The sequence below is a fragment of the Myotis myotis genome, unplaced genomic scaffold, assembly GCF_014108235.1.
Source record: "Myotis myotis isolate mMyoMyo1 unplaced genomic scaffold, mMyoMyo1.p scaffold_m19_p_2, whole genome shotgun sequence".
Taxonomy (NCBI): domain Eukaryota; kingdom Metazoa; phylum Chordata; class Mammalia; order Chiroptera; family Vespertilionidae; genus Myotis; species Myotis myotis.
In genome coordinates, this window is record NW_023416324.1 from 122,171,370 (window position 1) to 122,243,458 (window position 72,089).

Consider the following 72,089-nt stretch of genomic DNA (forward strand, 5'->3'; position numbering starts at 1 on the left):
TATATAGGATAGAGGCCTGGTGCACGTGTGGGGGCTGGCTGGTTTGCCTTGAAGGGTGTCCTGGATCAGAGTTGGGGTCCCTGCTGGGGTGCCTGGCCAGCCTGGGTGAGGGGATGATGGCTGTTTGCAGCTGGTCACACACCCTTCAGGTTGGGGGTCCCCACTGGGGTGCCTGGCCAGTCTGGGTGAGGGGCTGAGGGCTGTTTTCAGGCTGGTGGGTTACTGAAGCTCCCAACCGCTCCTTTTTTTCTTTTTTTCTTTTATTCTGGGCCAGCTTTATCTCTAAGGCTCCAGCTCTTAGGCCTCCTCTCCTGAAAGAAGGTATTTGGTTTGTTTCGGTTCTATAATCGAAACAATGTATAACTCCAGCTCTGAGATCCCGGCTCACTGAAAGCAGGTTTCTGGGGTTTTGTTTAGCTTCTATATTTGTTACAATGTTTCAAACTGCAGGCTCAGAGGCCAGCAAGGCAGGCGTGGAACGTTGGTTTCCTCCGTCACTAAAGCAAGCAAGCTTCATGTTAGTTTCAAGCTGCCTTGCTGCCGGCCGCCATCTTGGCTGGCAGTTAATTTGCATATCGCCCTGATTAGCCAATGGGAAGGGTAGCAGTCGTACGCTAATTACCATATTTCTCTTTTATTAGATAGGATAGTCTAAATCAATACCAAAACTCTCAAACATTTTCTAATTGAAGTTTCAACTTTTAAAATTTGTGTCCTAGGAGACCTAATCCACAATCCTGCAGTAATCCAAATGTTTCACACAAAATACAATTGTTGCTCAGCTGATGTGGCTCAGTGGTTGAACCAGAAGGTCATGGTTCAATTTCTAATCAGGGCACATGCCCTGATTGAGGGCTTAATCTCCAGTGTGGGGCATGCAGGAGGCAGGCGATCAATGATTCTCTCTCATCATTGATGTTTCTATCTCTCCCTCTCCTTTCCTCTCTGAAATAAATAAAAAATATATTTTAAAAAAAGACAATTGCCATCTTATTGCAACAATCAGTGCAACTCTTAAAAACATCTTGTAAATTCTAGGCACTCTGTTTCATTAACTGGTCTAATCTCAGTACCTAGCACAGGGCCTTACATATAGAAAGCACAAAATAAACATTGGTCAATGAACAAAACCCCAGAAAAGCCTTATTAGAACAGTGTTATGAGAGCAAAGACATCCTAACTTATAAGCTATTGTCAGATTTTAACAGAAAGAGGCCTCAGATGAGAACCAGAAGAATTTATTTCTGTTGGTTCTGCCACCTCCTGAATGTATAACTCTGAATGAATCACTTAACCATTTAAAGATGCAGTGTCATGTAAATAAAGAAGTATCTCTCTACTAGGTAACATAAAGAGGGTTCTTTCAGTCTAAAATTCTATGACTTCTTAAATTTCTGAGGCTTTTAATACTTATATTATTATTTCCAATGCGTAATATATTTAATTGAGCAGATTGAGCTGTATAACTCTTAAATAGACAACATTGTCATGCTTAATCCTCATTTAATGGACAAAAAGCTCATAATTCAATATTTCAATTGGGTTGTATATTCTAATAGGGGCCTATCTTCACAATTTTATTTTATTATTTCTTAAGTATGAGAAACCTCTCCATGTTAATTATTTTACATATATGAGTATCAAAACGCATTGCGTTGGTGTCATATATATAATTAAAAATTATTTAAGACATTTCTATAACTATTGGCAGAACTAAAAATATGTCAAAAACGAGATAAGAAATCACGCTAATTCATGTTAGGTGCAATATTAGAAAACAATCTCAACCCTAAGAGAAGATTGACAGTAGTTATGTGGAAGGAAAATGGAGCTGCCAAGAATAACTCAGTTAACACTGACATTCTAAGCAAAAGTCTTTAAAGTATTTCAAATCCTTTCTCATATATGATGGGGTGGTTAAAAATAAAAAGATGCCCAAATAAGGCTCAGAATTGTGACTTACATATAAAAATGTAATAGGTTTAAAATTTAATACGGTCTCTATAATTAACGTAGAAACCAGATATAACTGAAAGGAGTTTTTAGGGGTGAAATAGGCAGGTTTAGGAAATTTTAGGAATTAAGGGGTCCATGGACAAAAGCACAGGGCTACAGAGGATCAGAAGGCACATTTCCGTAGAATAAGGGAGCTGGGAGCTGCAGAAGGTATACATTTACAGAATAAAGGGAAGGAATCCCCTTATTCAGAGAGTAAAGAGGAAAGCTCTAAGGGAAGAAAACAATAAGGGAGAAGAAAGAGGGAACCTCACATACCTCACCTGAGGTTTAATCTCTAAAGTTGCTATAGTGACCAAATCAGAGGGGATAGTGAACAATCAGAGGGTATATCAAGGCACAAAGAACTATAGCCTTTATAAACTATAGAAAAAAGGGACTTAATGGGACTCTTTCCTCCTCCCCACGTGGGAGTCTGTGCTTGTTTCTCAATAAATTTCCACCTTTGCTGTACCACCTTTCATCCGTGGTTTCATTCGTTGCCTCCAACAGACAAGAGCCCGGGAACCATCCTGCCCAGAGTAACACCATGCGTTCCAGTCCAACTTTCCCGTTTCATAGGTATATAAATAAATAAAGCTTTTGTAAGCAATAAAACTTCTCTGTAATTTAAATTGCTGAGTAGAAGATAGTATTTGAAAATTCCTAAGAGAAATCTTAGGATTTATTTTCAGAATGATAATAAATGGACATGTTTGGTGTACTTCCTTTTTGGTGTACTTCCTTCAAATCAACACTTTGAACAAAGTTTTCATGAAGTCTGAGTAAAGTGAATTAAAATAGCTGTATTAAATCATGGGACAGGCAACAGTCATGTGAGCTGCTTAGTAAGGAACATGGGATTCTGGAGACATACAAAGAGAAGGTAACAGAACCAAGTACAGAAACTTCAGGAATAAAAACAGCTCAATTAATACAATCTCCAGGCAATACTGTACTGAACTCCATATGAATATAGGTATTCTAAGCCCTTAAAATTTGAATCATAGGAAGGACCTAAGAATCCATCCTCATTTTATAAATGAACTAAGAATAACTCAGGAGATCAGGTAATTCCCTAATGTCATTAAATAAATAATTAATACAAAATTTAAATTGTATGTCAAGACTTTAAATTCCTACTCTATTGCTTTCCTCCCTTTGCCATGTCTCATTTTTTAAAGACTGTATCTAAAGAATAGCTTTTTACAAACTTCTAAACCCTTTAGTACATGTTTCTTATAGTAGTCTAAAAATGTTACCAGTGATTTTATCTCAAGCTATTATTTTCTTTAATTAAAGTACAATGCATTAATTTCATAATTCATGAAGAAATAGGAATATTAAATTTTTAAAGAATGAATTGAAATTATATCATTATTAACCTGATATCCTATGTAATAAAAGCCTAATATGCAATCAACCGAATGGTGGAACGACTGGTGGAACAACCGGTCACTATGATGTACAGTGACCACCAGGGGGCAGATGCTCATCACAGGAGCTGCCCTCAGCCCACAGGCCCCAAGCCAGCCAAGGCGAGTGTGAACAGGAGGCCCCACAGAGGGAGGCGACTGGTGGCGGCAGGGGACGGGGCCAGAGAGTAGGCAGCACCAGGCCAGTCAAGGAGGGTGCCAGCAGGGACCTCCTGGTTGTCCTGCCGGTTGCCCCACAGATTGGCCCTGATTGCCGACCAGGCCTAAGGACCCTACCTGTGCATGAATTTCATGCACTAGGACTCTGGTATAGAATAAATGTGGCAGCTCAAATATATTTTAAAATTCTTTGCAAAATAAATAGGAAATGTTTGAATATTTGAATTGGTGAAATAATGTTCCTATTTCTCATTGCCTCTTCCTAAATCATCATTACTCAATCACATAAACATCGCTTAATTAAGTAAATGAAGATGGACAGATAAAGTCATTAAAATATCATCTTGTCTTTCTTATTACCTAGAAATTACCTGTATCATAAGACCACCATCCCTTTAGTTAAACTCCTTTACCCTCCTCCACTCCAGGTTTTCATACTTTAGTTGCAGTAGAGTCATCTGGTTAAGAATAACTGCCTATCCCCCACCTCATCAGACTCAGGGAATATGAGATGCGGCCTGAGAATTAGCATTTCTAACAAATTCTTTTGTGATGTTAGTTAGTGCTGCTTGTTGTGAACATACTTTAAGAATTCTACCTAGTTCATTTGTATTTTTAATTTATACAATCCTACATTATTATGTAAAAAACAACAACCATTACTGTAATTAGCAACATGTGTTTTCCTTTAGGCTTTTGTTTTTCTAAGTTGGGGGGGGGGGGGACACAAAAACTTGACCTGGGTTATTTCCATAACCATACTTTCCCATTGCTTAAAAGCACAGTATGCTTCAATCTGTTCAAAAATAATTAGATCCCAATTTCATATATTTTTAACCTATATTTCTCACTTTAATATGAGGTAATTTATTATATTAAATGCATCTGTAAATGTAAAATAATTGTGATTTTGCTTTATAATAATAATTCTTATATATTTAATGATTGATATTAAATAGATAATGAGTCTCTTCAGAAATTCTCTCATGAACAAACACTGATTGCAGGCCTTGATGGAAAAGCACTAAATTGGTGATTTGTAAAATATAGCCTGCCAGAGACTGTAGGAGCTATTAAATCACCTCAGTTTTTCTTCTACCGCTTGAATTACCAGCTCATTTATTTGTTCTTCCTTCAACTTCTCAGAGATTTCACCTGTTAAATTACCCTCCCTTTGACTCTTCCTTGCTTTTAACAATCTAATTAAATTGTGGAACAAAAAAATGGAGTCACAGAGAGTGAAATGTATTTTGAGTTTGTACATTCACTAAAACATATATAGATCAGAGCATGGGTTTGTGTCTGGGGAAGGGGGGTGTGTTTGTGTGCATGCGTGCGTGTGCTAGCTTCTGTACTCCTGTGAGAGAAATGACACAACACTTCCTTGACAGTAGTCCTGATTTCTTATTAAATCAAAAGCATGACACATTTAATATTATATAATGGCCTACCAAAGATGAAATTCTTAGAACACAAATTTAAATATTTGTATATGTATGGTGCCAGGAAACACTTGGTAAAGTATACGATCATCTAGCCACTATGCTGTAGACCTGAACTAATACAAAATAATATTGAATGTAAACTGTAATTAAGTATTTTTTAATTAAAAAGAAACTGTTTGTAGATATGGTGAGTTGTAAAAATTCTTACAAGTCTTTCATAGTACCTGAAACACTAGCAGTAAATATCATAATAAAGTCAGTAAAATGAATATTTCTGAGTCCCTGGGTCTTTGAAAAGCAAACAACAACAAAACAAAGCTAACTTTCACTGGAGAGTTTTACAATTCACTGGAGAATTCTTGAAGTCAATTATGATTGTAATAAATACGTAGGAGTGCTTGGATTTTACTCAAAATACATCATTCTTAACAAACTAACTGCTTTTAGAAAGCAAGACAACCTTGTGTTATGTAAAATACTGAAATACAAAACTTCTATATTAAAGCAAAAAACATCACAACTGGAATTAAACTTTCTAAGAACTGGTCATGAACTTATCTGTATGAAGGTTCATATTTTTGAGTTCAAAAAGATGAAAATATAAATAGAATATGTTTCTTCTGCAAGTATCCTAGAAACTAGAATTCAGAAGCTGCCAGAAACAACTTTAGAATCTGCTTGGCAATATCTGAAAGGAATTAATAATTATATTATGCATTATATCATGTAGAGCATGGCCTAGTTGATGGTAATAAAAGCACATTATTTTCTTTTTTTTCCTTTTTATTGAATTTATTGGGGTTATACCAGTTAACACAATTACACAGGTTTCAGGTGCACAATTCTACAGCACATCATCTGTACATGGTATTGTATGTTCACCACCCCAAGTCAAGTCTCTGTCCATCACCATTTACCAGTATCTCCCCTATACCCACTTCTACCTCCTCCCATAGACAACACACTTGTCCATATCCATGATTTTTTTCTCTTCTTTTTTTCTTTTTTGCTCAATCCCTCCACCCACCCACCCAACAATATTCAATTATTGTTCATACTAATAAATGAATTTCCTATTTGAAAACCAGGATCAAAAATGATGTTTTCAGAGACTTCTCCATTATCAAACATGGCAGGTGATCTTAAATAGAACATCACTCAAAACAAATGAAAAGACCAAATCTCAGAACCATTTTTAGCAACTTTTATTAATTTGTGTTTACTCTCTTAATTATTATAGGGTTAAAAGGAAGTTATAGTAAAGAGGGCACTTAATTTACTAACTGAATATAAGATTCCCTAGATGAGGTCTAAATATTAAAGATACTAAAAGATTGTATAAAGTATAAAATTATTTTAAGAGTGCTGAGCACAAAGCCAACTTTCTTAATCACTCAGAGGAAGCCATCTAAAGTCCAAAGTCTTTTGCTCATCTCTATTCTGAAGTATGAAAATGTAGGGGAAATAATATCAGTAAGGATTACATTAAAATGTAATAAAGTGTTAGGAATTTTATGTCATGGATTTTCTTTGAAGTAAATATATTTCAAGTTTTATATATTGCCACAAAATTATTATTAAGTCATTCTTTAAAGTTTCAGATGTTTGTGATTCCAGAACCTATATTTTCACATGATATAGGACAACTTAAGTCATTTTAAGAATTTACTGTAAATTATAAAATTTCAAAGGATTCTCAAATTTAAATATATATTTTATTTAGAGACAAAAATTCACCATTTTTTCATGTACCGTTTATATAGATTCCGACTCTTAATGCAGAAAAATTCATGAGCTATTTATAGCAGAAAAGTACATAATTAACAGCATAACTTTAGTTTACTAAGTGATGTCAGAAGATATTGAGACAGCTAAAACAAAAAACATTATAGTCATATTGAAAGGTAGTAAACAATCTTTAAAAATTTTTTTATATGTACATGAACCATACTTAGTTTTTAGTATTCTTGAGCAATTATTTGTATTCTCAACAGAAGTTAATTTTATTCCTAAGAGCAATTTTTACATTTGTTTTTCCAAATGTTTTATGATAAAACCTTCCACACATACAGAAAAGACAAAATAATTGCTCAGAAACTATATCATATATCTATACCCTCTTTTACAGTTAGATTTTGGTGGAATATAATGAACAACATAAACTGATAACAGAAATAGATCCAGGCACACAGAATCATGGAACAGATGGTCAAACCTCAGAGGGAAGGCAGGGGAAGGTGGAGTGGGGGAGAGAGATAAGAGATCACCCAAAGAAGTTGTGTGCATATAATTGGGTGGGGGGTGAAGACCAGTGCTGGGGTGCAAGGCCAAGCTGGGAGAGGACAATGGGGGGGAAGGAGGACATATGCAATACTTTCAACAACAAAGAATTTTAAAGAAAGGCATTACTCAGAAACTATATCATATATCTACGCCCTCTTTTACAACTGTTAGATTTTGATGTTTGCTTTGATATGCCTGTCTATCCTTCAATCATATTTTTACGTATTTCATATATTTTATTTTCAAATACTTTAGAATGCATACCTGAAAATGAGCTTACAATTTTAGGGAGTAAAATTTACATGCTATATATGCACAAAAGTTTAGTACATCCAAATATAATTTTACCGCACCTTAGTCTTTCTTGTTTCTGCACTAAGTTTTGCATCCTCATTCTACACCAGATGTCCCTGTTTCACTATAATTCAGAGATTCTAAATGGTACAAATCACAAAGAATGCTGTTTTCCCTAGCCCTTCGCCAATATGCTGCCTATTCTCACTGGGATACTAATATGTCATGTAGCTTTGTACTAGGCTGTTCTCTGTCACATTCTTACAAGAATATTGAACCAAAGCAGGCAGCCATCAGCATTCAGTAGTAACAGAGGAAAATAGAAACAAACACAAAAATGTCAAGGCATAAGATAATTAATCCCTAAGTGAAAGGTCATTTATAATTTGGGTACACAAAAGTGACATTACTAAAATTAGCAGTCCTGACTTCATACACAGGATCTATTTTCCTGACAAATGGTAGCCTACATCTGCCTTAGTTGTGTTAATAAGGGCTATTAAAGGCAATGTTGTTAGCCTAAAGGCATGGTACCTTAATGATGTGAAATGTTGCCTGAAGTTTATCAATGATAATACTTGATTGCTAACAGGCAACCCTATAAAATCAATTACCTCTGCTCTAAATAAAATCTGAGTGGCCTCATAAATAATTAAACTAAGGGCTATATAATACCAGAATATTTCCAGTGACCTCAAGAATAACTTTGTCATTGCAGTTTTATGTTTTTATTAAAAGGCAGTTTTCATAAATAGTGGAAAATAGAGTGCATAAAATTTTAATACCTATAAAACATGTGACTTCTTTAATTCTCTAGAGAGTCTTATAATCAGACACTGTCAACATAATTTAGGAGTCAAACTACACCACCCTGATTTTTTCAATAGGCTTAAAGGAGCTCACAATAAAGCTGAAAAATATTGTTATTATGCCATATGTAATATATTTTTAAGTGTCTATTTAAGTCCTTTGCCCATTTTTTAATAGGATTGTTTGTCTCCTTTTTCTTGAATTATATGAGCACTTTATATATTTTGGAAATTAACCCTTATCAGATATATCATTGGCAAATATGTTCTCCCATACAGTGGGTCCCTTTTTTAATTTGATGCTGATTCTTTTGCTGTGCAGAAGTTTTGTAGTTTGATTTAGTCCCATTTGTTTATTTTTTCTTTTGTTTCTGTTGCCCTAGTTCAGGGGTGGGCAACCTTTTTGTGAGTGCGTGCCAAAACCAGCAAAATCTCTGACTCAAAATTCTTCTGCATGCCAATCCTAATTTTTTGAGAACATGTTATGCCTACTTGATATCTCTTAAGGTGTACGTATGTGAAGAAAATTGAAGAAATAATAAAATTCATTTGAGCGACAAAAACACAGTATATGATGATGAAAAATACATTTGTTTTTTAATGTATACATGTACACTGATAGTCCTACAGAAAACTTTATGACTTTGTTTGATATTATCAGTGGGACTTTTGCTGCTGCATCACTGATGACAGAGATTTTACATCAGGTTTATATTTCATGACCTTCAGAGATATGCACGAGCTACTACTTTTATCCGTCAGGCTACTCCTATTATAAGACTTAACAAAATTCATCACTGAGAACAAACATTCTCAAGCGTATGTGGATGAAACCAAAACACTGGTCGGATCTAGGAAGGCAGGGAGAGTTAAGGCAGAGGCATAGAAATTGCTCTTCCCCTCTCTCTTCAATCCATGTCTATGGTCTTTAAGATAACTTGTTATGTAAAATTATCTATTTATCTAAGATGCACCTACACTGAATTTATCTGAAAAATAAAAAAGTTGATATTAAGAAAAAAATTGTAAATGGAAGATTATAAGAGAGGGTTTCAGGTGTCCGCAAAAGTTACTGGCGTGCCATGTTTGGCACGCGTGCCAGGGATTGCCCACCCTGCCCTAGGTCATTGGTTGGCAAACGGCAGCTGGTGAGCCACATGCGGCTCTTTGGCCCCTTGAGTGTGGCTCTTCCACAAAATACCACGTGCGGGCACACATGTACAGTGCAATTGAAACTTCGTGGCCCATTCATAGAAGTCGGTGTTTTGTGGAAGAGCCGGTGTTTTGTGGAAGAGCCACACTCAAGGGGCCAAAGAGCCGCATGTGTCTCACGAGCCGCAGTTTGCCGACCACTGCCCTAGGTGATGTATCTGTAAAAATTCTGGTACCTGAGATGTCTGATATTTTGCTGCCTATGTTTTCTTCTAGGATTTTTATGGTTTCATGAATTACTTTTTTTAAAGTTTTTTTTATCCATTTTGAGTTTATTCTTGTGTATGGTGTAAGTTGGTGGTCTAGTTTTATTTTTTTCAAAGAGGACATACAAATGGCCAAGAGACATATGAAAAAAGATGCTCAATGTCACTAATTATCAAAGAGATGCAAGTTAAAATGACAATGAGGTATCACCTCACATCTGCCATCAATAAATCAACAAACAACAAGTGCTAGCGAGGATGTGGGGAAAAAGGAACCCTAGTACACTGCTGGTGGGAATGCAGACTGGTACAATCTCCATGGAAAACACAATGGCATTTTCTCAAAATATTTAAAATGGAACTTCCATTTGACCCAGTAATCCCACTTCTAGGAATATATCCTAAGAAACCTGAAACACCAATCAGAAAGAAAATATTCACCACTATGTTCACAGCAGTGTTATTTACAATAGCTAAGATCTGGAAACAGCACAAGTAGATGAATGGATAAAAAAGCTGTGGTACATATTCACAATGGAATACTATGCAGCTGTAAAAAAAGACGATCTCTTACCACTTGAGACGGCATGGAGAGACCTGGAGAGTACTATGGTAAGCAAGATAAGCTAGTCAGAGAAAGACAAGTATCACATGATCTCACTTATATGTGGAATCTAATGAACAAAAAAACTGATGGGAAAAAAAAGATCCAGAGACATTGAAGCATGTGACAGACTGACATATTTCAGAGGGAAGTCGGGGTGGGGAGGAGATAAACCAAAGAACTTACATGCATAGCCCATGGACAAACAATAGTGCCAGGAAGACCTTGGGAGGTGGTGGGAGTGGGGTGGAGGGAGTTAATAGGGGGAAAAGGGGAACAGCTGTAGTACTTTCAACAATAAAGATATATAAAATAAAATAATAAAATAAAATAAAATAAAATAAAATAATAAAATAAAATAAAAAATAAAATAAATAAAACTGTGAGATAGAGTGAATCAAAGTCTTAGTGAATGTGAAACACTGTTAGATGAAACAATGGTTGCATATAAGTACAATATGAGCTGAATAATAATATAAGTATGATGATCCATTCTTATTCATTGTCTACAGTTGAATGATGCCAAAAGAGGTTAGACAAGAATCATTTACAAATAAAATGCTAAACATAAGAGTTCATTAGTTAATCTCAAAAGGGAATATCCCCAGGATTTAGACATTTAATACCTGGCATTTTATGAATTCTAATGTTTTACAACAATTTTCTTAGCAATCTTTCACTTCTCGCTACAAGACAAAAATGATTGCAAGTACCAAAAGGAAACCAGATAGTCTCCAGCGGTCACCAACCTTTCGGACCTCACGGATCACCAGACTCTAGACCAGCGGTTCTCAACCTGTGGGTCGCGACCCCTTTGGGGGTCAAATGACCCTTTCACAGGGGTCGCCTAAGACCATTAGAAAACACATATATAATTACATATTGTTTTTGTGATTAATCACTATGCTTTAATTATGTTCAATTTGTAACAATGAAATTGGGGGTCACTACAACATGAGGATTAAAGGGTCGTGGCATTAGGAAGGTTGAGAGCCACTGTGAGACCATGAGACTGAGCGCCAGTGTTCAGTCTCAGGTGAGTGGATTGTAGTCAGTCCAGCTCAGTAAGTATGCAGTGCTTTTCCCCCATTATAGTCCACTGAGTGTAATAAATTCTAAAAGTCACCATTGTACTCTTGCTATGCAACTTTTGTATTTTGAAAACTATTAAAAATCAAACAATCTGCATCTTGATAAATAACATAATTTGTGGGACAAAGTGATGTCAAATAAGGTAAAAGAAGAGGGACATTTGAAGTGAAGAGACAAAACAGATTTTTAAAAATAACAAATGTTCAAGTACCTATAGTTTTATTCCAATTTGAAATAGTGTATTAGTTTTATTTAAAATTAACTTAAGAAGGTAAAATTTCTTAAATTAGTTGTTAACATTTCTTCTAAAATAATAAAATAAAATATTACTAACAAATAATTTAAAAGAAATGTGTTCTTCCAGAAAATACCTCAGTAAAGAATTTTAAATTAATTATTATCTAAAATGATGCAATAGTTTTTTGGGTTTTTTTTTCCTGTTAACTAATGATGTTAATTCAGTGGTAGTATTCTGGGCAATATGGTATTTCATTTTTAGGGAACAGCAGGAAAAGTTGTAGGGGGTGAAGCTGTATGTTTAATAGAGACTTTGAAGTAGACCAGAAATAAAAATGCTGTTCATTCATTCCATCCACTCCTTTATCCTGAAAATGATCTGTGCATCTAGTCTGTAAATAGATTTTGTAGGAAATACCAAGGCAAACTACTCTTCCCCAGAAGTTGGTTTATTCATGAACCAAACCAAACCCAGAGATATGGGCTGGCCCGATTCAGCCTAGGAAGGAGACTGCACATCTGGGTAGAAGTGAGTTTTGCCTATGACTCACCACTCAGACAGCAGACTGACCCTTATTATCATCCCACCTGTATCCTCTCTCCTTTGATAAAACTTATGAGTTTAACTTATTTGTTATTGTTCATAGTTGATAAATTACTACTTTATATTACTCTTGGAATATTTGTAAATAACAGGTAGAAAGAAGCCCTCACTAGACAAAGCAACTATTAAAAAGTAGTATAATATTGCTACAATGGAAGTCTTAAGCTGATATTGGAACACATTAAAAAGGTCCGCACTGAATCACCAGCAGTCGGGGAGAAGAGAGATGCCCAACGTAGAAAATGGTTAACCAAGTGAAATATAAAGAAAATAAAGCATATTAGGAAGGAAAACAGGATAGGCAAAGACAAATAACTTAAAATAGTTAGAAAATAAAGTGTAAGATTGACGATTAATCTATAGTAATTGGCATGCAGCAGATAATAAAGAATCAAGAATACATCTATGGCACACAATGACCAAGGCGAGGAGTGATGAGGATACTAAAAATGAAGCTAGACTCCTGCAGACATTCAGTTGCAGAGATCCATATCAGAGATGCTATTAGCATATGTTCTGGAGTGAAGGGAAGAGCTGGCATGGAAACAGTCAAGACTTTACATATTTTGATATAAAAAAAGAGTTAAAAACAGTCAAAGGATACCTAAGGTTGTTTTGGCTTTTAAAGATTTTTTATCTTAAGCATCCATGGTTCTTTTGACCCTGGAAAATGGATGGAACAGGAACTAGGAGCTAACTCAAGAAATTGAAAAGCAAAAGAACATTAAACATGTAAACAGAGGGTCTATCAAACAAAATTCCTCAGTGTCAATATTAACTTAAAAAATGAAATATTCAAGCTCCAATATTTGACAAGGTGGAAAAAAATGGTAAAAGATGAGGTAGAAAAAAAGATAAAGTAAATTAGATTTATTTTTCCAAGCTAACCAGTTAAACAGCAGCATCCTAGAGCAATATGAGTTATTTCAGGATTCCAAATAAGTATTATGTATTATGGCATTTGTCTTTAAAAAAAGATCATTCTGGAAGCAATATGAAAGACTTATAGGAGGCATTGAGCCAATTTTGTGGTTATATCATGATCCTGGTGAGAATGACAAAACTGAGCTAAACCATACAGCATAGATAAATTTCTAGAGGTGGTTAAAAGGAATTGATTATATAATTGTAGGACTTTCAGACTATCTGAACTCAATCTGCCCTCCACCCTAACCTCCACATAAATTCACTGCCACTAATTTTCATGTGTGTATTTTTTATCTGTAATTTCTATTTTGAACTAAATAAAGTACTTTGGATGACCCTCAGGTCAACAGGAAAGATAATGACAACAGAGAGAATGACATGATTTCATTATCCTTGAATACTAAACTGTATTTAATGACCAGGATGTTTTTAATATGTTTACATTGATTTTTAGAGAGAGAGAAAGGGAGAGGGAGAGAGAGAGAAACACTGAGGTGAAAGAGAAACACTGGGGATAGAGCCAGCAATGTAGGCATGTGCCCTGACGTGGAATGGAACCAAAGACATTCTGGTGCATGAGACTACAATCAACCAACTGATCCATGCCAGCCAGGGCCAGAATCTTCTAATACTCATTAATTAGTGATTTCAAATGTGGCTTCTTTGATGCCCAGATGAATAAGATTGGGGTTGAAAGCCCCCATGTGTGTTTAATCCCATCCCAGTTCTGCCCTAGAAACTGATGTCGAGCCTGTAGGCCTGTTGTGTATTCCCAGTACTGATAGAGGAGTCTACAAGAGCTTGACTAGCATTAAGTATCAACAAGTGAAACCAAAAGAAGAGCAAAAAGACCAGTTCCTAATGCTGACTGCAGCACAAAGACCAGTTATTAATATTTATAATATTTTTAAGCAAAGGAACAAATACACACACAGTTTATCATTAAATCAAATAGTAATTATAACACAAAAGTTCCCTCTTTTCCCTTTCTACCTTCCAAGAGGCTATCTCTATTCATTTTTTATTAGAAATCCTACATTTCTAGGTTATATTTATAATTTTATTTCATGGTTTGTCAATTTTAGAAAGATTGTATTGACTTCTTTATTGAGGATTTAGATTATTTTATTTCCCACTATCTTCCCTCAAACCCCTGGTTCATTGATTTATTTTGATGAAAGAATAATCAATGTTTATGTTTTTAACAATTTTAAAAATACTGCTCACTACACAGCCAAGCAGTTTACTATGATTTCATTTTGTTTCATGTACTATTTTTATTTTTTCAAAAAAATAATAATTTTTTTACATTATTTGCTATCAGCATAGTCACTGGCTGGAAACATAAATCATGCCTGCATAAATAAACATATTTGAAATAAACTCAGTTGAAAACATAACTGAGTCTTCATTAGACTATGATGCTGTTCTTCACAATGAGTAGCTCAGAGTTCTGAGGGTAAATAGTAATCACTTTGAATTCCATGAGTGTATGCTCATTAAATTGTCTCACACAGTTGCGGGGGGGAGGGGGGGACGCGGGGGGGAATGTCCCAAGATTTGCAGATGTGCAGTGGGCAAGCTGATGACCGAAAATAAATAATATGCACATACAGTCCCAATCTGAAGGCCTGAGAATTAGGAGAGCCAATTGTCTAAATTCCAATCCCAAACCCAGGAAGCTCAAACCAAAAACAATCTGATGTTTCAGTTCAAGTGTGAAAGCCAGAAAGACTGATGATCCAGCTCTAAGTAGTTAGGCAGGAGCAGTTCCCTCTTATTTGCTGGAAGGTCAGCCTACTAGTATATGTTCTATGATTGGATAGGACCAGATTAGGGAGGATTATCTGCTTTACTCATCATACCTATTCAAATGTTAATATTGTCAAAAAGTAACCACACACACACAAGGTAACGCATAACCAAATATCTGGGTACCCTGTGGACAATTCAAGTTGCGTTATAAAAGTAACTCATACATGGTTTTTATAAGGTAAAATACACTATTTTGGTGGACCTTGAAAATTGATATAAAAGTCTTGGCTCTCAATGGAGGTAATTTTTTTTTTTTTTCTCTAAAGGGATATTTGGCAATGTTTGGGGAAATTTTTTTGTTGTTAAAACAGGGAGGGACATGCCGAAACCGGTTTGGCTCAGTGGATAGAGCGTCGGCCTGCGGACTGAGAGGTCCCGGGTTCGATTCCGGTCAAGGGCATGTACCTGGGTTGCGGGCATATCCCCAGTAGGAGATGTGCAGGAGGCAGCTGATCATGATTCTCTCTCATCGATGTTTCTAACTCTCTATCTCTCTCCCTTCTTCTCTGTAAAAAATCAATAAAATATATTAAAAAAGAAAAAAAAAAAAAAAAACAGGGAGGGACAGAACTTGGCTAGAGAACCTGGCTATGATGATCACCTGAACGCTACCTCCGTGTCATTCCTTCTTTGCCAACTTCATCCACACGTTTGGGAACCCTGGACCTGCTGGGGCTAGACCCCAACAAGCAAGATCTCAAATGTTCCAGAGATAACAGTTTTGCAGCTTATTTTATGCATTTGGAATTAAGAGGAAACTAAGGAAGATTACCTGGAGGTGGGAGAAATCAAGGAGGGGATTGGATTACAGGATAATTTAGATTATGTGCTCTCACACTTTTTTAAAAAAACAATTTCACTTTATTTTTTTTATTGATTTCAGAAAGAAAGGGAGAGGGAGAGAGAGCTAGAAACATCAACAATGAGAATCATGGATTGGCTGCCTCCTGCACGCCCCCTACTGGGGATCAAGACTGAAAGCCGGCATGTGCCCTTGACTGGAATTGAACCCAGGACCCAGTCCACAGGCCAACGCTCTATCCACTGAGCCAAACCAGCTAAGGCTGCTCTCATGCTTTAGAAGGTCGGGTCTGAAAGGGTGGTTAGGCATTAGAAAAAGAGATCTGAAAGAGGGCATTTTCAAAGGTGTGTTAACCTAGATGCACAGAAACAGTGGACAGGCTTGCGTCAGGCAAAGAAAAAGCTTTTACTAAAGAAGTTATGGGCCTGGGGCATGTCTATGCACCATGACCTGCCCAGTTAGGATTTTATGATCAGATCACCCTATGAGGCTACTTTCCACAGAATCTCCTCTTTTTTTTTTTTTTTGGTCTGCATATAAATATTTTAAGGCTGTAATATGTGGCAGGATAATGCTTTAGGTGCAGGGGACAACCCTCCAACTAATAGAGTTACACTAGCCAGGACTTAAAATTTTGATATTTTCTTTATCATAGATTTAAAACCATTTTTATTTTGCCCTGGGGATGTTTCTCTCTCCAGCTCTCTTCCTCTCCAAAATCAATAAAAACAGACCTAGCCGGTTTGTCTCAGTGGATAGAACATTGGCCTGAGGACAGAAGGGCACATGTAGGAGGCAACCAATTGATGTGTTTCTCTCACATCGATATTTCTCTGTCTTTCCCTCTCTCTTCCACTCTCTCTAAAAATCAGTGGAGAAATATCCTCAGGTGAGGATTTAAGATAAATAAGCAAAATCAATAAAAACATGTTTTTTTAAAAATTGAAAAAAAAAAAAAACACAGGTAGGGATGGTCCTGGCATCTAATGCTAGAGACCAGGTAAATACTGTTAAACATCCAAAATACATGGGAGAGCTCCACACACAAATAAATAATAATTTGGCCCAAGTGTCAATAGTATCGTGGTTGAGACTCCAGGATTTGGAGAAAAATGTGTATGTCATGGAATTACTTTATCCCATGTGTCAGAGGCGATGTGGTTGTATTCCAGAAAATATATACAATCTAGAACATAAATTGCCATTGAATGAATCTCTGTTTAAGTTTATGATAATCCTTAGTAATTCTTTAAGGTCTATCTGCCTTCTTCAAAGCCCTAAAAGCAAGACAACTGGACATGTGATGGGAATCACCACTTTTGTGCCATTTATTTGATTTAAAATCTTACTAAGAAGAAAGAGTTCTAGGGGCTCTTATTTGATTGTCTCTATCAAAACAACTCTCAAACAATAAGCCCTACTTGTTATCATATATGTCTTCCATTCAGTAACGGGGCACAGTCAACCCAATGCACTTACTGACCTATGAAATTGGGCCATATGTAATTTTTTATTTGGCCAACAGAAGTCCCCACTTTGAGTGGTAGATTCCAGTGTCATCTGTGGTCCTTGATAACCAAGTTTAATTTATAGACACTGTCTAATAATATATAAAATAATTTTGTGTTCTGTTTTCTCATGTAAAGATATCCTTGTGGCTTTGTTGCCCCAAGGAAAGACTGGGGGAGCAATTACAATGCACACTCATGTCAATATTATAGCATCATTTCTGAAAGAGGCCTGGGATCCCATTCATTAATATTTGTACTGTCTTGGGTTTGAAAATTGAATAAAAAGACCAATGACTTGCAATTATGACAATAGTAAAAATTTTTACTAATGAGACCTAGAGGTTTTTATGTTATAAACCAAGTAATATTTTAATTCACTATCACCTACTTTAGTCCTAGGAACATACTGACTAAGTAGACCATGCTGTTAGACTAAGAGAATAAAAGTATTTGTGCTATAAGACATAAGAAAATCAACCTGGGTGCTGAGAATGTGCACTAGCCATGCAATGGGTTGCCATGATTTGTTTCCCACTCTCTGCATTTCTGTGTGTGGATTTATACATAAACAAACACACACACATATCCAAATACAGAGACATAGTTTATGTATTAGCACAGCTCTCAGAATTTTCCTGCTAACCCAATTTTTGCTCTCTTTCCCTGTTGCAATCTGGTATTAAATGCTTGTGACTGAATTTATATATGGTCCCCAAATAGTGATGACTTATCAGAAACTCTAGAATCACAGAAACAATAAACTTTTAACTGAACTCCATTCAATTAGAGTTTTACTTTTTTTTTTTTTTAAACCACACACACAAAAAACCCTGCAGTATTGAATTTGATTTTCATTGTAAGTATAACACAATTGTTTGGGTTCCTCTCTCACTTTCCCCCCAATTTTTCTTTCTATTTATTTTATTTTTTTATAATATATTTTTATTGATTTCAGAGACGAAGGCAGAGTAAGAGAGGGATAGAAACATCAATGATGAGAGAGAATCATTGTCTGCCTCCTGCATGTCCCCTTTTGGAGATCGAGCCCACAACCTGTGCATGTGCCCTGACCAGAAATCCAACCGTGACCTCCTAGTTCATTGATTGACGCTCATCCACTGAGCCATGCAGGCCAGGCCCATATCTTACTTTTTAAATCCTTGACATGATGTTGAGAAAGAAGCATTTGCCCTATAAAATAACCTTTATTGTATTTTTATTTTATACCTCTTTGAACACAGCAGTGTGTAAAAATAAGTCATTGATAAACAATATAAGACTATTTGTGATACTTCACATACAGAGATTTTACAGAAAATATTGTGCTATTAAGGAGGCAAATAATGAAATGAGATGCTGTCACTCTGAGCTAACAGTTTCCTAAGCAAAGGAAAAGAGCCACATGTTATACTAAAGCTTGAGACCAACTTAAAACATGATAGAAAAGGAAAGATTAAGTCAGCGGTTCTCAACCTGGGGGTCGAACAACCCTTTCACAGGGGTCGCCTAAGACCATTGGAAAACACATATATAACTACATATTGTTTTTGTGATTAATCACTATGCTTTAATTATGTTCAATTTGTAACAATGAAAATACATCCTGCATATCAGATATTTACATTATGATTCATAACAGTAGCAAAATTACAGTTATGAAGTAGCAATGAAAATCATTTTATACTTGGGGGTCACCACAACATGAGGAACTGTATTAAAGGGTCACAGTATTAGGAAGCTTGAGAGCCACTGGATTAAGTGATCAAGTGTTGGATTAAAGGAGCTTCCAGGGACACTTCTTGCCTTGGGCCTAAAGATCAAGTTACCTAATTTAATGTTGATTTTTCTGTTGAGTCAACATAAAAAATTGTTTTAAAGATGGAGATGATTTTGATTGAGTTTTATATGTTAAGGAGAAAGTGACCAGAATAAGGAAATGTTAGAAATTAAGAAAAATTAAATGGCAGGTAATGAAACTAATAATAATCAATACCCAAAACACTGAAAAGAAAAAGCAAGGTGAGGATATTTCTCTAGAAAGGTGTTCTCTTGGTGGTGGTAGTATTCTACAGTAATTGGTAATGAGAACCCAGAGCTAAAGATTATGTATGATATAATTATGCTGATATAGCCACTTAGTGGATTTGCTTTCACTAATTATTTACAGATTTGTATAATGTCAAAAACAAAATTCTGGAAAAGGTAAAGTCTCCAGCTAAAGTAGTCATGTTTTTCCCAGTGTTTTCCTTTTTTGTACAGAAAGTTTAAAAAAAAAGTGAAGAATTATCTAAGTTAAGTTTGAAGCAAACCAATAAAGAAACAAAAAGCAACAAAGAAATCATGCTACTTATGAGTTCGTGTATTGTTTGTTAGAAGCCAAAGAGCCAGTATTCAGTGCCTTTAAATATAAACACTAGCCTTGAGGACAGTGGTGATGTTAAGGAAAATAAATTAAAAGGGTTAATTTACAGTGTGCAGAAAATATAATTCTCAAAAATTATAGGAATCAATGAATTAGCTTTAAAAATGTCAGCTAGGGTTATAATTGCAGTTTGGTTGAGATAAAGAGATGAATCTAATGTCTTTTGAATTTATAGAATAAAACACAAAAGCAGAAAGGTCAATTCATATAAAGCTTTCATTGGTCATTAATTATTTAGTTAATTAAAAAGAAAATATAATTGAAGCTAAGCAGAAAAAGCATGAAGGTGATTCTTACTACTGAGAATAAACAGAGCCGTTTTACTACTTGGTCTAAAGTGAACACAGGAGGAAGTCACCAATATCAGGCCAAGATGGGCTGCAATCTGTATTCAAAGATTCCGACACGATTAAGTCAGGAGCCAGATGGTTTATCCAGGACAAAACACAATATTATAAAAATTAGGCCAACTAGGTCCTTAGGAGTTTTAGTGAGCTACAGGAGATGAAGTGAGGGAGAAGTGTTTTTCTCAGTAAGCCTGGCCTCTGGAATCTAATTTGTTGTTTAGTAAAATGGCTTAATACAGTTACCTGCTGTGTTGTTAGTGATTTCAGTAAATGGAGCCTTCAGTCTCAGTAGAAGTTTGCCACTTCTCTTAAAAACAGCTGTTCTAGTGCTAGTGAGGAACTGTGAGGATGTAATAGAGAGGGCCAGGTTATATTAGATTGAAGGCCACATTATCTTCGGTTCTTCAGTTTTCTTCAAGAAAGGTTTTAAATAATCATATGATTCTTCCATTTTGTCCCTAATGGATAAAAAGAAGATGCCCCACATGGAGTGTATACCTTTTAATATAACAGGTGGAAGAAAATCCCATTCCTCTGACAAATGAAAGTAGTCACCCATAAGCCATCCCCTCGATTTAATTGGGTGGTGTTCTTGGCTTTCCCCTAAGCCAGTATGTAGAGACCATTATTAGGACTATCAATCAAAGCTTTCAGTGTTACAGGGATGAACACAGACAAAAAGAACAAAGGCCCCCTTTTGTCTTTTGAAGTAAAGCTTACTGTCCTGTCATACTCTCCTGTTCGGGCAGAGGTTCCTGTGACCTAGATGTTCACTCCCTTTTTCCTCCATCTAAAGCTTCAAAACTTGATCTCCATCTAGGTCGGCCTGGGACTGGCTGGGTAGCTCAGCTGGTTAGAGCACTGTCCCAATATGCCAAAGTTGTGGGTTTCATCCCCGATCAGGACACATATAAGAATCAACCAGTGACAAATAGATCTTTCTCTTTCTCCTTCTCTCTTTCTCTAAAGCAAACAAACAAACAACTAAATAAATAAATAAGCCAGGTTCGCATTATCTCCGAAAGGAGAGATACAGGAAATATCAGAAGACAATACCCACCCCCTCTCTCTCCTTTTCTCTCTCCTCTCTCTCTCTCTCTCTCTCTCTCTCTACACACACACACACACACAGACACACACACACGTGCAGGCACAAAAAACCTCAAAAAGAATAAATTGATTTTACATATTGTACTAAGTGTAGTAGCTGACTTTTGAAACAATACAATACAAATAATCCAAAATAATGATAGTGTTTTTTAAACTAAGAATAGAATAAGGTTACAATTAGCTGACATATTATATAAAGGGGGAAAACTATAATCCTACATGGTCCAAATATAGGCTTCAGGGTTGTGAACTAATGTATTTAAGCAAAAGATCTGGGAAATCTAAAAAAAGAAAAAAAGATTGCTCAGCCTCTAAAAAAAATGGAAAATGAACTAGTAGAGGGAAAAAGTAAATGGCCTGTTGTGTGGCCTTTCCTCTAATCTAAAAGAAGTCTGAGAATTTACTCCTTCATTAAGTACCCCTTGTAACATCAACTCAAACATTTTTAGGAGTTTACTCATACTAGCTCTAAGATACATAAGGCTTCATCCGAGCATGATGTAGATTAAATTTATGCATGCATTGTTGAAATTGTTTATAAAGCAACATGTGACCAATATTGATGAGCTGTAGAAGCACAAAAGAATGAACACTGTCATGTACGCCTTTAGGAGGCTACATAAGTAATTGTGTTTCAGTGTAAACAGACCTGGAGCTGGCTCTTCTAAGCTGAGGTTGTATGTGCTTGTGTGACTAGAAATGTCTGGAGTACCAAAGGACTGAACCATTCAAGGATGTGCCTGAGAATTATAAGACCTTCATTAGACTTCAGATTGGAATGTTCCATAGTATTCTGTAAAGAGTCCTTTCTAAAATCTAAGCAAATTTGGTTCTATTTGAAGCCTGTTTGTCTCTTGGGTTGATTGTAATTCTGAAATAAAGATCACTGCTCCTAATAGAATAAAATAGCTAAAGTAACTAGAGAATTTTAATCATTTGATGAAAAGCCTACCATGCCTGGCCAAAGTGGATCAATTTCTTTGGCGTTTCCATTTCTGGTAGTAAACTCTGTGTTTAGTCAGCCCTATTTCACACCTACTAAGTCTTGTAGTGAGATTTGTAGCTACATCTTCTGGTTCCACTTATTCTTGTTTATAGCAATCATTTTAATTCTCTTACCAAAATACCCACAAACTTATGACTTATGGCTCTCTAACTCTTCCATATTCAAACTGTCATCAAGCCACAGTCATCTCTTTATCTTTCAAATAACTCTCACCCCTTTTCCCCCTTCATCATCCTCCTACAAGCAATCTGATATGTCTTTATTCTGCCAACACTTTGCACTACTAATATGGTTGCCTAATTGTTTTTCCTCAAGGCACTTATTTTTATCTCCACTTTTAAAAAGGAATGTTTACTTAGCAAACTTCTTTTAGCTACAGTAAGCTTAAAAGCTAAAAGAGATTCATAATGAACTAAAAAGCTTAATTCAAGAACTTCGACATTTCCTTGAAACACCAAGACCAACATTTTAGAATTATCAGCATGAGGTGTTAAATTTCCTAATAAACTTTAGACAAAGTCTACTTGCCTATGTTCTATAGGATATTAAATAAAATAAATGAGATAGCAAACCTACCGGATGTGTTACTTTGAATTATAGCTACTTGTTTTAGATTTTTTTTTTAAAAAGAGTATATATCAAATGACAGAAAAAGCATTCAACAAAATCTAATACCCTTTTTTTATATAAACTATTAGCAAAGTGGGAATAGAGGGATCATACCTCAATATAGTAAAAGAATATATGAAAAACATATAGTCAGCATCATACTCAATGGGCAAAAACAAAAATCATTTCTTCTAAGAACAGGAATAAGACAGAGATGTCTGCTTTCACCACTCTTATTCAACATAGCACTGGAAGTCCTAGCCACAGCAATCAGACAGGAAGAAAAAAAGTAAAAGGCATCCAAACTGGAAAGGAGGAAGTAAAACTGTCATTATTCTCATATGACATGATATTGTGCTTAGAAAACTCTAAAGACTCCACCAAAAAACGACTACACTTAATAAATGAATTTCGCAATGTAGCAGATACAAAATCAACACCCCAAAATCAATGACTTTTTTATACACCAATAATGAATTCTCAGGAAGAGAAACTAAACAAGCAATCCCATTTACCATTGCAACAAAAAAATTAAGATACTGGGAATAAACTTAACCAAGGAGATAAAAGACCTGTACCCAGAAAACTGCAGGTCATTGAAAAAGAGATAGAGGAAGATATAAACACGTGGAAAAATATACTGTGTTCATGGATTGGTAAAATCAACATTATTAAAATATCCAATAACCCAAAACAATCTATAGATTCAATGTAACCCCTGTTAAAATACCCATGGAATATTTTACAGATCTAGAACAAACACTACAAAAATTTATATGGACCCAAAAAAAGACCTTGAATAGCCGCAACAATCTTGAGAAAGAAGAACAAAGTTGAAGGAATCACAATATCAGATACCAAGTTAATACTACAAAGCCACGTATTCAAAACAGCTTGGTAGTTGCACAAGAACAGAGACCCTAGAAATTGACCCAAGCCATTATGCTCAATTAATATTTGACAAAGGAGGCAGGAGTATACAATGGAGTCAAGACAATGTGTTCAATAAATGGTGGTGAGAAAATTAGACAGGTACATGCAAAAATAGTGAAACTAGACCAACAATATACACCACACACAAGAATAAACTCAAAATTGATAAAAGACTTAAATGTAAGTCATGAAACCATAAAAATCTTGAAGAAACTATAGGCAGAAAAATCTCAGACATCTTTCATAGCAATATGTTGGCAGATACATCTCTTAAGACAAAGGAAACTAAGGAGAAAATAAACAAATGGGACTACATCAAAATAAAATGTGCACAGCAAAAGAAACCATCAACAAAATGAAAAGGGGGCCATAGCATGGGAGAACATGTTTGCCAATGATACATCTGATAAAGGATTAATTTCCAAAATATATAAGGAACTCATACAACTTAACAAAAGGAAGACAAACAATCCAATTAAAAAATTGATAAAGGACATAAATAGACACTTCTCCAAAGTGGACATACAGATGGGCAATAGACATGAAAAAATTCTCAAAATCACTGATTATTGGAGAGATGCGAATTAAAACAACAATGAGGGATCACCTCACGCATCAGAATGGCTATCATCAACAAATCAACAAATGACAAGTGTTGGCAAGGATGTGGAGAAAAGGGAACCCTCATGCACTGCTGGTGGGAATGCAGACAGGTGCAGCCACTATGGAAAACAGTATGGACTTTCCTCAAAAAATTAATGGGACTCCTACTTAACCCCATGAGTCCACTTCCAGGAATATATCCTAAGAAACCTGAAACACCAATCATAAAGACATATGTACCCCTATGTTCATAGTGACACAATTTACAATAGCTAAGACTTGGAAATAGCCCAAGTGATCAGCAGCAGATGAGTGGATAAAACTCTGTGGTACATTTACACAATGGACTAGTACACAGTTATAACAAGAAGGAACTCTTACCTTTTGCAATAGCATGCATGGTCCTGCAGAGTACTATGCTAAACAAAATAGGCCAGTCAGACAAAGGTAAGTATCATACAATCTCACTCATATGTGGAATGTAATGAACAAAATAAACTGATGAACAAAATAGATCCAGAGACATAGAAGCAATGAACAGACGAGATTTTTCAGAGGGGAGATGGGTGGGTGAGTGGGGAGAAATTAACCAGGAAACTTATATGAATATATTCATAGCCCATGGACGCAAACATCAGTGTGGTAAAGGTCTGGGAGGGGCTGTTGGGAGGTTAGGGGATCAGTGAAAAACAAACAAACAAATAGGCCATATGTAATACTTTCAACAGTAAAGATAATTTAAAATAATAATACAATAAAAGTAAAAATAAATAAATAGAGTATATTAACAGTGCAGTGCAATGTGGTTAAAAAATACAATTTAAACTGGTTTAGTAAAATATATTTACTACCTTATTTAAGTAAGCTTTTGTTCCTTTGTTAAAAAATACTAAAGCTGATTTTTTTTTTATAAAAGATCTTGATTTCTTCATGCAATAATAACAAAGCACAATTAATAAACCATACTTATATAAGCTAGTTTTTCATGAACGCTTGCTATGTGTAGGACAAAAATTTATCAACTTTACACAAATATCTTCATTTAATTTTTGCACAAACCTCTTGATGTAGGTAATATTATTTTTATGCTATTTCAGCCATGAGGAAATGAGAAACTGATTCATTTACCCAAGTTCATAATTCTAGGAAGTGGTATGGTCAGGTTTGAAAACCAGGCATACTGACAAGTTGTTAAAATATAGTCTATTCCTTTAAGATTTTTTTAATTGAGCTGATAATCAAGATTAATTCCATTGCCCAAACTCATTTATTTGAAATATTCATATCATCCTTCTTCTCCTTCCATTCCTTTAGATCTGTACTTTCACTGCCAAAAATATGTATATTTATTAATCTTTGGTTACCTATACAATATATCTTAGAAAGCTACTGGTATTTTTCTGTGAAATATTCACCTCTCTGGTTTCTTTGCTGTCCTAATCTAACCTGTGAACTGCTGCTGCAGGACACACCTGATTACATTTACTGGCTGAGCTACGGAGGCCCTTCCTGGCTTCTCAGCAGGTCTATTCAGCCTTCCATCTGAGGTCTGTCCGTGGCATCACACAGCCTTGTTTTATGCTGGTTGAGATAAAACAATTTATGCTCTCAAACTACCTTTATTTTTCTAATGTGTTTCTGCTTCCTATGATTTCAAACCTATTTCAAAATAAGGTGCTTTCAAGCCACCTTATTTTGCTAGTATGCTTCTGCTCTGTATGATTTTCTCACTCTTATTGCAATAATTCAATTTTCTCAGAGCTCATATTTTCTATTGTTTCTTCACAATCCACTGGAGTAAACTCTTTTTATTTTTCATCAATCCAATACCATTCATATTTTTGACACCTACTTTTGTCCCTATGGATTATGTAAAGGTATTGCTCTGGATTAGCATATGATTATTTCTGTTCTGATGTTCCAGATGAAGAACTGACCTCAACTATTTTAGGTATCACCCACTGATCTACTCCAAATGCTTCTTTTTTAAAAAAAAAAAAATATATTTTATTGATTTTTTACAGAGAGGAAGGGAGAGAGATAGAGAATTAGAAACATCGATGAGCGAGAAACATCGATCAGCTGCCTCCTGCACATCTCCTACTGGGGATGTGCCCACAACCCAGGTACATGCCCTTGACCAGAATCGAACCTGGGACCTTTCAGTCCGCAAGCCGACGCTCTATCCACTGAGCCAAACCGGTTTCGGCCAAATGCTTCTAATATAAACTCTTGATGAATATTTATTGTTCAAATATAAAATAAAATATTTGTTTTATCATAAAGACCACTATTGTTTTATCAAATCTGCCTCTCCTTCACCTTGGTAGATAACCACTTTCTTAAATATCTTTAGAAAAATTTCTTCCAGGTACAATAGGTAAAGTGGTGGCTATAAGCGTAGACTGAGTTCTTAGAACATTTGGTGACAATCTGTCTGCACTGCAACTTTATGCTCGATATGAAAGCTCCAGACAGACAAAGTAGAATAAGGTTTAATGTTCTCCATTTGTTTAATAGCCTTTTGACTTTCCTATTCACAAAATGATGACTGGATTCTCTCATTTTCAATTTCTTAATAAATGTTGTTTTCAAAAATTTGTCTCTTAAGAGCATATCTATTTTGACCAACTTAGCCACACTGCCCAGGCTCAAATACCCTCATTTTACTTAATAATGAAATATTCACATAACTGTTATTATAGTATACTGTTATAAGCGTGCTATTTTATTATTAATGCTTTTAATATCTTACTGTATCTAATTCATAAATTAAATTATTTATAAATCTTTTTTATGATTTTTGTTTGTTTAAAGTCTTACAAATAGTAGTACATATGTCTCCTTTTTCCCCATTGACCTTACCCCGGCCTCCCCTACCCCCAGTACATGCCCTCCCTCCTCCCCCCACAGTGTCTTGAGTCCACTGGTTATGCTTACATGTATACATACAAGTCCTTCAATTGATCTCTTACCCCACCAACCCTCCCCTGCTTTCCCACTGTCATAAATTAAATTTTATCATATATATTATACATAGGAAAAAACATCTACACTAATAAAAGACAAAAATGCTAATTGACTGTACCTTTGCTATGCCCTAAGCCAGCCATGGGCAAACTATGGCCTGCGGGCCGGATCCAGCCTGTTTGAAATGAATAAAACTAAAAAAAAAAAAAAAAAAAAGATCGTACCCTTTTATGTAATGATGTTTACTTTGAATTTATATTAGTTCACACAAACACTCCATCCATGCTTTTGTTCTGGCCCTCCGGTCGAGTTTAAGAACCCATTGTAGCCCTCAAGTCAAAAAGTTTGCCCACCCCTGCCCTAAGCCATGCCCACCAGCCAATCAGAGTGACTATATGCAAATTAACCCAACCAAGATGGCAGCCGGCAGCCACGGGGCTGGAGCAAGCAGGAGGCTTGGTTGCCTGAGCGATGGAGGAAGCCAAGCTTCCCGCCAACCCTGAGCTGGCTGAGGCCTCCGCTCATGGCAGCAAAGTTTCAATTATAGAAGACAAATAAATCCCAGATACCTGCTTCCAGCCAGCCTTCACTGGGAACTTGTGTGGCTGGGGGTTGTGGCCAGCCTGCAAACAGCCGTCAGCCATTCACCCAGGCTGTCCACACCCTCATGGGGTGAGAGTTCCTACTGGGGGGCTTGGCCAGCCTGCAAACTGCCATTAGCCACTCACCCAGACTGGCCAGGCACCCCAGCAGGACCCCTCCACCCTGAAGGGCATGTGGCCAGTCTGAAAACGGCCCTCAGCCCCTCACCCAGGCTTGCCAGGCACTCCTATATAATAAAAGGGTAATATGCAAATTGACCCTAACAGCAGAACGACTGGGAATGACTGGTCACTATGACACATACTGACCACCAGGGGGCAGATACTCAATGTAGGAGCTGCCCCTTGGTGGTCAGTGCTCTCCCACAGGGGGAGTTCTGCTCAGCCACAAGCCAGGCTGACGGCTGCCAGTACAGCGGTGGTGGTGGGAGCCTCTCCTGCCCCCTCAGCAGTGCTAAGGATGTCTGACTGCAGCTTAGATCTGCTCCCCGCTGGCAAGTGGACATCCCCCAAGGGCTCCCGGCTTCCAGAGAGATGCCTGACTGCCGCTTAGGCCAGATCCCCTTGGGAGCGGGCATAAACCAGCAGGTGGTCATCCCCTGGGCGGGTCCCAGACATGCTAGAGGGCACAGGCCGGGCTGAGGGACCGCCCCCCCTCCCCCGAGTGCACAGATTTTTGTGCACCGGGCCTCTAGTAGTATATAAAGGGTTTGGTACTATGCCCAGTTTCAGGCATCTACTGGAGGTCTTAAAATGTATCCTCCAAGGTAAGGAGGATGTCTGCCCTACAGTTGCCTATGCTTTTTTGTTTTTGTTGTTGAGAATATTTGCTTTTGCTCCATTCCCCCACACCGTTTTCTGACCTCCACCCAGCTCCCACTCCGTGCTCCCCTGGACTTTACCACACTGCTGTCTGGGTCCATGGGCTGTACATATATGCTATTTGGCTAATCTCTTTATCTTATTTTATCCAGACCTTCCCACACCCCTCCCCTCTGACAAACATCAGTCTTTTCTGTGTATCCATGACTCTGGTTCTATTTTGTTCATCAGTTTATTTTTCTCATAGATTTTACATCTAAGCAATATCAGATGATATTTGTCTTTCTCTGACTGGCTAATTTTGCTTAGCATCGTAACCTCCAGATCCATCCATACTGTCACAAAGGGTAAGAGTTCCTTCCTTTTTATAGCATTTATTAGAGACCCAGTGCACAAAATTCATGCACGCGGTGGTGGGGGGTGGGGGGTGAAAAAGGGGTCCCTCAGCCTGGCCTGTACCCTCTCACAATTTGGGATCCTTCTCACAATCCGGGACTGCTGGCTCCTAACCGCTCACATGCCTGCCTGCCTGATCACCCCTAAACATTTCTGCCTACCTGCCTGATTGCCCCTAACTGCTCGCCTGCGTGCCTGATTGCCCTTTACTGCCTCTGCCTCAACCTCTGCCATGGCGGCTTCATCGAGAAGGACGTACGGAAGGTCTTTTGGCTGTCCAGTCTAATTAGCATATTATGCTTTTATTATAGACTAGAGGCCTGATGCACAAAAATTTGTGCACTTGGGGGGGGAAGGGGGGGTCCCTCAGCCCGGCCTGTGACCTCTCCCAGTCTGGGACCTCTCAGGAGATAACGACCTGCTGGCTTAGGCCTGCTCCTGGGTGGCAGAGGGCAGGCACAAAACCTAGGTGCAGCCCCTGGTCGGGCTCAGAGCAGGGCCAATTGGGGAGTTGGGGCGCTGCCCCCAGTCATGCACAGAGCAGGGAGGATCGGGAGGTTGCAATGCCACCCTCAGTCATGCTCAGGGTAGGGCCGATTGGGGGGTTGGGGCACCGCCCCCTGTCACACTCAACACAGGGTCGATGGGGAGGTTTCAGCGCAACCCCATGTCAAGCACAGAGCAGGGTCGATCAGGTGGTTGGGAAGCTCCCCCGTGTCACGCACAGAGCAGGGCCCATCAAGGGGTTGGGGAGCTCCCCCCGTCACCCACAGAGCAGGGCCCATCAGGGGGTTGAGGAGCTCCCCCCTGTCACTCACAGAGTAGGGCCGATAGGGGAGTTGGGGCATCGCCCCCTGTCACAGACAGAGCAGGACTGATCAGGTGGTTGGGCGCTGCCACTGTCACACTCAGGGCAGGGTCGACGGGGAGGTTATGGCTCTACCCTGTCACACAGAGCAGGGCCTGTGGGGGGGAGGGGGTTGGGGCACCTCACCCTGTCACACACAGAGCCACAGGGCAATCAGGCGGTTGGGGAGCTCCCCCGTATCAGGCACCAGAGCAGGGCTGATCAGGAGGTTGGAGCGCCTTCCCCTGTCACAAACAGAGCAGGGCAGATAGGGAGGTTGTGGCCCCACCCCCGTCAAAAACAGAGATGCAGGGCGATCAGGGTGTTTGGGCGCTGCCCCCTGTCATGCTGATCCCGGTGCCTGGAGGCCTCTCGGCTCCGCTGATCCCGGTGCTGGGAGGCATATTACCCTTTCACTATATAGGATAGAGGCCTGGTGCCTGGGTGGGGTTGGCTGGTTTGCCCTGAAGGGTGTCCTGGATCAGGGTTGGGGTCCCCACTGAGGTGCCTGGCCAGCCTGGGTGAGGGGATGATGGCTGTTTGCAGCTGGTCACACCCCCTTCAGGGTTGGGGTCCGCACTGGGGTGCCTGGCCAGCCTGGGTGAGGGGATGATGGCTGTTTGCAGCTGGTCACACACCCTTCAGGGTGGGGGTCCCCACTGGGGTGTCTGGTCAGTCTGGGTGAGGGGCTGAGGGCTGTTTTCAGGCTGGCGGGTGACTGAAGCTCCCAACCGCTCCTTTTTTTCTTTTTTTTAATTCTGGGCCAGCTTTAGCTCTGGCTCCAGCTCAGAGGCCTCTGCTGCTGAAAGCAGGTATCTGGTTTGTTTGGGTTCTATAATCAAAACAATGTATAACTCCAGCTCTGAGATCCCGGCAGGCTGAAAGCAGGTTTCTGGGGTTTTGTTTAGCTTCTTCATTTGTTACAATGTTTCAAACTGCAAGCTCAGAGGCCGGCAAGGCAGGCAGGGAATGTTGGAGTCGTCCGTCACTGAAGCAAGCAAGTCTCATGTTAGTTTCAAGCTGCCTGGCTGCCGGCCGCCATCTTGGCTGGCAGTTAATTTGCATATCTCACTGATTAGCCAATGGGAAGGGTAGCGAAGTTAAGGCTAATTACCATGTTTCTCTTTTATTAGATAGGATGTGTGTAAATGTACCATAGGTTTTTATCCACTCATCTGCTGATGGGCACTTGGGCTGTTTCCAGACCTTGGCTATTTTAAACTAGTGGCCCGGTGCATGAAATTTGTGCATGGGGGGTTACCTCAGTGTAGCCTGCACCCTCTCCCACAGGGATCTGGCCTAAACTGGCAGTTGGACATCCATCTCGCAATCTGAGACCGCTGGCTCCTATCCGCTCACTTGCTGCCTGCTTGGTCGCCCCCAACTGCCTCTGCCTGCCTTCCTGATTGCCCCTAACACCTCTGCCTGCCTGCTTGATCGCCCCTACCTGCCTCTGCCTTCCTGCCTGATTGCCCCTAATTTCCCTCCCCTGCCAGCCTGATCTCGCCCCTAACTGCTCTCCCCTTCCAGCCTGACCACCCCTAACTGCCTCTGCCTGCCTGATTGCTGGGGTTTGCGGTGCAGGTGAATGGGATTCCTGGCTGGCAGGTCACTGACAGACAGCAAGCTATCCAACAGCTGATTCTGCAAGGAATGGGGCTCCATCCTTCCTCCTGTCAGGGTCTGGTTTGAAGGCCAGCCATGCCACCGATCTCGCGAGACCTAGAGTTCCACTGCGCCAATGCTGGGGCCCACAGCCCCTTCCTGCCACAGCGCTGCGGCATCCCAGGGCCCACAGCCCTCTTCTTCCATGGCACTGCAGTGTTCTGGAGCCCACAGCCTCCTCAACAGCCAGTGCTTGGTCACCATAGCGCCTGTGGTGGCGGCAATCAGTGCTAAGTGGCCATGGCGCCCGTGGATCCCTGCGCCAACAGCCAACAGCCCCCTTGGCAGTTCACAAGAGGCGGGGGGGAGGGACCGAGAGGTCAGCAGTTCAGCCCGCTTGCCAGCAGTGCACTAAGGTTCCCTTTTCTCCACATCCTCACCAGCACTTGTCATTTGTTGATTTAATGATGGTAGACATTCTGGCAGGTGTGAGGTGATACCTCATTGTAGTTTTTAATTTGCATCTCTTAGATGATTACTGACGTTGAGCATTTTCTCAAATGTCTATTGGCCATCTGTATGTCCTCTTTGGAGAAGTGTCTGTTTAGGTCCTTTACCCCTTTTTAATTGGATTGTTTGTGTTTCTGGTGTTGATTTGTATAAATTTGTAATTTATTTTTGAAATTAACTCTTCATCAAATGTATCATTGGAAAATATATTTTCCCATACAGTGGGTTCCATTTTCACTTTGTTGATGGTTTCTCTTGTTGTGCAGAAGCTTTTTAGTTTGATGTAGTTCCATTAGTTTACTTTTTCCTTTGCCCTAGGACAGTGATGGCGAACCTTTTGAACTCGGCGTGTCAGCATTTTGAAAAATCCTAACTTAACTCTGGTGCCATGTCAAATATAGAAATTTTTTGATATTTGAAATCATAGTAAAACAAAGATTTATATTTTTGATATTTATTTTATATATTTAAATGCCATTTAACAAAGAATCAACCAAAAAAATGAGTTCTCGTGTCACCTCTGACATGCGGGTCATAGGTTCGCCATCACTGCTCTAGGAGATACATCAGCAAAAATATTGCTATAAGAGATTCTGAGATTTTGTTTCCTATGTTTTCTTCTAGGATTTTTATGGTTTCATAACTACATTTAAGCCTTTAATCCATTTTGAGTTTATCCTTATGCATGGTGTAAATTCTTTGTCTAGTTTTATTTTTTTGCATGCACCTGTCCAATTTTCCCAACACCATTTATTGAAAAGATTTTTTTTTACTCTATTGTATGTGTTTGCCTCCTTTTCCAAATACTAATTGACCATGATAAACTAAACTTTTGATGTTATATCTCAGAAATGATTGCCTAATTTAAAGTAACAAATGTTTACTACTATGTTTTTAAGACTTTTATAGTTTCACCAGTTTCTTTAAATGTGTGATCAATTGTAAGTTGATCTTTATATACTCAATCACATTAGTATATAGACTAAAAGAGCATATTCTCTGATAAGAAATTAGGATTTATAATCAGAAGCAAGTAGAATGTACACAGGTGAGCACAGACCACAGATCCATTGCTCTTGGAATAGTGAGTTACCCCTCTAATCTTGAATATTCCCATCTGTCATACATGGGGTATAATTGTATGTTAACAATCTTGATCTTAAATGGTTGTAAGGCCTGTGGAAAGTGATTGAATTTACTCTTTAGTATGTTTTTCATGTTATTTACTCAAAACTGTAATATTTTTATAATGTGCCAAAATAAAAACTACAGGCAAAATATATGTAATAATTATAAACTTAACAAATGTTTGTTTTTTTTCAATACAGATGTTAATTATTTGCCTTTGAAATAAATTTTTATAAATGTTAAGTGACTTATTATAGTTAAATTGTGGTAGAAAATGCCTTAGTCTTCATCATGTAATATAGTGCACACAATTCAAAATTACTTGATTTTTTTTTTAAATATATTTTATTGATTTTTTACAGAGAGAAAGGGAGAGTGATAGAGAGCCAGAAACATCGATGAGAGAGAAACATCGATCAGCTGCCTCAGGCACATCTCCCACTGGTGATGTGCCCGCAACCTAGGCACATGCCCTTGACCGGAATCGAACCTGGGACCTTTCAGTCCGCAGGCCGACGCTCTATCCACTGAGCCAAACCGGTTTCGGCAGAAATTACTTGATTTTTTTGTTGTTATGTCTGGCATATTCTTTGCACTGGAAAAACTGAAAAAAAATATATAAACCAAAATGAACAGATATTTTCTTTATAGAAGAAGATAAATTCCAAAATTTTGATTTGTTAGTATACAACCCTGTTCAACTGAGATCCTTTCTCAAGCTTTGGCACCAAGGGATATAATTCTTTTCTCTGATGACAGTCTGGAGTTCCTAGGGTGCTTGTGCTAATCAAAATCTCTTTTGAAACATGCTACAAGTGAGAGAGGTGGCTTTTTTCTCCCTTTGCACTCCTTTTCATCCCTAGATTTCAGAAGCCTGTTATGCTAGCTTTTTATCAGCAAAGCCAGAAGTCTCTCTGATGGAGCCAGGTCAATATGCATACTAACTTTTCTCACTTCCTTCTCTTCTCCAGCATGACATATTTTCCCATTAATTACAGTTCCTGGCTACATTATATTGTGATTCTGTAGCTTTAGGCAAGTTATAATTAGGTAGTTACAACTGAGTTTTCAAATACCACCTGGCCACACCTCAGTTCCCCATTTTATGGCTTACTCTGAATTCTAAAGACTGTGACCTGGAACTGGAGAGATGTTTTCAGAATTCCACAGTAGCCCCAACTCATTCTATCCCACACTCAACAATGGCCTAATTTTGTGTATGATATGAAAATTTAAATTTATATGCTGCTTATGTTCAACTTCTCTCCCATCCTCAACTCTTTTTATTCTAAAGAATATTTTGGTTATGTGTTTCCAAGTAACTCTTTTTATGTGTTTACTAATTTAGACATAATAAATGGAGATTTTAATTAATCTAATTGTCCATAGTATATGTCAACAACTTCCTGTATTAACTCTGTATTTATTTTCTAAAATTGTAAGACTTACATATAAAATGCTAATCTAGCTTCCAGAAAGTTCATCAATAGCTCTACAGAGGAAGAAAAGAAAAACATAAATCCAATCTGTCAATATTCTTTTTATATTTTTGTTGTTTAAAATATCAATTTATTTAATTTTATTACAAAAAGTAATTCTGCTTTGGGCTTAAACAAGTTAGAATTGATTTTTGTGTTTTGAAACCAAAGGATATCCACTCATTTTCTATAATGGATTTAATTTTCAACACACACCATTATAATAACATTTACGATTTTAATCATTTTTTTACTCTAGAGAATTAAAGGAGCCACAAAGTAATATGAAATTGATACTAAGAAACATGTCATTGTGTTTAGATAATTGCCAAATGTTACATCTTCCCAAAACATACTGAAAGATGCTCATTTGCTTAAACCCTAAAACAGCAAATTTTAAACACATCAATTTCTTCTTAAGGTTACCATATATATATCTCCTTAATGTTGCTGTTACAAATGACAAATTGCTTGGCCAGAAGTAATATCAGCCCAGATGCTCTGTGCCTGACATGGGAAATGGGACCTTAAAAGCTCTCCCTTATTATTCTTTTTTCTTATTTTTTGTTCACTAGTCACAATTAGTAAAGCGGCAGATGCTTCCACTTATTGCCTACTGTTTCAGAATTATACTTGACATAGATGATAATGCCCTTCCTATTACCTCATTACGGAACATGCAGCTGCATCTGAAAGAGAGCAAGGAAATATCTATGAAAACAGCTTGCTTCTAATTGGATAATTTAAAAGATCTACTAGTGTCCAGAACCTGTTAGAGTTCATAGTAACTGGGAGTGTTCCCTCTGTGATACAGCAAGACAAAGAGTGAACAGACATGGGTACTCTAATTAAAAAAGAAAAATGTGTAGGCATGCTGTCAGGCCAAAAGGGATTTAATATACAAATAGGAACTCCATGTGTAAGACATACAAAGTGACAGTTTGAAAGGCTTTTACACTTAACACATTTTCATTAGAATTGAACATGTAAAACTAGACATTCTATTACCAGATCATAAAACCAATATATCCTTGGTTGTTTTTTGAAATGAGATTTTCACAAATTTGCAACTGTAAGAATGCAACCTTAGGAAAGGTTCTGAAGGGCCAATCAAAAGTTAATAGGAAAATGTACTCAAGGAAAAATTTTTAACCTAAAAAAAAAAGTTGTTTCATTCTCTAAACAATGGTATTCAATAGAAATAAAATGCCTAAGTTTATATGAAGCTAGGCAATAATTACATTTATTCTGAATATCTATCATATTTTAACAATAATACATTAAAATTTGGCTTATAATACTGTCAGTATAAGAAGGAAACCATTTTTAATATGCTTTTAGGAGAAGAAAAATCAATTCAAAAAGCAAAAAAAATAAATTCCTGAATAAATTTAAAGTAAGGTAGATTCTGAATTGACATGTTATTTTGATCCTTTCATTTATGATTACCTTTTATATGTTTATATTCAGTCTGTCCTGCTTTGTTGTCTCTTTTCTTTCACTCAATCAATAATGTGGTGGTCTTTTACTCAGCTGAAGTATTCCAGTAGATTTTATTAACAAAGTTAATATTTGGAAAGATTTTAGTTTAACCAATTATCCTTGTGATACTCTTTTTAAGTCATTCCAGTTAGATGAAGATTTTCTTCAAAATAAAATGAAGACCACATGAAGGATGAAAAACTAACATAATGGCATCATGCACTTATATCCAAGACTGTTCATTTGACATTTGCTTTGATGCCAAAAAAGTTACTTCCATAGTAGATATAGAAACAGATTCTACTCTGGATTACAGCCATTTCTATCTATAAGTAATGGCTGATAAGGAATATATTTGATGCATTATAATAAACACTAATGTACCAATTATTTAGCAATGAATTTCAAATGCTACAATCCTGTTTGGGCAGTCAGATTTGCATAGTAATTTGAACTCTCCTATACCCCTAGAAGTATCTATTATCACTGGTTTAACAATAGATATTGATTAAGCATCAATTTTGGTTCAGGGACTGAGATACTATATAGCATTAATAGAAATAATAGTTGAATGAGTTATAAAAGATGGAAAAGACCAATAGGAGCTAGAATCTGCATCAGTAAAAAGAAATTAAGGCAATCACAAGTAACCAAGCTAGAAATTAGATAACTTTGAATCCTAAAGTAAGTCCAAGGAGATAGAGGCAGCCTTATTAGAAAACTAGTGGGCAATATCCGAAGGCTAGAGAACATTATGCAAGGGTCACTATACCAAATGCCAATGTACATATTTAAAATCCTTTATTCAGACAACATGTAAAGTTACTCATACTGTTTTAGGCGTCTACTAGAAGGCAAACACTCTGGGCATTGGTGCACCAACATTTTAAATTTTGAGATCTTAAAAACATTACATGACAGTCAACTTATGGTAATACTAGTAGCTTTGCGCATGAATCCGTGCACCAGTAGCTCGCCAGTAGCTCGCTACCACCCTTCATTAGCTCTCCAACCGCTGCCCTGTCCTCCTGTAGCTCCCTCTGACCTCACCCACCCCCAGAGCTTGCTGCCTTGGCCCCTCCTGTAGCTCTCTGCTGCCTGCTTGTAGCTCGCTGCCCCACCCTCCTGCTGATCTGTGACATTACACTTCATGGCATAATGACCATTTGCATATTACATCTTTATTATATAGGATTGGATATAGAACAGGTACCCAGTTTAGGGATGAGAATAGGTTAAAAGAATAGAAGCATTGAAATAGAAGGACACCGTGAAGGGATGAATTTTACTTAGTTTACCCTTTCATTTAAATCAGAAGTGCTAAATATGGGACACAAAAAACACTGTAATGCCAACTGCCAAATATGGCAATCACTGCTAGGTGAATAAAGTATTCTATTCCATCAATCTAGAATGCTTTTCAACCCAGAATTCTAGAGCCACTTTTGTGGCTCAACATAGCTTAGAATGAGTTGAAGCTATTTAGGTGACCTAACGTTCCCCAAATAATAAGAAATATAAAACAAAACAAAAAGCAATACTTAAATCAATACTGTTAGTAGAGATTATCAGATCAGAAATAGAACTTAATAGTACATACCTACCAAAATAATAGAGATTTGTTAATACCAACCCTTGTGTGTTGCAACAACGAATGTACAGATATGCCCCAAGTATCGTGGACTGCAAATAACAAAGGCTTAGATATTTCTATTTCCATGTAGAAAGCATGCTAGAGGTTCCCATTGGATAAATAAAATTTAATGCTCTTATTGAACCATATTTATCTTTTTATACTGTAGCAACAGAGAGAGCTCTGTATAGCAAAACTTAATGATCCTATATAATAAAAGAGAAGCCTGCAAATTAACCATTGCTCCACTATGTTCAAGCCACGCTCACAAGGCCAATTAGGTGTGAGTATGCAAATTAACCCAACTAAGATGGCAGTGGCCATGGAGCTGGAGCGAGCAGGAGGCTTGGGTTGCCCCCAGCGATGGAGGAAGTCAAGCTTCCCGCCTGCCCTGGCCAGCCCTCGGCTCCACTCAAGGCTACAAAGTTTCAATTATAGAACATAAATAAAACCCAGGAAAAAAAAGAAAAAGAAAAAAAGGAGAGGCTGGAGTTTGGGTTGCCAAGGGGCGTGGCCAGACCTGCAAACTACCATCAGTTCTTCACCCAGGCTGGCCAGGCACCCCAGTGGGGTGTGGCCACCTGAATGGGGTGTGGCCACTCTGAAAACAGCCCTCAGCCCCTCAGCCAGGCTGGCTAGGCACCCCAGTGACCCCCCCCCCCCCGAAGGGGCTGTGGCCAGCCTCCAAACAGCCATCAGCCCCTAACCCAGGCTGGCTTGGCACTCCAGCAGGATCCCCACCCTGATCCAGAACATCCTTCAGGGCAAACCAGCCAGCCCCCACCTATGCACCAGGCCTCTATCCTATATAATAAAAGTGTAATATGCAAACTGACCCTAACAGCAGAACAACTGGGAATGACTGGTTACTATGACACACACTGACCACCAGGGGGCAGATGCTCAATGCAGGAGCTGCCCCCTGGTGGTCAGTGCCGTCCCATGGGGGCAGCTCTGCTCAGTCACAAGCCAGGCTGACGGCTGCCAGTACAGAGGTGGTGGTGGGAGCCTCTCCTGCCTCCTCAGCAGCACTAAGGATGTCCAACTGCAGCTTAGGCCTGTTCTTCGCTGGCAAGTGAACATCCCCTGAGGGCTCACAGGCTTGCAGAGGGATGTCTGACTGCCAGCTTAGCCCCGAACCCCCCGGGGAGTGGGCCTAAACCAGCAGGTGGACATCCCCCGAGAGGTCCCCGACTGCGAGAGGTAACAGGCCGGGCTGAGGGACCCCCCCCCCCCCAGTGCACAAATTTTGTGTACCAGGCCTCTAGTGTTATAATGGTTCCATAGACCATACTACTTCAATAAGTTAGTTTTCAAACACATGAATATAAATGAGCTGAAAAGCTTGAGAGTACAACAGTCATGAGGGAGGTTAGAAGAAAAGAACAAAGTTTTAAAAATGTGAGTTTTTGTTGCTGTTATTTCCCATGGACAAGATATAAGCAAACAAAAATATCCAGCCAGACTCTGATTACCACCTAAGCATTCAATTAAAATTATGCACAATGGAATAAAGCTATCAACAAAGTCACTGGAGAGGATAAATACTTAGCCTCAACCATCTGCTTCCTTTAGAGGGAAAGGAGGCATTCTCAATCAATAAGTTGTTCATTTTGATTTGTGGCCTGTTTTTAGAGTAATCACAGAAATCAAGCCAGGCTTCAACCTCACCTTACTCCCTGTTTAAGTCCATGATACTCCAATACGTTTAACCTACTTGTGCTGTGTTCCTTGGGGAGTGACTGTGTCCTCCAGCATTGCTAAGGTATTTGTTGATAATATTCTATTAAATGCAAATGTAATAATCAGTAACCTTCTTCTAGTTTTAATTGTACTAAAACATTTTATACTCTTATCTCCTACTTTTAAAATTATCTGTTCCTCACAGTTAAATTGAAATATAGAATTTTAACATAAGTTTGAATATCTTTAAATCTTATATACCAACTAAAGGCCCAGTGCACAAAATTCTTGCATGGGAGGGGGCGGTTCCCTCAGCCCAGCCTGAACCCTCTTGCAATCTGGGATCCATCAGGGATGTCCAACTGTCGGTTTAGGCCCGATCCTGGAATTAGGCCTAAACCAGCAGTTGGACATCCCCCTCGCAATTCAGGATCGCTGGCTTCTACCCGCACACCTGCCTGCCTGCCTGATCATCCTAACCACTCTGCTTGCATGCCTGATTACCTCTAACCACTCACCTGCCTGCCTGATCATCCCTAAATGCCTCTATCTGCCTGCCTGATTGCCCCTAACCACCTCTGTCTGCCTGCCTGATCTCCCCTAATCACTTGCCTGCCTGCCTGATCACCCCTAACTGCTCACCTGCCTGCTTGATCACCACTAACCACCTCTGCCTCGTCCCCTGCTGCCACGGCTTTGTCAGGAAGGACGTCTGGAATGATGTCCAGAAGGTCATTCGGCTTTCCAGTCTAATTAGCATATTATGCTTTTATTAATATAGATGTGTTGTATGTGGTAACATTTCATTAAATACTAGGGGCTCAGTGCACCTTGAAAGGAACTGTGGGCCGCAAGGTTGCTGTGGGCACAGGGGTGTGTCTCAGCCCATCCTCTGTGCCCCTGCCTGGCCCCTCCCACTGAGGTCCCCAGCCCCCTGTCTTCCAGCAGCCTGGCTCCTGCCTCCACCACTCCCATGTGCTGATGGCATCAGCCCTGCTCACACCCACTGATGGCACTGAGCAATTGGGTCTGGCGCCAGCAGCAGAGGTGAGCAGGGCCAGTGCTGTCAGCAGGTGCAAGTGGCAGCTGCTGCCCTGATTGCCCCTTAGGAGCAGGGGGAGGTGGAGAAGACCTCATGGGCGATCGGAGCCAGCAGCCACTGCTCGCACCCACTGATGGCACCAAGTGATCAAAACCAGCACTGGGTGCTGGCAGCAGGTGTGAGCAAGGCCAGCACCAGCAGCAGGTGTGAGAGGTGGCTGTTGGCCCCGATCGCCCCTCAGGAGCAGGAGGAGGTGGAGAAGCCCTGAGGTGCGATCTGGGCTGGCAGCCGCTGCTTGCACCCACTGATGGCTCCTGGCGATTGAGGCTGGCACTGGGGGCTGGCAGCAGGTGCGAGCAGTGGCTGCGGTGCCAGCAGCAGGTGCGAGCGCCAGGCAGGACCACGACGTGTGGGAGCAAAGAATTTTCAGTAACTACTAAAGGCTCTCCCTGATAATAGTGACTGGCACCCCACCTTGGTCTGGCAACCCCGCTTACCTGCTCCACCATCCTGCCACAGCCGACGCCCACCATGTTCAGCGTGCACCCCCTGGTGGTCAGTGCACATCACAGTAACTGGTTGTTTGGTGTTCAGTTGTTCCACCATTCAGTGTATTTGCATATTAGGGTTTTATATAGACAGATAGATAGATAGATATGTTCATTAAACTTTGAAGCTGGATATTTTCCCCCCATTTTTTTTTTCCTTTTACAGTATTTCAAAATCAAGAAACTGTCTTTCCATATTTAAATATAAAATTATTTCTGCCATGGATTGAATTTCTACCTCAGCAATTCCATTAAAGATATCTTAGCCACACATAAAATTTTAATTATCCTTTTTCACAAAGCTGGGATTCTAGTGGGAAAGACACAGTGGTTTGTGGAAAGCATATAATTGGAGAATAAACAAAAGCCAGAGTTTTGTTTGCTTTTTCTTAATTGAATTTATTGAGGTGAAATTGGTTAATAAAAGTATAGGTTTCAGGTGTGCATTTATGTAATTAATCATCTTTATTATGTTTTCACCATCTCAAGGCAAATCTTCTTCCACAATCATTTATCCCCCTTTTACCCTCTTCTCCCCCCGCCCCCGCAATCACCGTACTATTGTCTGTGTCTATGAGGTTTTTCTTAATCCTTTCACCTTTTTACCAGTCTCCCAAACCCCCTCCTCTCTGATAGCTGTCAGTTTTTTCTCTCTGAGTCTGTTTCTATTTTGTTTTTCAGTTAATTTTGTTCACTAGGCTCCAAATATAAGTGAAATCATATATACTTGCCTTTCTCTGACTGGCTTATTTCTCTTAGCGTAATACTCTCTAGATATAATTTTAAAGTTTTTAATGTAGTCACATTAAAAAAAATAATACTCAGGTTAAATTAATTTAATAATATATTTTATTTAATTAAATATAGCCAAATATTACCATTTCAAGGTACAATGAAAGTAGTTATTACTAAGATATCTTATACTTTTACATATTACTGTTTCAAAATCTGGTATGACTTTTACACTTAACAGTATATATGAATTGAAACAAGCCATAAACCAAATGCTCAGTAGTCACCTGTGGCTAGTGGCTACTGTATTGGACAGTGTAGCTCTACATTCATCCAGCTTTTGGGGCATATGTAATACAGTGTATTTGATATCAAAAGTTGTTCAGTTTGTCATGTACAAAAGTTCTTCTCTTCAAAATGGTGTTAATACTGAGATGGAGAGCCTCAAATTATACAAGACCCTATGATAACAATTCTGTGACTAGTTTTTAATGGTAGAAATTCAGTACAATGAATAGGTATAATGCTGAATTATTGTTGTTTTGTGTGTGTTTTTTCCTCTGTGCCATCTGAACTGATAATTCACTTGAAACTATTATTCTTTGGGTCATCATCAGTTTATTATAGACTGATCAGTAGTCAGAGGTAAATCCTAATCACAAGAGTGCCCATTTTCATCACTTGGCTTAAGATTAAAAAATAAAAGTTAATCTTTTATTAATGTTTTAGATCAAGAGCTGCATTCCAGAATTCTTTAACACCAGCAAAAATCTCTAAGTTTTGCAGCAGTTACCAAATTAATTTAACTGAAAACCATGTTTTGTTTAGCTTTTCTCTTTTATGATGAATAGCACCTTTACATCACTTAACCTGTCATGGTCTATAAAAATTAAAACCTGAAAAACAGTTATGGCATGGTAGAGAAGCTAAGAGAAAAGAAAAATTAACATGGAAATATTATTATATTATTGCATTCAAGGCTAAATTTATTTTTCAGCAATGCTAATGTTAAATTTGTAGGAAAAGAGAAAACAAAGCAGAAAATGTTCCATAAAATTGGTTTTGATTCTTTTTCATAGGTAAGAGATTCTAGTTCTGAGATTCCAAAAGATGGAGATCAAAGCTGGATATATAGTTCATTTTATTTCTGGAAAGTTTCTACCATAGAAGTGAGTTGACTAAGCTCATCCACATCATGAAACCAATTAATCAAATCAGGAGTAATTTTTGTGAGAACAATCTAGCTTTATTTTTTAATTCTAATAGGTTAATAAATACCCTGTGAAAATGTTATTCTTATAAATTCTTTTAACCACAGAAAATAATTGATGATCCAGTCAGAACGTCTTCCTAAATCAATCTTGTTCTTTGTCTGTGGATCTCAACTTCAGGAGCAGTGCATTTCTGTCTGTACTTTTGTTGTTCCCCTGCAGGGTCCTACACCTGGGACAGCACACCACAGTACAAAATGTCGATGGGAATTGTGCCTTTTGTACGCACCACAGAACAAACATAGCTGTGAAAGGAGAGGTGGGAAGCAATAGCTAGTAGGTAAATTCTTAGTCATGTCAATTTTGGAAAAACTTACCTAGAGAATTTAAGACCCAGAAATTGGTACTCATGCACTGGCTAATATCCGCAAAGTTCTCTTTTTCTTTAATTTGAAAATTATGACTTAAATCTTCTACCTTGTTTTTGCTACAATCTCTGTTAAAATTTTATTGTGATCATGTAAAATCACTGAATTATAAAATGTTTGAAGATAGGAGTGGAAGATAATTCTGAAAATTACATAAATATGTCTGAATTCAAAAATTCACAAAACTTTTGACCAAATTATTTAATAGTTGTTTTATGAAGCCCAGAGTAGCAGTAATACCAGTTGCCTCAATCACATCGACTTGACCCTTATCTGATTCCATTCAAGGCTTGTGTAGGTGGTTCCATGCAGCCTTCCCAGGCCAAGATTCACTTTAACCTGACAAATCCTCACTTGATGAGCTCTGTCATTTTATTTCAATATAAAATTTGAATTTTTTAGCAATGGGAGTGCCTCAGAAATATGGGGAAATTATCAGTGAAGGGAATAAAAAAATAAGAGCTAATGAGAGACAAATAACATTTGAGGACATTCTGAATGCTTCTCAGGATAGGTACAATGTTGAATTGTTGTTTTTTTCCTCTGAGGCACCTTAAATTATTCAGGTCATTTCATGGGATGACCTGAATAATTCTCCCTTAAATGGGCTTTTTCTCCTTCCCCATCTCACTTCTATTCTTCTCAACTCCTATTCTCTTGGAAAATATAATGAACTAATTTCACACAAGACTTTGTTTCAAGCTATGCATTCAGAGGAACACAAACTAAGATATTATTAATACTGAAACCCTAGAAAGCAGACCCTCAGGATTCTAGGGCTGTTTCACTCACTGACTAGACAGTAAGAAAGACAATGCTGCAGATGGGGAATGAGATTACGATAACCGCTGGCACAATCAGTAAGACACTCATATATATTGGATTGGGGTAAAGTTCAAGATTATGCACTTGAACAATTTTATAGTTGCCTTGCTTATTAACTGCTTTGATGACTTTGTTAACTATTGACTGCTTTGTTAATTTCTTTTAAAAGTCTCAAATAAAGAGAAGTGACAAGTTCAGTTCAATAAAGTGTCAAATCAGGGAATGCTTTAAAAGCCTGGCATTTTATAACACTGTGTGCCAGTGTTTAAAAATTGTCCCTGTCTCAATGGTCTGAGGTAGATGAGAACATATCAGCTCACCAAAGGGTCTTAAAATGGATTTATGTTGCTCTGCAACCCTATTCAAGATTTTTTTTTCAGTTCTCCGTGGTATATTTGATTGCCTTATTTTATATAGAGAGAAGATTAGCCTGAGGTAAAATATACCTAAATGCTTTGCAGTGACAAGTGACTTCAATGTTGGTCAGGGGCCTTGAAAGATCTGATAAAATGAGATCAGAAAAGAAGAATATGAATGAAAGAACAGAAGTGGGCAAAAGACATGTATATTTTTGTGTCTCACGGTAATACCTACCAGAGATCATTCACTACATAAGAAGCCAGGTGGACCAGAGAATCTTTACTTTAAAGAAAGGATTATTGCTTTTCATCCTTCCCATTGCTTGTGTGATGAGTCCTTAAAAAGTGAATCATTTGTAGAAGGGATTTGTTCGACAGCTTAGACTTCTAACCCAAGCTTTTCTCACTACTGATGCTGCTGAATATCCAATCTGTCATCAGTAGATACCAACTGTTATGTTTAATATGTCCTTGATATTAAACAAAGAAATATTAAAAATATGTAATTATGTGATATGTGGGAATTAGTGTCTCAAAGAAAATAAAGACAGAGTATAAAGAGGATGGGGTCAGAGGGAGATGGATATACACTTATGTGGATGAACAAGAATTGCTTTTCAGAGAAGGTGAGATTACAGCAAAGATCTAAAAGAAAAGAGGGAAAATGGAATATGGATATCTGGGGAAATAACATTTTAGAAAGTGGGAAATTGAGGTTCAAAATTTCTTGGGCTGAAGCACGCTGTGTGATAGAATAAATACCAGGAGAGCAATATGGCTGAAGAACCTGAAAGAAGATGTGGATATTAAAAAATGAGTTCTAATAGAGAGTGGGAGAAACGACTGTAAAACCACTGATACAGTTTAAGCTCATGAGTATAATGAATGAAATGAGAAGCCACTGGGGAATCTGAGCAGAGGAATCATAGGACCTGACAATTTGAAAGGAACTTTCTGTGAAGAGTATCTCCTTCATGGGCTGATATTAATTCCAGGAATGTTATTCAGGAAGCTACTGTAAGAATATAATTGAAATATGACCACAGATTAGACTAGGCTGGTGTGGGGGAAAGTACAGAGAAGTGGTTGAACTTTGAATGCATGTATGTGTACACACACACTCATATACACATACATAAAGAAGTTAATTATATTAGAAGGGAGATTAAGAAGGATGGAGCCAAAAGTCTCTTGTAATTCTCAAATTTCTTGCTCATATGTCAAGAAAATTAATCAAAGAAGTGTATTTTGCTTCTCTGTACATTTAATTAGTAATCCTCTAACTTGGTTTAAGTATACCAGTACATACACATAATTATACATAAGCATATGAATATATAAAAAGTACATATCTCCTGATTATATTCATGATATATTTTTCTTCCATATTTTGATTATGAATATTTGGGTAATATGATTTATGACTTGGATGCTTTTTCACCTCTCAGATATTCCTTAAAATCTCACTCAAGCTTTAAATTAAGGACATTTGTTCATGTTTGTATTTAATGCATATGTGCTTTTACTGGCTTTGGTTCTTTCATATTACCAGTCGTTTTATGTTTCTTCAAAAGAAATATGGGAAAGAAAGAGACATTTTAAATCTTATAACTTACTGTTTAGAAAAAGAGGAAATTTTACTGTGACTTTTGGGAGAAATTGCTTTATGTCATGATTTCAATTGATGTGCTTTCAGACACCTGCAACCTGGATACATGATCATGACATGTGAGGTGCCACAGTGGGGATGTGATTCATTTCCACATAGACACACTGTCTTCAACTTTTACAATAAAGTTTTTTGAAAAATGCATTTGATAAAAAGATCAACTTCTCTCAATAATTTTTTCTTCTTTGATATTAACATTTATAGCCTTTTGTACAGTTTTTTAAAAGTATTTTAAATTAACACTTGACCAGGTGCCAGGGACACTAACCTCTATTCACCTTAGCTTTTCCATCCCAGGTTCAGTTTTCTTCTTCTGAGAGCCATAAATTCCTGATCTCTAAATTCTCCAGGAGACTCCTGTCATCCAAAGCTCTCCTTAGGGTTTTATTCTAGCCTTCCTCTGCAGCTGTCACACATATTGTCTATCACTTCATGGCTTAGCAGATGGAGAAATGAAAAAATAATGCATTTGTAGAATTAAACTCAGCACAGTAATGAAGTCTCACATAAATGCTCCTTCCACCAAAAGACAATATGCTTAGTTGGCGCAATGATGTTGCAGTTAAAACAGAAGAAGCACCGTCATCAATTCTATATGCATTGCCTCAATATATGCAAATAACATTTTCAATTATTTAACCTATTTTTATCTTTATAGGTATTCATATATGTGTATATAGGAGGTGGGTGTGTTTTTATAAAATATGAATAAGAATGCCTTTATGGATAAGATGAGGTTAGAACAGACATTTAAAAGAAAAGGAAGAAAAGAGAATATGGATATCTTGGAAAAAACCATTTCAGAAAGTTGGAAATTCAAGTTCAAAATTCCAGTGGCTAAAGCAGGTTCAGTGTGGTAGAATAATAACCAGGAGGCAAGTGTGGCTGGACTGTCTGGATAAAAAAGAGCTTATTAAAAATATGACATGCAAAATAGGGGGAGAGGTGATTGTAAGACCATTTATAAAATTTTCAGCTATGTTTATATATGTATGTATTATTACATATCCTATCTAATAATAGACAAACATGGTAATTAACCATACCTCCGACATGCTTCCCATTGACTAATCAGGGCGATATGCAAATTAACTGCCAACCAAGATGGTGGCTGGCATCCAGGCAGCTGAAGCGACCAGGAGGCTAGCTTGCTCCAGTGATGGAGGAAGCCAAGGTTCCCCGCCTGCTGCTGTCGGCCTCTGAGCTGCACTCTATGAAACAATGTTGTAATTATAGAAGCTAAACAAACCCCAGAAACCTGCTTTCAGCCAGCTGGGCCTCAGAGCTGGAGCTGCAACAGTGTTTCAATTATAGAAGCCAAACAAACCCATATACCTGCTTTCAGCAGCCGAGGTCTCAGAGCTGGAGCTGAGCCTCAGAGCTAAAGTCAGCTCTCGGCTCCAGTGACAGCCATAGAAAGTAAATAAATCCCAGAATTAAAAAAAAAAAGTAAAAAAGGACAGATTGGGAGCTTCAGTCCCTCGCCAGCCTGAAAACGGCCCTCAGCCCCTCACCCAGACTGGCCAGGCACCCCAGTGGGGACCCCCACCCTGAAGGGGGTGTGATCAGCTGCAAACAGCCATCATCCCCTCATCCAGGCTGCCCAGGCACCCAAGTAGGACCCCCACCCTGATATGGGACAGCCTGCAGGGCAAACCATCCGGCCCCCACCCGTGCACCAGGCCTCTATCTTATATAGTAAAAGGGTAATATGCAAACTGACCCTAACAGCAGAAGGACTTGGAATGACTGGTCACTATGACACACACTGACCACCAGGAGGCAGACGCTCAATGCAGGAGCTGCCCTCTGGTGGTCAGGGCACTGTCACATGGGAGGAGCTCTGCTCAGCCACAAGCCAGGCTGTTGGCTGCCAGTACAGCGGTGGTGGTGTGAGCCTTTCCTGCCTCCTCAGCAGAGCTAAGGATGTCCGATTGCAGTTTAGGCCTGCTCCCTGCTGGTAAGTGGACATCCCCGAGGGCTGCCAGGCTGCCAGAGGGATATCTGATTGCCATCTTAGGCCTAATCCCCCCAGGAGCAGGCCTAAGCCAGCAGGTGGTCATCCCCTGAGGGGTCCCAGACTGTGAGATGGCACGGCTGGGCTGAGGGACCCCCCCATTCCCTCCAGAGTGCACAAATTTTTGTGCACCGGGCCGCTAATGTATTAATTATTTAGGTGATGCAATAGACCAATGCTCATAACATCCACATAGATACACCAGGCATGTGTGTAGGTTTGCATGTAGCTTTGATAAAAAAGACAACTTCTATTAGCAAATATGTTGTTCTGGTGACGTATCTGTCATAGAAAAAAGGTATATTTTAGGGGGGAAGAAATAATAGATATCATCCAAATTTAAATTCAATTTATAGATGAGAAAAACAAAGCTCAGAAAGTTAAAATGACCTATCTAAGGACAAATGGCTAATTACTGGGACAGAGGATTAGAACCCATGTCCCTTGGCTTTCAAGTAAGCATCTTTCATCAATGATATCATAGTTGCTAATTGATTAATATGTTCAAATACTAGAAAAATAATAGTTTGTTTCTGAAAAAAAATATAAAATTTAGCCCAACCAGTGTGGTTCAGTGGTTGAGTATTGACCTAGGAACCAGGAAGTCAAAGTTCGATTCCCAGCCAGGGCACATACCAGGGTTGCTAGCTCAATCCCTAGTAGAGGGCATGCAGGAGGCAGCTAATCAATGATTCTCATCATTAATGTTTCTATCTCTCTCTATCCCTCTTCTTTTCTCTCTAAAATCAATAAAAATATATTTAAATATATTAAAAATATAAATATATTTAAAATATATATAAAATTTACTATTAGGAAAAATATGCATAATGCAGCAGGCTTGTAAATTATTCAACCATGAAAAAAAAAAGTGATCTTCTTAAAAGTATCCACAAATCAAAACTAGTAAAATCATAGGTATTTACATTTCAATTGTTTAAATAGGATTTTAACATAACTGATAGAAAGTTATCTGCATATAACTCCTCAGGTTACCATTGCATCTGCTAGGAAAACTTCAACACTTGTCTGAAACTTTCAGAGATGAGGAATATGAACCATTATCAAGATGTATAATGATTATTTATCACAACAGTCCACCCCCCAAAACAAGGTATCTCTCTGGATATGACATAAATATTAACACAAGCTTTTGTTCAGGAATCAGGGCTGACACGAAAGGAGTATGAAGAATTTAAACCTCTGTCGTGGAGTTAGCCTAAGGGAAAGTGGAAATATCTGGGCTATGCTAGATCACGCTAACAATCACAAAGTGGGTGTCAAATTTCAGAAATCAAGCAAGAACTATTTACAAAAGACATAAATCCTACTAATGACAATGAGGGAGGCAGGAGCATTTGCCTTGGAGTGCCATAGAAATGGTGCATAAAATTAAGGAATACTCCAAAGACACATTTTCATGAGATTAAAAAAGGGAAAAGGGAAAAAATATGTCCATTGAAAAGTATTCAGAATGCATACAGAGCAAAGCATCTGCCACCCGTTTACATTCCATATATCTGACACTCCCTTTCATTTTAGTTTAAAGGAGGCCCTGAATCCAGAGCTTTGGTATGACTGAAAAATAATACAAAGTTCAGAAATAATTATCTTTGAGCTTTATGTGAACACATTATCCGTTTCTTCCATTACTACTAAAGCATTATTCATTTGTTGCCTTGGGAAACATGACCATCCATACCGCACTCCTGTATTCTTAGCATAGCCTAATGTTTGAAATAAATGTGCTATTTAATATCTGCATATCTTATATTAGGTGACCTTAAAACATCAGAAATAACTTTAAAATTCTAAGCTATTTTATTACCTTCCTTTAAATCTGGGGAGTTGGAAGCAGAAATTAAAGTTGTCTTTCTGATGCCTATGTTATAAAATAGATAATCTACCATTTAGTGACAATATTTCAAGGATATTTACATGCATTGTTTCCTTGGTTAAATGGCCAATCTGAAACATTCAACATAGATCATTGAAGTCATTATAATATGTGTTACATTTCCTTAACTATTTAGCAGATATATTCAGTATGTGCAAACTGGTGCAAATGGAAAACATGGCCCATAATTATAGCAACTATGAGTAAGCATGTTTCTCTGGCTTTGGACAAACATAAGTTCATCCTACCCTTGATTCCACATCCTGGTTTTACTTATGGACTAACATGAGTTCTCAATGCCAGGTTACTCAGATTCTGATTTGGTATAAATGAATTTTCTAACTGCTATGAAACTATTGTGAAAATTCCTGATAAGTTTTCAAATATTCTGATCATCTTTCTTTTTTAAGTTTTACTTTAATTAAAAAATAAACTTTAGAAAATAGCATATGAGTTATTAGAATTGTTTATGTTAACAATCCCAGACCTATAGTGAGTGTGCATTCAAAGAGATAAAACAAAAAAGAATGAAAATTTGGGGCAATACTCACTTGTTAGAAAGGTAGTTTTATTAACTCTAAACCATTAATTAGCAAGCAGCTAGATTATTCCTGGGAAAAGGAGAGCTCTTCAAAGAAGACTGGGCCGTTATGTCCTTAGAAGTAGAAAGGAGGCAATTCTGTGACTGTTATCATTAGAAGGAGAATTGTTAACACTTCATAATTTCCGACCACAATGCCATATGAGTAAAGACACAAGCATTAAAAGAGAAAAAACAGAGCCATGCTGGTGTGGCTCAGTGTTTGAGCATTAACCTATGAACCAAGAGGTTGTAGTTCGATTCCAGGTCAGGACACAAATCGGGATGCTGGCTTGATCCCCAGTATGGGGCATGCAGGAGTCAGTCAATCAATGATTCTCTCTCATCATGGATGTTTCTACTTCTCTCTGAAATCAATTAAAAAATATTATGTTTTTAAAAAGAAAGTAAAAACAGTGTTCAATAATAGTATTAAGAAATATTCCTCTGGCTCAAGTCTTCCTTCTAAACTGTAACTTTAGCTTGGTTTCAAGTGCCTCCCAAGAATTCTAGGTCTTCTCAAGGGGTTCACTAGTATTCATTGGAGGATTCCTATTGCAATTTAGCTAACATGCTAACCACCTCCACTCCCACACTGCATATCCCTGGCACACTTGGTTAATCATTTCTCCTGGGCATTTTGTGAGCACCTGCCAAACTCTGAGCCTGACAATGCTTTACAATGCTTTACGTGGAGGGGGTGATGTCTGCCTTGAGGCATTGTTTCATGTTGTTGCCAAGCAGCTGGCAATGCCTTGTATTGCTGAAGAAGCTGTTGGCATCAGTACCAGGGCTGCTTTGTTCTCTCAATGTCCCAAGGAGACGTTTGAGTCTTTATTCAATTGTTAATTACAGACCTTAATGTCTCAAGCATAAATCTATGGGGAATATGGGGAGGGAAGCTCTGAATGACTAAATTCTAATTTAGAACCATTCCTCCTCTCATGCTGGTCTTTGAACCAAATTTTTGCAACTAATTTTTCTTAATTAGAACAATATTACCACTAGGTCTGCATTTTTTTCTCTCTAGAAATGTCTGAATGGGTGAGAAGCTTAGAATCAAACAAGAATTACAGCTATGGAAGAGAAAAGCTAAGAGCACCACCAAAAATATAAAAGACAAAAGAAATCTTAACTCTTAGTGATGGAAGTAGTTATGGAAAGAAAAATAAACATATCAAATTAAGGAATTTCACTTCCATAGTTTTTAAAACAAAGAAAGCTACAAGAATTCTGTCCAAAATGTTCTAGATACCCCATCTAAGAGAAACAAGTAAATTACAAAAACATCTGAATTCACATTTGGATTAATATTAAATTTTATTTAATATGACATTGAAAATAATAAATTATTAGTTTAAAATAAAATATCAAATGTATTTTTCACTGATTATATTTGTTGTCAGCCCAAGATAACTATATTATGCTGTAGCTCTGTTTTAAATCAAGAAGTTCAATATGAAAAAGCCAAATTTTCTGATGTACATAACCTTCATTCTGAAAAATGCTATTACTTAAAACTATGTCCTAAGGCTACTATTAGCAGGATTTTTCTGACACAACATATGATCATAAAATGTATCTGAGTTCCTCAATGTCTGATTCAACCCTCTCATGGAGTAATGACTTCCCTGCACTCTAAATGAGAACTGGGGAAACTCCTGACATTTTCAGTAGGTATTTATTTATTTATTTATTTATTATTTATTTATTTATTGGGAAGCATGAGTCTTGTTGGAAAGTTGTAAGGAGGGCATTCTGATAAAAGGGAGTGTGTGAGGCCACCTGCCCTGTTTATTGGAATTCCGACTTAGGGGAGTGTGGAAGGTGGCACCCCTAACTATTCCTTGACTTTTCCAAGCAAGTCTGTGCATGTGTAGACCCCCAGGTGTTTACTGGAATCCTTATGCTTAATCCCTGAATGCCTTTGCTTAGAGGACAATGTAAACACATGTGTCGTCCCAAGATTACTTACCTTACTGATTGTATCTAAAGATAAAAATTCCAATAAAAGCCTAAGGAGGCAGGCAATTGAGGCTGCCTGGCTTCTTCAGCTGGGCTGTCCCTTAGCCCTCTCCCCCACAGTGAAACTGTGTCAGAGTAGTCTGTTCATCCGTCATTCAGGGGCTGCTGGTCAGCCCCAGTGTTTATTTATTTTAACTCCAAGTTCTAGTGTCAAGTTAAATCACAAACACAGCCATAATAATAAAAATGCCAACCCCAGAAATTGATTAATTCATAAATTTAAAGTGAAAAATTTTCCCCTCAATGATCCATGGTCTATAAATAGCTTGGTAAACTGCACTAAGAAAAGGGATCAGTTTGAGCTCCTAATTTTCTTGCTCTGGCTTTTATCTCTTCTTGTTTGTCCTTGCTACAAGTTGATCAGTTTTATCAATTGTTTAAAAAAACAAATTTTGGTTTTATAATTTTTGTATGATATTTGCTATTTAATTGCTTTTTACTCATATTTTATTATTTTTCCTTTGTACTTATTTTATGTTTAATTTGCTCTTCTTTTCCTAGCATCTTATGTTAGAACCTTAGATCCTTATTTTAGAAAGAGCATTTTTATTTTATGAGATTTAAAACTAAAATATTCATTTTTTTCTAAATACTTTTAGATAGATGCATAGATATCCCACAGGTTTTGCTATTTTTTTATCATTCAATGAAATTATTCCTAATTTACCTTTTTTGTGATTGGATCAATGGATTATGCAGAATTGCTTAATTTTATCCAACATACTTGAGATACTCTAGATGAGCAAGTTTCATTTGAAACATGCAGGACCTACCTGTTTAGTCAGGGTCACCGACCTCTTTCGCCTTAGATTGTCAAATAAAACATATAGCAACACCATGATAGCCATCCGGTGTGAATAAATTGAAATCACACATTTTTGCTCTGTATTTTTTGTCAATTCAGCAAATAATAAAATATATTTTTGGGTATGCGGCTGAATTTTAGTAATTAGTTTTTGTGTGCAAGGGAATGGAAAAGGTTGAAAATCACTGCTTTAGGTACCTTTTTGTATTGATTACTAATTTAATCAGTTATGGTCAAAGACATATTTTGTATGATTTAAATCCTTTGAAATGTATCTAGACTTGTTTTGGGGTCTTCCATAATGTCTATTTCATTCAGTTTTCCATTTGAATTAGGAAAACAAAGTATATTCTGCAATATATTCTGCATAAGTTGAGTGTAATGCTATATCTTTATAAAGTACTGTCAATTAGGTTGATGTGGTTGGTAATGTCAGAACTTCTGTATTTTTTTAAAATATATTTTTATTGATTTCAGAGGAAGAGAGAGATTAAAAACATCAATGATTAGAGAGAATCATTGATTAGCTGCCTCCTGCATATTCCCGACTGGAGAATGAGCCCATGACTCAGGTATGTGCCCTGACTGGGAATTGAACTGTGACCTCCTGGTTCATAGGTTTACTCTCAACCAGTGAGCAACACCTGCCGGGCAGAACTTCTATATTCTTAATGAAGTTTGTTTTCTTTTCAAATTACTGAAGGAGGAATGTTTAAATCCATTTTTTTTTCTTTTCGTTTCATTAGTTTTGTTACTATTTTCTTTCTGTATATTAAAACTCTGATATGCCCAGTTGGTGTGGCTTAGTGGTTGAGCAACTACCCAGGAACCAAGTAGTCTTTGGTTTGATTTCTGATCAAGGCACATGCCTGGGTTGCTGACTTGATTCCCAGTGGGGGCATGCAGGAGGCAGCCAATCGATGATGTTTCTCATTAATGTTTCTGTCTCCTACCCTCTCTCTCAAAACAAACAAACAAACAAACAAACATATTTTGGGGGAGAAAAGAAAATGGTGGCCTAATAGCCAGACCTGTTGTGCACCTCCCCTCAGGGCCAGACTAGAAATAATTGGAGACCATTCACCTTGAATTACCAGCTGAGGAGGAGACATATCAGGGAAGGACAGAAAACACCTGGAGACCAGTAGGAAGGGCAAGGTCACAAGAGGCGCTGACCCAGCTCCCAGGGGGGACAGGCCAGTGGGCTGAGAGGGAGGAGGGAACTACTGGCTACAGGAAAGTCTGTTCCCTCAGAAGATAGAAGCCCAGAGCCCAGCTGGGCTCCACAGTCCAGAGCACCAGAGCTGAGACCTGCAGCCCCATAGCATCCAGCTGTGAAAGGTGGCAGGGCTGCTGGCAATAGCAGAGCCTGGAGCCTGTAGACCAGAGCTTGTTGAAGAGAAAGTGACAATTTCATTTTTTGTTTGTTTGGGTTTTTTTTCCCCCCTCTAAACCCAGAGCCTAGGAGTTTTCATTTGCAACAGCTCACCCAAGGCTTTGGTGCAGGGAAGGAGACATGAACTGGAAGTCCTGTGGGAGAGGCTGTGGTGGGAAGCATTGTGGGGAGACTCGGTAGATCAGCAGCCAGAAGCATTTGATCATAGGTCCCCAAACCAAAACAGCCATTTTTCCTGAGAGGAGCTAGCTGCTCCCAGCAGCCACAGGTCAGGAAAAGGAATGAAAAACCTGCCCTAGGCCATACAGCCTGCCCCACCCTGAGGAGCCCAGCATGTCACAACCTGCATTTTGAGCTTTTCATAGGAAACAAAAGCAGAGGCCAACCTTACACGTTTGAGCCGTCTCGAGCCCTCAATGACTGGACTGGTGGAGGGGCCGTCAGCCCCAATATCCTGAGAACCAGACTGATATTTTCTCCACATGATAGAACTGATAAAAACTCCAGGTTTATAGCTGACTCCACTGGTCTGCACACAAGAATCTCTGTCCAGCCAAGGGCAGAGTAATATTTTGGGCCACTCACAGAGGATTAGCTCTGGGACAGAGAAACACACCCATCATATTCCCTGAAAGCTAGACAGCACCTCCCCCACCTAAAGTCCTTTCAGAAACAGACTCTTGAGTGATTAAGACTGACAGTTAGCTACCAGGCTAAGGCAGGCAGAGGCAGAGACCAAGGAACCAGAAGAAATATTCTGACCCAGCTCTGAGTCCCGTGCTGCTAACAAACCTACTCTAAAGGGAAAATTGACTCCTCCTGTTAGCAGCCAAGACCTGTGGAGACAGACACAAGTGGTCGATTGGTGATCACTTGGAGCTTCAAACTGGTTGCCCAAAGATAGTGTCTGACAGTGGTTGACACCTAAGTACCTACAAAGAAGCTCAGAATTGGCAGACAGAACAGAAGAGTGGAATACAAAGCTAGCTCCCATGGGACATTACATTGAATTCCACTTCACTTTTTTTTCTCTTCTCCTTTTTTTTTTCTTTTCTTTTTTTCCTCCATTTTGTCTTTATGTTTCTCTTTCTGAATTGTTTTTCCTTTCTTTTTTCTCTTTAAAATTTATCTTCATCTGTTTTATTAATTTGTTATTACTCTAGGCCAGTGGTCTGCAAACTCATTAGTCAACAGAGCCAAATATCAACAGTACGATTGAAATTTCTTTTGAGAGCCAATTTTTTTAAACTTAAACTATATAGGTAGGTACATTGTTATTAACTTAATTAGGGTACTCATAAGGCTTAGGAAGAGCCACACTCAAGGGGCCAAAAAGCCGCATGTGGCTCGCGAGCCGCAGTTTGCTGACCACGGCCCTAGGCTGTTGTTTTGTTCATATATCTAAATTTGCTCATCCCTTTTCCTACTCAGTTTTTTCTTTTTTTACGACTCAATCTTTTTCTCTGTTTTCTTTTTCTCCTGCTTTCTCATCTTATTTCTTTTTCTTATTTTAAGTCTATCTGCTCTCTCCTCTATTTTATTTTTCAAATTTCTTTCTTGTCTTTTCAGCTCTTTTTTCCCTTCTTTATTTTAAATTGTTTTATTTACCCTATCCAGCTAATTCTTTATTCTTATTTTCTTTATTAAATCTCTAAATCTACATATCCTTCCCCCCTTTTCATATTTTCACTGTGTCCCATAGATTTTGGATTGTTGTGTTTTCATTGTCATTTGTTTCCAGGATGCTTTTTATTTCTTCTTTGATCTCTTTGGTAACCCAATCATTATTTAATAGCACACTATTTAGCTTCCAAGTGTTTGCTTTTTTTTGATTGTTTTTATTGTAGTTGATTTCTAGTTTTATGCCATTGTGATCTGAGAAGATGTTTGTTATGATTTCTATCCTCTTGAATTTGAAAAGACTTTGCCTGTGTCCTAATATATGGTCTATCTTTGAAAATGTTCTGTGTACACTGGAGAAGAATAAATATTCTGTAGTTTTGTGGTGAAATATTCTGAAGATGTCAATTAAGTCCATCTGATCTAGTGAGTCATTTAGGATTGCTGTTTCTTTGCTGATTTTTTGTTTAGAGGATTTATCCAGTGTTGTCAGTGGGGTATTGAAGTCCCCTACTATGACTGTATTGCTATTGATCTCTCCCTTGATATCTTCCATAGGTTGTTTTATGTATTTGGGTGCTCCTGTATTGGGTGTATATATGTTTACCTTCTTGTTGAATTGCTCCCTTTAGGATTATGTAGTGGCCTTCCTTATTTCTTGTTATGGCCTTTGAAGTCTATTTGTCTGATATAAGTATTGCAACCCCAGCTTTTTTCTCATTTCCATTTGCCTGAAAATTTATTTTCCATTCCTTCACTCCCAGTCTGTGTGAATCCTTTGTTCTGAGGTGAGTCTCTTGCAGACAGCAAATATATGGGTCATGTTTTCTTATCCATTCAGCTACCCTATGTCTTTTGATTGGAGCATTTAATCCATTTAAATTTAATGTTATTATTGATAAGTTCTTCTATGTCATCATTTTTATTCTTAATGTTTGTGTTTCTTCTTGCCTTTCTGTTTCTTCTTTTTACAGCAGTCCCTTTAGCATTTCTTGCATTGCTATCTTGGTGGTAATAAACTCTCTTAGCCCTTTTTTGTCTGTGAAGCTCCTGATTCCACCTTCAATTTTGAATGATAGTCTTGCTGGGTATAGTATTCTTGGAGTCAGTCCCTTGCTTTGCATCACTTTGTACATTTCATGCCATTCCCTTCTGGCCTGATGTGTTTCTGTTGAGAAATCAGTTGATATTCTAATAGGAGGTCCCTTGTAGATAACTTTCTTTGTTTCTCTGGCAGCCTTTAAGATTCTTACTTTGTCATTGGTGTTTTCCAATTTAATTATGATGTGTCTTGGTGTCAGTCTTTTGGGGTTCATCTTGTTTGGGACTCTTTGTGCTTCTTGGACTTGCATAGTTTTTTTTCTTGCCAATATCAGGAAAGTTTTCTGTCATTATTTCTTCAAACAGGTTTTCTATTCCTTGCTTCTCTTCCTCTCCTTCTGGTACCCCTATTATGCAAATGTTGTTTCGTTTTGTGTTGTCCCAAAGTTCCCTTAGGCTCTCCTCTTGCTTTTTATATTTTCTTTCCAGTTGCTGTTGTGTTTGTGTGTTTTTTTCTACCTTGTCTTCTAATTCCCTGATGCGGTTCTCAGCCTCTTCTAGTTTACTGTTTAAGCCGTCCATTGTGTTCTTTATTGCAACTATGTCGTTTTTCATTTCCTCTTGGTTCCTTTTCATGTTGGTGACATTCTCATTCAGCTCTTTATAATTCTTGTTGAGTTGTGTGTATTTTTTATTGAGTTGTGTGTATTTGTCATCCAGCCGTTTGAGCATCCTTATAACCATTACTCTGAATTCTTTCTCTGACATGTTATTTGCCTCAATTTCATTTAACTCCCTTTCTGGTGATTTCTCTTTTTCTTTCCTTTGTGGATTTTTTTTTTCTTTCCATGTTTTGCTGTAATGTTTTAATTGTAGATCCAATTGCTTTGCTATCCAGGTTCTTTTGGGTATGGTGCTACTGGTGTGATCTCTCAGGTCTCCTGGGCTTGGTAATCTAGTGTAGATCCCTACTTGAGCTATTTGGGTCCTCTTGATGTAGGCCTGTGAGCTATAAAGGCACAACTGTGGTGTCTAGAAGTCAGCAGCATGGAGGGGGGTGTCCCAATTTTTGCTGTCTTGCACCCTTGGTTGAAATCACGCGTGCCCAATGGGGACTCATAGTGGCCCCAGGAGCCATCTGTTGGGGTGGTGGGGCTCAGGAGGCCTGCGCTCTGGAAAGGTGTGACTGTGGTGTTTTGAGTTCTGTAGTTGTGGGGAAGGCAGACTCAGATTTTTCTGCTGCTTCTGTGGTTGGATACACGTGCCCCCAGTGGCAGCTCACAGGGGCACCCATGGTCTGTTTGTCAGTAGGGTGTACTGATGCCCTCTGAAGGGCCCTGGTGCTGAAGCCACGTGATCACGGTGTCTGTGGGCAGGTATCCCAAAAGAGGGAATTTAGAGTTTCTACACCACAGCAGTGCTCCCCTGTTTGTATAAATTCACGCCCAGCGGGGACTCACAGCAGTGCCCAAGGGCTGCCTGTGGAGCAGTGGGCTTGGCATGCCTGCATGCTAGAAAAGTGCATGACTGTAGTATCCAGAATTCTGCAGCTGTGGAGTTGGAAGACTCAGTGTTTGCTTCTGTGCCTGTGGTTGGATATGCACACACTCCCAGTGGCAGCTCACAAGGGCACCTGTGGTGCATTTGCCAGCACAGTGCACTGAAGCACTCTGAAGGGCCCTGTCACTGAAGCCGTGCAATTGAGGAATCTGTGGGCAGGTATCCAGGATGAGTGAATTCAGAATTTCTACTGCTGGGGGAGTGCATCCCTGTTTGTCCAAGATCCCACCATGTGGGGGCTCACAGTGGCTCCCGAGAGTGCCCTGTGGATTGATGGGCTCAGGGGGCCTGCTCCCTGGAAATGTGTGACTGTGGTGATGCTTTTGCCGGTGCAGAGCTCTGACACACTCTGAGGGGCCCTGGAGCTGAAGTTGTGCAGCTGGGGTGTCTGTGGGTAGTTATTCAGGAAGAGGGAATTCAGAATTCCTACTGCAGGCCAGGGCACCCTTGTCACACCCAGCGGAGGCTCACATGGCTCCCAAGAGTGGCCTGTGGAGTGGTGTGCCCTGGAGGCCTGCACACTGGAAATGTGCAACTGTGGTGTCCAGAGGTCTGTCGCTGGGGGAGAGGGGAAGTTGCACTTACTGCTGTGGGAGCGGTGTACCTTTAGAGGTGGAGGTCCCAGGGTCTGCGGGTCTGCGGGTCTGTGGGTGGGGCAGCAGGATTTTGGCTGGAGTGGCTGTTGGTTCACAGGCAGTGTCCAAGACCTGTCTGGGTGGTAGTGCTGATGAGCCTCTAGAAGAGGCTGCTCTCCCCTTCAAGATGGCGTGGGCTCTGTTGCAAAATATTGTTTTTAAATTTTCAGTTAAAAACTGAGATAAAAATTTGCTAGAGAAAAAGAGAACACTAAAAAATGCTAAAGGAAGTTTTTTCGACTGAAGAAAATTATTTTATTTATTTATTATTATTATTTTAAAATATGTTTTTATTGATTTCAGAGAGAAAAGGAGAGGGAGAGAGATATAGAAACATCAAAGAAATATCAATGATGAAAGAGAGTCATTGATTGGCTGCCTCCTGCACACCCTCTACTGGGGATTGAGCCTACAACCCTGGCATATGCCCTTGACCAGAATCCAACCTGGGACTCTTCAGTCTAGCCACTGAGCCAAATCAGAGAGGGCTGAATAAAATTATTTTTGATAGAAAGCTATGTCAGAAAGGATATAAGTGTGGCAAAAATGGTAAAAATGTGTAAATATAACAGAATACATTTTGTTATATATTTAAAGTTTACTATAAATTGTTTTACTAAGAGCAAATCAACAAAAAGAAAGATTAAAAAAGTTGTGACAAATTTTGCATATAATGGTAAAACATGCATACATAGTAAGATTATTTTGTTATATACTATAATAATGTAATTTTAAAACATGATTGTCCAATATTAATGGTATTAGAAGTTAATTTAAAAAGAAAGCCCAGAACAGGGAGTGTAAATGATCATTATTAGGATATCTTTGTAACAACTAATATTTCATGTGCAGATAAATCACTACATTTTTAGAATTTAAATCTATAAACACAATTATATAATGAAAGGCCAACCCTTTTAATTATTCTACATGTTTTATAAGATGCAATATTAAGATATACACATATAAATAAAAATGCAATTGGTTTTGATTGCATGTGGGTTAATTTGCTTTAAAATGTAATATTATTAACAGAATGAATGACCTTGGTTTTAAGTAATGTCTAATCCATAAAGTAGTTATCCTCCTATATAATAAAAGGCTAATATGTAAATTGTCCCCTTGGGAGTTCAACTGACTGGGAATTCAATCACTCACTATGACTTGTGCTGACCACCAGAGGGTGGTGTGGAATGAAGGAAGGCCCCGGCCAGCAGCCGGTGGCCGGCGGAAGGAAGGCCCCAATGAGCCCTGATCACCAGCCAGGCCTAGGGACCTTACTCATGCACAAATTTCAGCACTGAGCCTCTAGTTATCTAATAAATAATGCAGGCCTAGATAGTTTGGCTCAGTGGATAGAGTGTCCACCTGCGGACTGAAGGGTCCCAGGTTCAATTCCAGTCAAGGGCAGGTACCTCAGTTGCAGACTTGATCCCTGGCCTTGGTCCAGGTGCATGCCGGAGGCAACCAATAAATATATCTCTCTCATAGTGATGTTTCTCTCTGTCTCTCCCTGTCCCTTCCACTCTCCCTGAAAATCAATGGAAAAATGTCCTTGGGTGAGGATTAACAAGAATAAAAGAATGTAGCCAGTTGGAACTACTTCAAATATACTAAGACTATTCAATATTCTATCATCAATTTTGTTAGAAGAAATAATATATTCATTAAATGTTTATATTATACTAAACTTTAAAATTGTTATATGGAAAATAACTATTAAAAATTTAATAAGAATTATGTTAAGCAAAATAAATCAGTCAGAGAAAGATCAATACAATATGATCTCACTAATATGTGGAATCTTATAAACTATGAAATAAAATGGAACTAGAAGCATGAATACATAGAACAGACTGGCTGGTGCCTGAGAAGAGGTGGGTGGAGTTGACTGAATAAAAAAGGTACAGGGAGTAGCTAAAGAATATATATGCATACCCAAGAACAATACTTTTGTGAAGGCCAAGGGAGGTGGGGGGGTGGAGTTGGTGAAGGTGGCACAAGGGAGGGAAAAGGAGAACACCTGCAATTATGTCAACATTAACAATGTCTGTAAGATAAATAAATAAAGCTTAATCTATATATATAAAAACCTAAGTGACTGTCTGATCATTCGACCGTCTGACTGGTAGCTATGAAGCACAATGACCACCAGGGGGCAGGTGCTCAACACAGGAGCTGCCGAGCTCCAGTGACTTGGCAGCTGTGATTCTCAGGTGAAGCACCCAGAACCAGAGAGGAAGGAGTCCGATTCTGAAGTGTGTCACCCAAGAACTGGCCTCTTGCAATCTGGGACCCCTCGGGGGATGTCAGAGAGCTGGTTTTGGTTCAGTCCCCACAGGCCAAGCCAAGGGACCCCACCAGTGCACGAATCTGTGCACTGGGCCTCTAGTATACAGTAGGTTCTCAGGTTACATCGGAGATCCATTCCTACAGCACAACTTAATGTGATTTTCTCTGTAAGTCGGAACCCATCTACACAAGCACCTACGTCACTCACATGGAGCACATACACAGCAGTAATGAAGTGAAATAGTAAAAAAAAAAAATTAAAAGAACGATAACAATTCCTGACCTTTACTTGTGGTAAATAAATAATAAAAAACATAAAGCACATATGTACATACATTGAAATGATGGAACTTTTTTTTATATAAATACTGTAAATGGGAGATGGTGACGTAACCACAAAACGATGTACGTCGAGTCTGACGTAACCCAAGGACTGCCTGTAAAAATAAAAAGAGAAAATCACTATAACAGTAATTATAGAATGCATAAAGGAATAAGTGAGTATATATTGTATGGTTTCTCTTAATCCAACTAAAAAATTTTGTGTAATCAAATAAATACCTCAACATAATCAGGAGTGTCTTCTGTACAAATCAATAAATTTAAAATAATAAATATTAAGTGAAATTAGTAAAAAATAAAAATAATGCCAACATATATTTATATTTTCCTTTTATTCAAATATATTCTCAACATCATATTCAGTGCAAGTCAGGAAGCAGCTGATCGATGATTCTCTCTCATCATTGATGTTTCTCTCTCTCTCTCCATCTCCCTTCCTCTCTGAAATCAATTTAAAAATGTTCTTTTTTTTTTTTTTTTAAATAGATGAGAAAATTTAAGCAGAGGAAAGTTAACTTGCCCAAGATAAATGTAAATGGCAAACTTAGTCCACAGGCCCAAGCCATGAATCATAGTGAATGGGAAGAAAGGATTTTTATTTTCTTCTAATCATGCTTTTACTGAAGTTATTATACTTTTACTTCTTGAAAACAAGGATTGAATTACATTCTCCTTTATGTTTCCTTGATATGTTTGATTCTATTAAAAAGCCTAAAATATACAGTTCATCCTGAAAGCATGTATTAAATTCCTTATCTGTCAGGGAAATATGCAATTTGATCTAGCAATTTTGATTGATCTGCCTTATTCATCAGAAGGGAAACAAACCCCAATTAGAAATATTGATTAGGATACCTTTTGTGTATAGCCTATATAGTCTTTAAAGAATCATTCCTATTTTGTTGCAGGGGTAGTAGACTTCTGATACTTGATGCAACTTCCATTCTCATAAGTTTTATGACTCCTTTTTCCAATTAAGTACTATTCTCTACCTTACTTTACTACTTCTTTCAAGTACATTTTTTTTTTAACAGATCTCATAAAAAGCAGGAAGAGTCCAGTTTTAAGTTGAATGAATTAGTGAATTATGAAAATCCACATTGGAGAAATAATTTTAGTTAACAACCTTGTTCTCACACCCAGAGCAGTTTGTTTTCCATTTGTATAAATTATTTGGAGAATTCAACTCTTTACTCTCAATAGGCTGATTGACAAAGTATCAGGCAGTTAAAGGTCAAAAGAGCAATGGGAGAGGGAAAAGAGAAAGCCAGTAGAGAATAAAAAAGTATTCCGCATTTCTTAGGAAAACAAATGTATGGTATAATAGATTTATTTCCAGTCATATGCATTAAACTCAATAGTTTCCATTGAAATTTTCTTAAAATTTTTGTCTTTTTCACATATTGTCACTTTTTTGATGTATGTGAGTTGATTTATAAATAAAAATAATTCAATGAATGGAACAGACTGACAGCTGTCAGAGTGGAGAGGGTAGGGGAGAATGGATGAAAGAAAGTGAAGGGATTAGCCAAAGAACATATATGCATAATCCATAGACACAGACAGCATTGTGGTGATGGCCAGAGGGATGGGGGGACAGGGGCTTGGTAGAGGTGGGCAAAGGGGAGAAGGGGTATGGGGACATCTGTAATAGTGTCAGCAATAAAACTAATGTTTACAAAATTTAATGATTGAACTCTCATCATGAAATAGTGAGCAAATACACTCAAATCTTGTCACTGTCCATAAAACTTTCAAACAGACATTTCATTTGCCAATAAAAGAAAAAATGAATATAATTGCTTTCAAAAGTAAAATAACATGCTTGAACATTTTAGTTTTGTGTCTTGGTTGGCAGTGGGAAGAGGTGGTACTATTGCTAAATTGCTAACTACTATTACAAGGGAAGTTTCCCTAGGGCTCAGAGTAGAATAAGTCAATTAACAAACAATATTTATGATAATTTATCCACCAGTACTAAACTTAATATTCTTCCTAGGGTTAATGTTGTATTAACTTCATTTTGAATTAACTTTAAATCCATTATTGAGTTATGGGTCCACAAATATCTCTTTTTGTTGTTGTTGGCCAGGGTCTATTTGTAAGATTCTTTTGATTGCTTTAAATTTCCTGTATTCCTTCCAATAATGTCATTGTTTCAGCTGTGAGAGCTTATTAGAAAATATATGATGCTTGCAGTTTTGCAGAAGTTGATTCCCCCCTGTGGAATAATCTTCATTCTAATTTGACTGTAAAATTTGTATAAATTATTTCAATCTCATTTTAGTCTAGGACATATTTCATTGATTGGCAATAGTTTTAAATTACTTTTTATTGTGATTGTAATGTTTTCTGTCAAATAGCAGGAAACAGTAAATTACAGAGTAATTTAACAGGTGGAAGTATAGACAGTAAAAATGGTTAGAAACAAAGATAAACCATTAAAACAAATTGCAGTCTGCACATATCTAATCAGTTCTTTCATGTCTATGGCTTGAGAAATCAATTCTTTTTATCCACAAAGTTTAATTAATCTGGAATCATGATGTATGCAAAATAAAACCTGTATATTTTTGAATCATGGAATCATAAAATTAGAATGCAACAAAATATGTCTGATGGCATTTATTTGGGACTAAGAATGCTTTGATTTGAATACCAGAAATGTCATAATGAAGGACCAGCACAAAACTATAAACCAGTAAATATATCTTGGCCTTAAATGAGCTTTTCTACTACACACAGACAAAATGACATCATCACTCTCAGTAAAAGAGAAGTGGGTCATGCACAAGAAATATAATAGCATTGAGAGATTGTTAGTCTAAGGCTTTCATGAAATGTATGTCACACTTCAGATGGGAGCCCTTGGGGATTCTTAATGGGCCCTAATGGGAAGTGAAAATTTATGAAAATCAGTCTTCTTTCCTAGGAAAGCTGAATCGGAAAAACCTCCTATTGGTCTGAGAGGCATTGCTATTTCATTTGAGGACTCCATTTCTAAGCCTTACTCAGATCCACTGTAATGTCCTTAGAAGGTCCTCTGACTTCTCCAGAATCCAGTGACATAATAAGAGGAAAACATCATTTTGGAGATTTTCAAAAACCATTTAGTCAGGGACCTGATTTTTAGGAATTTTAAATTATTAAAATTTACTAAGTTGATTACTGAAATTGGCAATACTTTTTCCAATATAACTAAATCAGGGGGAAAAAAGGCAAAATCTCAAAACAATAATATGTAAAATAAATAAATGACACAGCATTTCATTTTGTAATATGTTGAATGCTTTTGTGTATGTGATAATATGTGACTAAATATGTGTATTTCTGTATCTTATAAAGTAAATTTTATGTTATTCAGTTTAATTTAATATTACATTTTACCAGTAGAATATTATCTACACTAATAAAAGAGAAAGATGCAAATTAACCATCACTCCATCATTCTTCCACTCTGCTACACCCACAAGCCACGCCCACCAGCCAAACAGGAGCGAATATACAAATTAACCCAACTAAGATGGTGGCAACCACGGAGCTGAAGTGAGCAGGAGGCTTGGGTTGCCCCCGGCAATGGAGGAAGCCAAGCTTCCCGCCTGCCCTGGCCAGCCCTGGGCTCTGCTCAAGGCTACAAAGTTTCAATTATAGAAGATAAATAAATCCCAGAGCTCAAGGAGGCCCTGAAAAAAAGAAAATAAAAAGAAAAAAAGGAGAGGCTGGGAGCTTGGGTTGCCAGGGGTGGGGGAAGGGGGGCCATGGACAGCCTAAAAATCGCCCTCAGCCCCTCACACAGGCTGGCCAGGCACCCCAGTGGGACCCCCACCCTGATCCAGGACACCCTTCCGGGCAAACCAGCCAGCCCCCTCCCATGCACCAGGCCTTTATCCTATATAATAAAAGGGTAATATGCAAATTGACCCTAACAGCAGAACGATTGGGAATCACTGGTCACTATGACACACACTGACCACCAGGGGGCAGACACTTAATGCAGGAGCTGCCCCCTGGTGGTCAGTGCGCTCCCACAGGGGGAGCTCTGCTCAGCCACAAGCCAGGCTGACGGCTGCCAGCACAGCGGCGGTGACGGGAGCCTCTCCTGCCTCCTCAGCAGTGCTAAGGATGTCCAACTGCAGCTTAGGCCTGCTTCCCACTGGCAAGTGGACATCCCCCCAAGGGCTCTCGGGCTGCCAGAGGGATGTCTGACTGCCAGCTTAGGCCTGGTCCCCCGAGGAGTGGGCTTAAGCCAGCAGGTGGACATCCCCCAAGGGGTCCCAGACTGTGAGAGGGCACAGGCCGGGCTGAGGGACCCCCCCCAAGTCCACAAATTTTTGTGCACCAGGCCTCTAATCTACACTAATAAAAGAGAAACATGCAAATGGCTGTCACTCCGCTATGCTTACCAGCCAATCAGATGAGTATGCAAATTAACCCAACAAAGATGGCAGTTAATTTGCATACTCAGGCATGGAGTGAAGATTGAAGACAATGTAGAAGGAAGCCAAGTGCTGCAGAAGGGAGTGAAGCTGCGGAAAAGCATGCGGGGCAGCAGAGGCGGGAGGGAAGCAAGTGGGGTGGCGGAGGCAGGAGGGAAGCCCACCTCGGCAGATTTCATTCCCTTCTCTGCCTCACTCTGACCGCAGGAAGCCCTATTCTTGCAGGAATCTTCCTGCAACAGGCCTTTAGTATTATATATAGGCCTTATAATAAATGTACTCAATGATTTTCTCAAGCAGGTAATGAAATATTGTAGAAAAAAACATAAATTTATGAGCCAAAAAGGCCTAGATTTAGTCCTGGGTTCTAGCATATATATATTTTTTATATAAATTTGTTCATAAATTTTTTTTCATAAATATAAATAGATAAGACATATTTTCAGTTATGGCATGAAGATTAAATATACAGTTTAGAGCTGTCTTAAACCTTTCCAGAAATAAATAATGTCATATGTTGTTTAGAATAGACTCAGTGAATTTTAAATTTAATTTCATTTAAACTAAGCAATCAACTTGTAGGCTCCAACCTTATGTCCCACTAAAAAAGGAAAAACAAACAATGACACTATAATTTAAAAATATTCCATTATGGTATTTGTTTTGGAGTCATTAGCTTCTATTTGCTTTGAAATGTCTTCTCTCTTTTCTGAGAGATTTTACATTTCTTATGTCTTCAATTTCTTTTTTTGTACAAATAATTCTTTATTTTTGAAAGTATTACATATGTCCCATTTTCTCCCCCAGTGATCCCCTCCAGCCTGCCCCTGCCCCAGGCCTTTAGCACTCTATTGTCTGTGTCCATGGGTTATGCATATATGCCTACAAGGTCTTTGGTTGATTACCTCCCACCCACCTAACCTCCTCAGCCTTCCCTCTGAATTTCTGCACTCTGTTCTATGCTTCCATGTCTCTGAATCCATTCCGTTCATCCTTTTATTTTGTTACTTAGATTCTACATATAAGTGTGATCATGTGATACTTGTCTTTCTCTGCCTGACTTATTTCACTTAGCATTATGCTCTCCAGGCCCCTCCATGCTGTCTCAAAGGATAAGAGATTCTTCTTTTTTACTGCTGCATAGTATTCCATGGTAGAAATGTACCACAGCTTTTTTTATCCACTCATCTACTGGTGGGCACTTGGGCTGTTTACAGATCTTAGCAATTGTAAATTGTGCTGCTATGAACATAAGGGTGCATACATTCTTTCTGATTGGTGCTTCAGGTTTCTTAGTATATATTCCTAGAAGTGGGGTCACTGGTTCAAATGGCAGTTCCATATTTAATCTTTTGAGGAAAATCCATACTGGTTTCCATAATGGGTGCACCAGTATGCATTCCCACCAGCAGTGTACTAGGGTTCCTTTTTTTCCACATCTTTGCCAACACTTGTTATTTGTTGCTTTGTTGATGGTAGCCATTGTTGTTTTAATTTGCATTTCTCTGATGATCATTAACTTTGATCATTTTTTCATATGTCTCTTGGCCATCTGTATGCCCTCTTTGGAGAAGTATCTATTTAGGTCCTTTGCCCATTTTTTAACTGGATTGTTTGTCTTCAATTTGTTAAGTTGTATGAGTTCCTTATATATTTTGGATATTAATCCTTTATCAGATATATCAATGCCAAGTATGTTCTCCCATACAGTGGGCTCTTTTTTCATTTTGTTGATGGTTTCTTTTGCTGTGCAGAAGCTTTTTATTTTGATATAGCTCCATTTATTTTCTCCTTAGTTTCCTCTGCCTTATGAAATATATCTGTAAATATATTGCTTTGAGAGATGAATGAGATTTTGCTGCATATGGGTCCTTCTAGGATTTTTATGGTTTCACAACTTACATTTAAATGTTTTATCCATTTTGTGTTTATTCTTTTGTATGGTGTAATTTGGTGGTCTAGTTTCAATTTTTTTTTTTTTTGCATGTTCTGTTCAGTTTTTCCAATACCATTTATTGAAGAGATTCTCTTGACTCCATTGTATATTCTGGCCTCCTTTGTCAAATATTAATTGAGCGTAATGGCCTGGGTAAATTTATGGGGTCTCTGTTCTGTTCCACTCACCTATATGCCTGTTCTTGTGCCAGTATCAGCCTGTTTCTATTGCAGTGGCTTTGTAGTATAACTTGAAATCTTGTATTGTGATTCCTCCAACTTTATTTTTCTTTCTCAAAATTGCTATAGCTATTTGGAGTCTTTTTTGATTCCAAATAAATTTTGGAGTATTTGTTCTAGCTCTATGAAATATACTGTTGGTATTTTAATAGGGTTTGCATTGAATCTATAGATTGCCTTGGGTAGTATGAACATTTTAATGATGTTGATTCTACCAACCCATGAACACAGTATATTCTTCCACTTGTTTATATCTTCTTCTGTCTCTTTTGCCAACATCCTGTAGTTTTCTGAGTGCAGGTTTTTTGCCTCCTTTATTAAGTTTGTTCCTAAATATCTTAATCTTTCTGTTGCAATGGTAAATGGGATTTTTTTTTTTATTTCTATTTCTATGAGTTTATTATTGGTATATAAAAAAAGCCATTGATTTTTGGTATTGATTTTGCATACTGCTACAGTGCTAAATTCACTTATTAAATCTAGTAGTTTTTTGGTGAGTTCTTCAGGATTTTCTATGTACAATATCATATTGTCTACGAATAAATATAGTTTTACTTCCTACTTTCCAATTTGGATGCCTTTTATTTCTTCTTATCTGATCTGTGTGACTAGGACTTCCAGTACTATGTTGAATAAGAGTGGTAAAAGCAGACATCCCTGTCTTATTCCTGTTCTTAGGGGAAATGCTTTTAGTTTTTGCCCATTGAGCATGATGTTGGCTGTAGGTTTGTCCTATATGGCTTTTATTATGTTAAAATATGCTCCCACTTTCCCACTTTGCTGATAGTTTTTGTCAAAAATGGGTGTTGGATTTTGTGGAATGCTTTTTCTGCCTCTATTGATATGATCATGTGATTTTTGTCTTTCAATTTGTTTATGTGATGTATCACATTTATTGATTTACAAATATTGTACCAGCCTTGCATTCCTGGAATAAATCCCACTTGGTCATGTTGTGTGACTTTTTAATATATTGCTAGATCCAATTTGCTAATATTTTGTTGAGGATTTTAGCATCTATGTTCATCAGGGATATTGCCCTGTAATTATCTAACATTGTATTGTCTTTGTCTGGTTTTGGAATTAGGATACTGCTGGCCTCATAAAAACAGTTTGGAAGTGTTCCTTCCTCTTAGATTTTTTGAAATAGTTTTAGGAGTATAGGTATTAGTCCTTCTTTGATTGTTTGGCAAAATCCCCCGTGAAGCTGTCTGGAACTGGGCTTTTGTTTGCTGGGAGTTTTTTGATTACTGTGTCTATTTTATCAGTTATTATTTGCCTATTCAGGTTTTCTGATTCAGTTTTGGGACACTGTGTTTTTTTTTTAGGAATTTGTCTATTTTATCCACATTGTCCAGATTGTTGGCTACTTGTTCATAGTATTTTCTTACAATTCCTTTTATTTCTGTGGTGTCAGTGGTTACTTCTCCACTTTTGTTTCTGATTTTATTTATTTGGGTCTTCTCTCTTTGTTTCTTGATGAGTCTGGCTAAGGCTTCATCAATGTTGTTTCCTTTAAAGAACCAGCTCTTGGTTTCATTGATTTTTGTAATTTTTTTTAGTCTCTATGTTATTTATTTCTGCTCTAAATTTTTTTTTATTCCCTTACTTCTACTTTCTCTGGGTTTTTCTTATTGTTCTCTTTCTAGTTTTTTAAGTTGTAGGGTTAAATAGTTTATTGCTGATATTTCTTGTTTTTAAAGGTAGGCCTGAAGAGCTATGAACTTCCCTTTTAGGACTGCTTTTGCTGTGTCCCAGAGATTTCAGGTTGTGTGTTCATTTTCATTTGTTTCCAGAAAGTTTTTTATTCCTTTATTGATCTTTTTGGTAAGCATTCATTGTTTAATAACATGCTATTTAGCCTCCATATGTTTGAATGTTTTGGGGTGTTTTTACTGCAGTTGATTTCTAATTTCATTCCACTGTGATCTGAGGAGATGCTTGATATGATTTCAATCTTCTTTAACTTGTAGAGACTTGTTTTGTGTCCTATTATGTGGTCTATATTTGTGAATGATCCATGTGAACTTGAGAAGAATGTATATTCTGCTGCTTTTGGGTGAAATGTTCTATAAATGTCAATTAAATCCATCTAATCCAGTGTATCCTTCAAATCATTGTTTCCTTGTTAATTTTTTGTCTGGAAGTTCTATTGAGTGAATTCAGTGGGGTGTTAAAGTTCCCTACTATGACTGTGTTGTTGTGGATCTCTCTGTTAAAGTATTCTAGAAGATATTTTTGTTTTTTTTAATATATATTTTTAGGTGCTCCCTTATTGGGTGCATATATGTTTACGAGTGTTATATACACTTATTTGATCAATCCCTTTAATATTATGTAGTGACCTTTGTTGTCTCTTGTGATGGCCTTCATTTTGAAGTCTATATTGTGGGATATAAGTATTGTTACTCCAGCTTTTCTTTTCTTTTCCATTTTCATGGATTTTTTTTTCCATCCCTTCACTCTCATCCTGTGTGTATCTTTTGTTCTGAGGTGGGTCTCTTGTAGACAGAATATAGTTGGGTCATGTTTTGTATCCATTCGGCTACCCTACACCTCTTGATTGGAGCATTTAGTCCATTTACATTTAGGATTATTATTGATAGGTACTTATTTATTGCCATTTTAATTCTGTATGGGTAGGTTTCTCTTTCTGTTTCTTCTCATTATAGCAGTTCTTTTCATATTTCTTGTAATGCTGGCATGGTGCTCATGTATTATTTTAGTTTTTTTTTGTTTTTTTTTTTTTTTTTTTTTGTCTGGGAAGCTCTTTATTTGACCCTCCATTTTGAATAATATCCTTGCTGGATATAGTAATCTTGGTTTCAGGTCCTTGC